The 70,655-nt window shown below is 45.4% G+C and overlaps 1 protein-coding gene across 2 annotated transcripts; it reads left to right on the top strand.

The window, feature by feature from the left end:
* The first annotated feature begins 11,627 nt into the window (after nucleotides 1–11,627).
* Nucleotides 11,628–57,595, top strand: ACVR1 (activin A receptor type 1). Of its 2 annotated transcripts, none has more exons than XM_035331846.1 (10): nucleotides 11,628–11,633; nucleotides 26,749–26,824; nucleotides 34,001–34,267; nucleotides 34,755–34,972; nucleotides 39,933–40,032; nucleotides 42,112–42,258; nucleotides 44,725–45,000; nucleotides 48,826–49,023; nucleotides 55,173–55,303; nucleotides 56,321–57,595. In XM_035331846.1, exons 1-10 carry the CDS (start codon nucleotides 11,628–11,630, stop codon nucleotides 56,453–56,455), a joined length of 1,554 nt encoding a protein of 517 aa, XP_035187737.1. In that variant the 3' UTR covers nucleotides 56,456–57,595. The 2 variants fall into 2 exon arrangements, with proteins under 2 accessions (XP_035187737.1, XP_035187738.1); XM_035331847.1 differs by lacking the exon at nucleotides 11,628–11,633 and adding an exon at nucleotides 15,688–15,693 and having other exon boundaries at nucleotides 26,751–26,824.
* Nucleotides 57,596–70,655: the final 13,060 nt, after the last annotated feature.

Raw genomic sequence — 70,655 nt, 5'->3', positions numbered from 1 at the left:
TGCCAGCGCGGTGGGGTGTATTTTCTGTTTGCCAGCTGGTGCTCTGAAGCAATGCTTAAATATATAGCGAAAGCCTGATGCTAAAATAGGATCTAGGGACAGCCGTCCTAAAATAACGAGGCCCCCTTTTAACCGCCTCACCCCTGCCAAAGGGGGGAAAAAGGTATTTGAATTTGTTCCCATTCTTAGGTATTTGAACTCTCAAAAGAGGATCCCAGCATCTGCTGCTGTATCTTTTATCTCTTCTGTGCATAAGCGGGTTAAAAACTTAGCCCACTTGTCTGTGTGCGTACACAGCTATGGAAGGTGCCAGCGGTGGTGTTGACCGTAGTATCTCGGAGCGATAATTGCTCTCTTCCAGCCTCTGTGTGTGAGAATTCACGGAGATCACCTGGGATCTGTTGTAGCTTGGCTTGATGAAGGTATGCGAGTGTGTTCAGGGATGGCTTACTGGCTTCAAGACCTGGGGGTAGATGAGACTGAGACAGTTTAAGAGCATGTTAGTTACAGCACTAGCTGACACTGTCTAAACACACACCTTTTAAATCCTGCTCTAAACAGGTCCTTAATGTGCCTGAACTGAAAAGTCATTTGGATTTTTTACATAACTGTATGCATCTGTCAGGTGAGGAATGACAGTATTTCCTAGCAGTGTTGGAAGCCTGATTTCACAAAAGTTCAAGGTGTTTTTTTTGTTTGTTTGTTTTTTTGTGATCATCAATTTAGGAAGTGCCCCTGACTACAAAATGTGTGGAATGTAATGGAGATGCTTTCGAGGAACTCCTTTTTTCTTCTCTTTGGCTATGTTTGGAGCCAAAACACAGTTTTAGAGTAATGTGTTCAAAAGTAGGTAAGGACTGGAGGTAAATGGCAAAGCAGCTATAATGAAAGTGTTCCTTGCCAGGCTGGGGTACGAGTAAGCGTGTGACCCAGCTGGAGCTGGTGGGTGATCCCGTCCTCAAGATGTGGCCCCGTGCACTTGGGGGCATGCAGTTGGTGTCCGCAGGTTTCTGTCTCGCAGTGATTTGCATTTGTAAGTCTTGCTGATGTTCAGTAGGTGCTCTCAAAGCTTTTCTTGAATAACAAGATCTACGGTGAGCCGTGATTATAGGGGCCAGGTTCGTCAATGCTGCTTTTATGCTCATTCCGTGGGATGCTAACTGTTCTCTGGAAGGAACGCTGGCAGTGCGGTGATACTACCAGTAATGTGGGAGAAGTGGTAATGCGTTGCAGAAACCTGGTGGTGTTCTTCATTAGCAGTTCAGATGCTGACTTTCCCCTGGAAGGCCAGAACTGACCTTGTGATTCATCTGCTGGTAAATAGTCAACATCAGGTGCTGCATCATTGTCTCAGCCAGTTATTAGATGATCCCTCCTTTAAGCAGGGCTCCTTTGATCTGCTCTTTCATTTTGTGCTGAATTCATCCTGCTCGTCGGAGCTCCGCCTTGCTTGCTGGCCGTGAATATTGCTCTGAGGGCTGGTGGCTGTGCCGGCAGGGCAGGCAGCGGGCTCCTGAGCTGCCCGGTTCCAATGGGAACACCTCACGCATTCCTTGGGCCTGCAAACCAGCGTGCCGCCCCCTCTGAAACGCCCCTAAAGCCCCAGGACCAACGTCCCTCATCGAGTGATTGTGCTCCCTTCTTTTCAAGTGCAAAGGCGTAGCTCCCTAAGCTAGCAGGGCAACTCTGAGTTCTGCGTGGGGCTGCTCGGCTTTGCTCTGCAGACCTGTGAGATGAGTGGGTGCAGTGTGCCCAAGTAAACCGACGTCTGCTGAGGAGGGAAATGTCTGAAAGGAAATACTACAGAGGTCTTTCGCGACTGCAATGCGAGCAAACGGGAGGTGATGATTGTACGTTATTCCTGGTGATGCAGGAGCTGGGGAATATCGCGTGTAGGCAAGAGTCAGCGGTTCTGAAACGCAGCGTTTGTGTGGTGCCTGTGAGTGGGGAATGGTTGCTGTGGGACACTGGAGGGGGTTTTCTTGCTTCGAGAAAGGAATCGGATATCTTCGTGGGTCTGCGGGCGGACCACTAAACGCGGTGGTCCGGATGCAGTTTCAGGCTGGGGAATTTCTCTCTGAAGCGTGGGGGCAGAGGGAGGGAGGACAGATGACCTTTGCTTGGGTGTCCTCACGCTTCTTCCGAAGCATCAGCCACCAGCCTCTTCCAGAGCCGGCAGGCTGTTGTGTGGTCAGGTGTACTGTTTGTTGCTGTCCTGTTTTCTCACGTTGACCTGAAAAGTCAGCTGAACGGCTGCACTGGTAAAAGTGACTTCTGTGGGTGAGCATGACCCCTTTTTTGAGAGCGGCAGACCGTGGTTCTGTGCTGTTACCTGTGGTGCTGCTGAAAAAGATGCATGTGGGTGTGCGTGTTGTTCCTTGTAACTTAGCTCCCGTCTGTCCTAGAGAGTGCAGGACAGCAGCTGGTCGGGGAAGGCAGTGAACGTGCACCACCTCGGCTGGTGGACGAGGCAAGTGAAGAATCTGAGGTCTGCCTTGAGCAAAGCTGGAGGTAGGAGAGAGGGGAGAACACCAGCACTGTTACCTAGGCTCTCTACAGAGGCAGAGATGGTGCTGCAGCTCTGAACTTCACGCCCTACGTACCTGGAGTGCTCTTCTTCAGCGTGCTGAGGCCAGAGCTCCACCTCAGCTGAATGGGAGCGGGCAGGAGGGCCTGGTGCAGGGCGGCTGGAGCCAGCTGTGCTCAGCGGAGGTCCGGCAGTTCTTAGAACAAGAAGCTACAAACCTTGCCTCTCTGCTAATAAGCTGCAGAAGGGAGTCCAACAAACACCTCTTCTAATTGCAGGTCTGCTGTTTGTCTGGCGTGTATCCTGTAACAGTAGGAGCAGGTTGGCAGCCTTTCGACAGCAGCGTTTGGCTGGGTGGATAGCTTGCAGGCTAGAAGTGGCTTCCTTTTGAAGTCCTGCAAGCTGCTGATGGCTGCTTTCATGAATGTGTGTGCCTCAGCAGGCCCCTTGAACCCTCGGCTCCGAATGGCCCGGGGTTCCTGGCTGAGCGGTTGGGCGCAGTTGGCGCTGTGGTTGCACAAGCCTTTTTGCTGGGCAAGTAAGTTGTCTGGCTCGTCCCTCCCCGCGTGCTGTTCTTGCTCCTATTCCGGCACTTCTGTGCCATGTGATGAACTGGATAAGGGCGTTAATTTTGGTAAAACTCCATCTCTGCTGGATTAGTTCCAGCCGGGTTCAGTTCGTGGTTCGTGTGCTGGGGCTGAGGAGGGGTCGCTGATGGTGTGAGCGGTCGGGGCGAGGGGGAGGACCGCCTGCCACATCCGTGCGGAGAGCTGCTGTGCAGCCCCGCTGGTCGTCACCAGGGCTGCCTTCGGCTGGGCTCCGCTCGCTGCCGAGGGTCACCCCGCCGAGCTCAGCGACCTCCTGCGATGGCAGTCGGAGGGAGCAGAGGGGAGATCGCAGTCTCCCTACGAACAAACGTAGGGTTAAACAAAATGCGTGTTTGTATCAGTCTAAAATGGACCGTGCTATTTAGGGCTCCCCGCTGCAATAAAGCTGTCTCCTGTGTTTGTGTGGGTGGACTGGAACCATTAAGTCATTGTAAGGCGGAATCTTAAAAGAGAAAATAAAATGAAAAGATAATGGTTCGGTTTAAGGGAGTAAATTAATTGGATCGTGTTGCGTTGAAGGGAAGATAGATGGTATTTGCAGGTTGCTTATTATTGGTAAGAGTCGTGTCCAGGTTGCGTGTTGAGACTCTTGACTTCGCTAGGTGTGATGTTGTCGTTGCTGCTGCTTACCTGTTGGGAAGCTGCTCCGTACTGATGCTCGGGTGTTGAAGCTGGAGCTCAGTGCAGCAGCCTGCTGAAACACTGGCTTTTGATGGCAAGGACTGGACAAATCCTGGGCTGTGGAATGACTTGGCAGTGTGTGTTATGTGGCTGTCCCTCTCGGGGTGTTGTAATGCATGACTCCCTATTTTCTGCTGTCAGAGAGAAGATTTACAAATCGTAGTGCGCTAGTCTGAGTTTTAAATCGGCTAAATCATATCTACTTAAGAGTGGAGTTGAGATTACATTTACAGAAAGCTATTTTAAATTGAGTTTTTTAATGCTGGCTCAAGTTAAGTGATTAAAAAAATGTAGATGTGCTGGTAGCTCATGAAAACAGTGCCGACACTGTTGTAAAAAGGGAGGGACATGCTGTTCATAGACGTGGTTACAATAGTAAAATACAGTAAATGGTTGGAAAACAGTCTGAAATTGTGTTCCAGATGTTCATTCTTAATAATTGGACACTGATCTAAGTAATTATTCTGCTTGACTGGTGTTTTTGGACTGCATGGTAGAACCCGTGTGCAGCCCGAGCCTAGGTGAGAGGACATGAGAGGTGCTTTGTGCAACTTGAGTCCATCCTTTCCAGGAAGGGACACGCACGTTACTTCACATCCCCAGGGGAGCTGCAGCTCCTCTCACAGGCCTGCCGAGGAGCCAGGGTTACGCAGCCCGTCCCCGCGTCACGCACGCGCGGTGCTGGCGAAGCACAGCTCGCGGTGTGGCCGGCGGCTTCCTCTTCCAGATGTCGTGGCTGGTCTCCTCCGTGTCTGTTCTCATGGCTCCTGTTGTCAGGACGGTGTGCTCTTTAACGTTTCTTCCACACCTCCTTGGCTTTGCTTTGCTATCTCTTTTAACCTCAAATTAGTTGATTGTCAATTAAGCCTTTGCAAATGTGCCAGAAATGCCACGTAGACGCTTTTGCGTGTGTTTGTGGACCCGCGTGTTTGCATCAGCCTTTAGCAGAGAATAACCTAAATGAATAACTTGTTCCAGCTTGCCTACACAATAAGGTGTTTTTTCAGCCTTTGAGTAGACATCTCACACACATGTAAGACTCATGTCCTTACCTCTGGAGCAGACCTTGCATTAATTGTTCTGCGAAACCTGTTCTCAAATCTGAAGCTGTTTAGACCTTTCCCCCATATGCGTTCCTCATCCCTCTCAAACACACAGTATTTCGAAGAATGAGTGAATCAATATGACTAGTTTTAAATTATGGAGATGAACTTAAGCTCCATTAAAATACATTTGTTTGAAAGAAATACGGTATTCCCATGCCATGTGCAAAAGTGGCCTTTTTATGCGTGGGAAAAGTCGTCACCTTAGTTAAGGCTTTGATCCTGGAAGTTGTTTAGACACTGAAATATTTGTAGGACTCTCATGTAAACAATGTCCATGACTTTGAGGGAATTTTGCTTCCCAATTAGGATGGGCAAAGCGATGTGCCTTTATGAGCCACAAGTCCAAACCCATTTTTAGAAGCAGTCGGTTTTCTTACGTGGCTCCTGGAGTCTCTAGTGAGAAATTGGCATTTGAGCCTGCAGTGCAGTTTTATGCCTCCTTTAACAAAGGATCCGCTAGGAGTAAAGCTCACTTTATTTCTGGTCTGGGGATCTGTGAAACGCCGATGTGTAGACCCATTATGGTAATGTTGGTTTGGCTCCCCATGCAGATGCTCTTTATTCTAAAAAAGACCCTCTTGCATGTAAACAAGAGTACTGAAGGCCATGAAGTGCTAGCATTTGAATAGTTTTGGCTTAGCTTTAAAACAAGTACCTACCGGATATAGAGCTCTGGGAGTGGAGTAAAGCAAGTGGAAGCAGGGTAATAACGTGAGGCTGTTCTGCAGGGCTGGGTTAATAGAGCCACAGCCCATCAGCACCGCGGCAGGTCAAGACAAAAGGAAGGGATTTGAGGACTTGTTGACGTTTTGAGAAGCAGATGTAATTCAGAGGCTGCTGTTCCCCTGCGCCGAGCCCTTTCATAGCCCTTTCTCCTCTGCAGCAGGAGTAGATTTGGATGCCTTTGAGTAGGAATGCTGGAGTCGTGTAGTTCATGGTGGGTGCTGAAGGCTTTTTTTTTCCTTGATGGTGCCTAACTGAGGGTTCTTTCCCTTAGTGCTCTTTTTGCTCCTCTATGAAAGACTTAACAAGATGGACTTCTTTGTAGGAAGCCTCTTTCAGCAGGAACTGGGGAGACCTGCAAGAACATTGGGCAGAGGACAGGAGTCAGCCCGGCACTTGAAGCTTGCATTGGCTCTCCTTCCTGTTGGGTCTTCAGCCTGAAATTCGAAAGCCTGGGAACTGAAAGCAGCTCTAGCCCCGTGGCTGCAGGGTTTACAGGGTGAAGAACCCTTGTGCTAGGGGTGGAAGTCTCTCCTTGGCAGACCTTTAAAGGTGAGAGTTTAGGGGGAACTGAGCTGGAATTCCTGGCTGTCTTTTCACGGATGTAAATGCCTGGTGGAGTAGTGCTGAAAAGGATGTCAGAACAGGGTTGGTGGGACTGTGTGTAACCAGGAGAGGCGTGAACGGCAAAAGACCAGACGTGGCTGAGCATCCTTAACAAGATAAGGCGCTAGCTGTCAGCTGTGGCGTGGTGAGATTCAGCTCTGTGCACACACGTATGTTGCATTTTGTGGACATGGGTAAAACAGTAGCTGAAGGCATTTCCTAGAGGCTGCAGGTGGCGTTTCTCAGTTTGCATTTGCCTCGGTTCCTGTGTGTGAGTTGGTGCACACCGGTCGGTGAGCTGCAGTGCCACGGCACCGCGGTAGGTTTCACAGGGGGAAGACAGAACAAACGTGGTGGTGTGGCATTGTACGTTGGGTTCGGGGTCGTCTCGCCTGAGCAGTTCCTCTGACAGCACAGGTAACAGCTCAAGGGCTGTCCTGACCAGCTCTTTGTGAGTGGCAGGCGCAAGGGAATCCCTTGCTGTGCCTGTGAGGAGGCAGGAGGTCCTGCACCCACCTCCCCGGGGCTCAGCATCAGCAAGGGTCCCGTCATGGCCCCGAGGCTGCTCAGGGAAGGGTCTCTTCTGAAGTTGTTGCAGTGCAGATATGGAAGAAATAAAAGCAACACCAGACAGACATGAACACTTAGCTGCAAATGGAAACCCTCAAGGTTTTGGTGTGCCAAGAGTATAAAAGGGCATGACATTTTTGTTTTTCTCCCAAAAGTTCTGAAATGTTCTTTTTTTAAAAAAAAAAGTTAAGGCTTTCACCATGATTGATCCTGTTTCGGTTTCACAGGTGTCTGGTAGTATGTGATGGAAAGGATTCTCCTGAAAATTAGCGTGTTGTGTTTGTAAAAGCTGATGTGTAAACACCTTGCATACTGAAAAGGTGCCTCTTATCCTTAGCTCTCGAAGGTGCTTTGAGAGCAGTTTCCCTAAAACTCCCCTTCTGAAGGTGGTGCCTTCTTATAACAAGAGCCTAGATTCAGTTCATTTTTTAGTTTTGTGTTTGGGCTTAGTTTTACACTGGGAGTCTTTCTCATTCTTTGTATTGTGCTCCAGGCTCTGCAGGAAGATAGTGGCACCTTTGAATGGTTTGTGTGTGCTCTTCTGGTGCTGCTGAAACATCCACGGAAGGATGTACCAAGTTCAGTTCACAATGGCATGTTAATCCAAAAATGGATTTCAAGCAAGCCAGAAATGTCTGATTTAATGCTCTCAATTTACCAGCCACAATTGGGTAAACAAGATGTCTATTAAATGTATTAATTGACAAGTTGCTGCAGCTTGTAGTGTTTACCCAAACTGTTCCTAGGGTTACAGCAGATTATGCAATTATCTTTTGTTCAAAGAACTGAAGAAAAAAGTTAGTCCTCCTTTGGTTAATGATTGTTGTTCAGGAGGGCTACGGCAGCTGCTGTGTCAATAAGCAAGCCAACAGCAAGGGGAAGAGTTGAGGATTGTATAGCTAACCGGGATTTGTGGCTTTTCCTTCGTAATAAAGGTAAAATGGATTTTCTTACATAGTATTCGATCAATTTCCTGAGAGACCAAAGAAATAAGTTTCTAAATGTTCAAGGGAGACTCTGCTGATGCTCTGATCTTGAAAGGCCATCTTGTTACAAAGACAGGCCGTTCGGAGCCGGGAAGGCAGCAGGGCACCCCTGCGGTGTGCCCCCGTGCCCTGGGCAGTGCCAGCAGCATCGCGGGCTCGGTTCCTGCTGGCTGCAGCTGTGCTGCCCTGTGTCCACTGCACCAGCGGCAGCCTCGGTGATCTTTGGCTTGCACAACTCGTTTTCCAGTACAGATCAGATTTTTGAAGCATTTTCATGCATTTATTTGATAAGTTACTCTCCTGCATTGCCTCCTATTACAGTAAGATGTAAGCTGTAAAACCTAGAAACTGGAGTTCCTGGGCGTTACAGCGGAGGCATGGGGCTGTTCTGGGCTGTGCAGTGAGATGTACACGGGGCAGTACAAAGCAGACTTCCCTGAATAGCTGTGACTTGGGCTGCTCTTTCATGTGAGCTGCTGTTTAGGTCCTGCTCCCTCCCGTGCTGTGTACCTTCTTTGCAATGTGCTCGTGCTTTTTTGCTGCCTCTTGCCCCGTGTGCTTGTTGAGACCCTTTTGCTCGAACTGTTGGTTGGGGCAAGCACCTGTGGGCGCTGCCCATGCCCATTACTGCCCACCAGCACAGCATGCTCTCAGTAACAGTAAAAAGTTGTATTCTTACCTTCTATCCCCTCTTCTTAGTAACAGAATGTCTTTTTGCATGGGAAGTGGCCTTTAATGTCTGTATTTAGTTAGTATTATTGATATGTTCACTTATGTTGAACAGTAATTAAAGTTTTGGCAGAGAGGAACAAAATACAAGTGGAAAACCAGACGTAAAATCTTATCGGGAGTGCTGCATGGTCTGTGGATTTATCCAGTGTCAGCTGAGGAGGGAGGGCTGGGGTTTTGAAGTGCTGTGAAATAACGACTTACTGCTATTTATGCATTTCTAAGAATAAGATTGAGTTTGAGGGAGGAGGTAGGGATGAAATGGAATGAAGTCCTGAAGGAGTGTGGCAGTACCACAGGGAGCTTTACCAGCCTAGGAGGGAGCTTCTGTAAAGCCAGCGTGGAGTAACACCACCCTGGCATTGTGGTGTGGAGAGCTGGAACAGCCTAGGAAGGATGGAAATGCTCCGTACGGTGCTATAATAATTCTGGGCAGCGCTGCTTGCCTGAGGCAGCTCGTGCAGACTGGCTGGATTTTCGGGTGGCCAGGGATTGTTTTTACCTGTGGAGCAGTACAGACCTGCAAAGATCCCTTGCTTGTACAAATCGCCCCTCCCCAGCACTGCTAGTTTGGCAACTCTGCCGTAGGAAGGTTACCACAAAAGTACTTTGAAGCTGTGTGATTTTTTTGCAGCCCTGCTGGTGGGAGCCCCAGCGGTGCTGGTTTTGGTGCCGTGGCTCAGGGCTGGCGGTGCTGCTGGTGCCCCGTAGCACTGCGGTGGCAGCGCAGACTTCTGTGGGGGTAGAAGATGGATCTTTCGGGCAGCTTTTGCCCTTTTCTGTGCGGTTGGTGTTGGGGGAGCCAAGGCTGTGCTGATGTGACTGTGGAGCTCGTGTTCTCTGGGGTTTGTAGGCAAGAACTGCCTCATGCTCTCTGACTCACATGTGGGCCTAATGCGAGGTTATCTACCTCCAGTCGTTCAGGGATATGGCAGTTGCTGGACTTTAATGAGAGAAAACAAAGTGCAGAAATGAGATGTATGGTTTAATCACTGCTTGAGAAGGACAGCTGGAAGGTAATGCACAGTTTCAGGTCCCTCTAGACAGCTGCACGTAAGAAGTCATCCCTTATAAAGGGCTGTTATTTAAAGATCTGTTATTAAGAATTATGTTTCTTGCAGCATTGTTTTTTAAGTCTCCAAACCAGTGTTAACCTGTGTCCAGCAACACTTGCCTTCATCAAAACCCAGAACTGCATTGTTAAACACCTAGGGTCATAGCTGAAGATCACAACTGACTGGCACCTGGGCTGCGCTCTTCAGAAGGTGATAAGGAGAAAGAACAAAGGGTGTTGAACTCAGCTACAGAGGGTGGTTAGGTTGTGCCTTGCATTTGGTTATAAAAGCTATTCTAAAAAAGTGTGAGGGTGGAGGAGGAAGTCAGTTGTCTCTCCTTAGTCTTCTGCTGAAGTGCCCTGAATGAGATCCCACCCCAGCCCCCAAGCTGCTGTCTATTACACAGCTGGAGGAGTACATGTTTCAGGCACCGTTTGCTATTACCTCCCTTAACTTCTTCCTTGGATGTTAACACAAATTCAGTCTAAACCTTGTGTAAGCAAGCTGAAAATCATCTGCTATGTCGTATATGTGAGTTCAAGTAGTGTGGAAGGTAGCTGAAAGAGGTGACCAAAAGGAGCGTCTGTGCATTGGAAGGCAAATGAAAAGATAAAGATAGGGGAGTTTCCAGAAAACGGGGTGAAAATGATCTCTTTGAAAGTCTTGAAGTGAGTGAAAATGATCACAGTGACAAAGCATGGAATAAGAAGAGAAATCAAAGTGCTTTTTCTTAGTTAGATGATTCATGCCATGTCCTTTTTGTAGCCATCTGAATTTTGTTTTAATGTCCTGCTGTAAACTAGGTGTTAAGAAAATGCTGCAATGTTCTTTTTATTCAGGAAAATTCTAGGCAGAGTGGTTTCATTTGATTGTGTAAATGGTTATTCATGGAAAACAAATCGGACTGACAAATAACTTGATGCTGTAGTGGTTTGTGAGTTTCAAACTCAGCTAGCCATGGTCTTGATTATTTTTCTTTTGGGATTCCGAGAAATATTACTTGATCTTTTCTGAAAAATGCTGGCAGGACAAAAGTCCCTTCCATCAGCAAACAGTAAGATGTGCTAGAGCTTTGACCAAATGAGAGCAATCTTATCCACGTCCATGGCAAATGCTGCACAAACGCGAGGTAAATGACTGTCCCACAGATGGGCAGGGGTGACTGCTCTGACGAGCTCAAACTGTCAAATAAGTTCACGTTGTTCAGGAAATTCTGGGAGTTATGGAGATGTTTTCGTAACTTTTGTGTTTATTCATACAATGGATACAGATGGCTGATATGCTTAAGGCAGCGATGGGAAATGTGCACCCTTGGCTGTAGCTGGCCTGTTGTGCTGAGCGGCGTGTAGCTGTGCGCGGACGCGGGTGGTGCTGGGGCTCCCGAGTTACCCGTGTTACCCCGTCCTTCCTTCGAGGGGGAAAATGGATGTGGAAGTCAGTGGGTGCCCTGGGAACAGCCGACAGCTGCTGTAAAGCACAGGTCTGTTAAACCCATACTGATTTCTGAAGTGTTGCATAGAGTTTTTTTTTTTTTTTTGTGGGCGTTTGGTAGCAAATCAGCATTTGAGTGCATGCCGTTGCTGCTTCCCGAAGTTGACTGAAGTTGGCAGGAGATGTCTGTCTGAAGCTGATCTCGTTGCTGTGAGATTCTGCTGAAATGGCTGTACGGTGCAGCGGTCGGCGCTCCGTCCTTCCCCTTGCTGAACGGCATCCATCACGTCGCTGTCAGCTAGGAGCTATTTTAATTGGTTTCCACTCAGCATTAGGTTAAAACTCCGCTGGATGTAGAAATTCCCAGCATATATTTTGTTTGTTCCTGAAACCACATACTTTGGCCTGCCTTGGTGGTTCACATTCACTTAATGCGATTGTCAGCTGAAAAAAATACGGGATTTGGCAGCGCTTCAGCAGCACGGCAGCTTCCTGCAGCCCGCTCCTCGGGGAGGCCTGCCGCTTGGAGGTGAGCGGGCCTTCCCTGGTCACGGCTGCTGCTGAGCAGGAAGGGGAGAGAAGGAAGCGCAGCCCTGCACCCGCCGATGGGGCTGGGTGTTGGGGTCCCGCCGGGGTCCTGCCATCGGGACGGTGCCACTGGTGGCTGGAGGCAGCCGCCACGGCCCCTCCGGCTCAGGGCGAGCGCTGCGCCCCCGCGGCCTGCTGCGGGGAGCCCGGCCCGACCCGCCTCCCGTGGCGAGCCCTGAGTCCCCGGTCCTGGGCGCGCCGGCTGGTTAGAGAGTAACCAGCAGCCGTGGCTTGTTAATTAACTACTGAGAGTTAAATAAATGTTGTTGGAAAAACTAGTCTGTGTTTGTTTGGCATGTCTTCTTCCAGAAAAGGCTGGTGCTAGTTGGTACATGCTTAACTCCTGTGCGTGTCTGCAGCCTGGCTTTCTGTTTTTTCTCTATATTGATTTTCATGATCCGTTGAATGTGATCTAAGCAGAAAGCACACTTTACCAGGCAGCTGTCTCCAGTGTCACTTAAGTGGGACATACATGTATGCTGCAATGGCGCCAGTATTTTTTCCATTACTTTATCAAGTAACACACACCAGTAACATTTCTTTGTTTAATTTCCTTCTCTAGGTCACTGGTATGTCACCTTTCTTTTGTTTAAAGAGCTATGGTAAATTCTTACTCTAAACTTTCATATCAGTTTTGTTCCTGTTATTTTTCTGATAATCCTTTTTGAGGTTATTTTGAAGTGGAAAAGGTTTTACATTGTGCTGTCTGTGTGAGGGACGTTTTCTTTCCTCCCAGCAGGGCTGTTTTGGAAGGTACGTATGGGAAACTTGGATAAAAGCAGAAGCATGTAATGCTCTGGAAACTGATGTGTAGCTTTTTCCAGTTTTAATCTGTCTCCCTTCTTTGTACGGCAAGCTGAAGTTCCAGATGTTGTTTTGGCTTGGAGATAGTGAATGGAGGAGAAAAAAATAAGCATTCTTAATGTTAACAGAGTCAGACTGGCTGGTTCTGTACTGACAGGAAAATGGAGAGATAAAAACTCCATTAATGGTGCATGCACTGCCTAAGTAGCCAATAAAACAATGCTGTCTTCACTGGAAATAAGTCCCAGATTGGCAGTGATCAGTGCCAACTGTGAGAGGAGACAGCTGCAGAGACTGAAGTATTAAAGGAGAACTAAACATTAACTTGCTTGGATAGCGGCGGGGTTTGTTAGGGTGTGCAGCTCTTTTTATTTTTCCCCAGTTAAAAGTTAATTCTTAGTCCCCTTCCTTCTCTGCCAACGCGCCGTGGTCCTGCCTGCTCACCTCCTGCAGCGTGCGAGGTGGCGAGTGCCTGGGGGCGGCAGGCTGGGCTGAAGTGACCGCGGTAAATCCCGACTCCGCGTACGCTTCTGGGGGCGGGTGGTCTCATGGCCCCTGTGGCTCCCGTCCTGGGCACCCGTGTGGTTCGGGAAGCGCTCTGCTCGCTGTGGGGTGGTTTGGGCCTGCACGCGCTGTGCTCCAGCGGCACCAGCCTGGAGCTGTGCTGAGCAAAGCTGCTGAGGTGCTAACTGGGTACGGGCGGTGGCCAGGAGTGCAGCCTCCTGTGCTGGCCTGCACGCCTCGCGTGGTGCTCTGCTGGCCTTCCGTGGGGTCAGGGTAAGTGCATAAGTGTGTCCCTGTCTCCTCAACTCGCTCCTTCTGTCATGCTTATGTTGAAAATGTATGAGCAGTTTGTTTTTTAAATGACTGCTCCAGTTCTGCTAATTTCTTCCTTAAGAAAAAAAAAAATAATAATCCATTGCTGAAACTAGAAAACAGAAGTCTCTGGTCAGTGGGCAGCTTCCCCTGTTGTCTGCCCCTTCAAGTGTGGTTCAGATGTCCTTCAGTCTTTCATACCTCGGTGAGCAGCCACCATAAGAGTGCCGAGGTGACTTAAGCTGTTTAACACCATAAAGCTGAAGTTCCTCGTGCTTGTGCTGACTCACTGAAGTTACGGCGGTGTCTGAAGTCATGTCTGTGTGTGCTGCCTGGCATCGGGATGACTCGTCCACGCCACAATTTGTGTGCTTTGCTGAGACAAGGACTTGTTTTTGTGCAGTGGTGGGTGTGGAGGGAACTGGTGTGTGTCGGTGTAAGCCTTACAGACGGTTGGTGTGCGTGCAGTCGTAGCCAGCTGGATGCGTGCATTAACACAGGCTAGGATTGTCATGATTTGGCCCGTTTTGCCTTGGTTTTGCCCCAGCAGTAGGAGTCTGTGCCTGGAGCTGGTTAGCCGAGTGGCTGTGACTGTGCAAGTGCTGCCTGGTGCCACAGGAGCTCTGTCCTTGGAAACCCTGCAGGAGTGGGATGCAGGAATTGCTTCAGAATAAGCAGGCTGTGGCAAATGTTTGCAGGAGATGTGGAAGATGCAGAAAGACTGCCTGGGTCTAGGAGGCTCTGCCGTCTACCTTTGTGCGGCTCTGCATTCCTCCGCTCGGCTGCCCGGAGGCAGTGGTGGGGTGTCTCGCTCATGTGGTTCGTGATTCAAGCCAAGCCCAGATGTTTTCGTGCCCGGTCTGGCCTATTTTCTGAGAATAGCTTCAGATCCCTCAGTCCATTTTGTTGTGGTTTCCTTAGCGTCTAGTCCAGCTACGCTGGGATGGTTCCTGGCATAAATGAACGCTCATAGGCAGGCATTGCAGCGATGCTTCACCTCCACAGCCGTGTTCCTGCAGCCTGCAGAGCTCTCATAACTAGACCTGTGCTGCTGGGAACCTGAGACTTTTCTGTGGTTTTCTTTGAGTGGGAAGCTTTGCAGTGTGAAATTCAGTCTGTTTTATGGCCAGGAGATAGGTGAAAAGTGGATGGGTTCCCGTGGAGGTAGGTCTGGCCTTGCTGATGACTGACTTGACCCATCCTTTGCATTTCCACAGACCTAAGGAGATGGCAACCTTCTGATACCGATTGTTGGACCTCTTCATCGATATTACCAGCTGCACTGGGGTGTTGATAGAGTAACTATCCAGGGCATCCAGAATCTCGTTCATTGTAGCTTTGGAAATGCTGTTTATGGGAGCAGTTTGCTTGGAAGTTTTTCTGGGTGAAGTATATTCACCCCTATGACTCACGTACTGTCACCTCTGAGAAAAATGGATTTATATCTAATTCTTCTTGGCACTGGAAAAAAAAAAAGTTCTGTGGTCACCCTCTGTATGAAAGATGCTTCTCTCGTATTGGATTCAGAATGGTCTCTTAATCCATCGTGTCCCATTTCGTGAGGTGAGCTCTTGACTCAGAGCAGCCGTGGGCCCTTCCTCTCTGCAGAAGTGGGTGAAGGTTCTCCCTGACTTGCATTCAGTCTGTTACAATTCACAATGATCATGAACGGACCCTCTATGTTGAGATTTTGAGCCTTGGGAATTGCCAGTGGATGTATGTTACAAGCTCGCTTTGATCAAGAGAGTGCAGCTTAGTTTGTGTGATCACAGATGAGTGACTTCTTGATGGTCTTTCATTCAGAAATCCAAGGCTGCGCTTGCCTGTGAAGAGAAATTTAGCTTGCATTTTACTCCAGACTTAGAGTTTGCAGCTAGAAGTATGTGCAAGGTCAGTCCCAGTAATTTCGCTGTTGAATAGTAATTTGATTGATTACTTCTGGCATCTCTCAACAACAATTAAAATGAAAGTCTGAGTAAATGTATGGAACAGTTTTCTGAAAATACACAAGTACAGTCAGGTTTGACAAGGCCATGTGGGATTCATGAATTTGAAAGCTTATAGCTAAATAGCTGAAAAGGGAAGACACTGCACAGAGCTCCGGTAAGAAGAGTCAGAACTGTAGGTATTTAGAATAAACTTGTAGGGAGCAGTGACAAGATGCCTGATTATTAGACCGAGGGTTGTGTGCTATGGCAATGATGAATGTCTGTTGGGACTGTGAAAAGATAATTCCTTTTACCAGGAGGGACAGAGATGTTTGCCTGTAAGATCAAGAGGAGTGTGGCTACAATGGTAATTAAGGAATGTCAGGAGATAGTAATTTGGAAAGAAAAGAAGGTCTGGACTGGAGATCGACTCAGGCTCTTTTGGCATACAGGTCTGGATGGTAGCTGGATTAGTGTTTGTAGGCAAGGCCAGCACAGGTGAGACTTGAGGAGCAGAGGTGGAGACATGGTGGAGGTTGCAGAGCCTTACGGAACCTTGGGTGAGAAAGGAGGACAGCTTCCAGGATGCACGGAGGCAGCAGGAGCAGAGCAAGATGGAGTCGTGCTGAGCAAAGGGTAATGCTGTAGTATGAACATCACCAATAAAATCATTAGTAACCAGGTTAGTGTCACTGCTCGGGGATGGACAGGGATCTCGTTGGAGAGTTCTTAGATGGCGAGAAGAATAAAGCTGCTCGCTATGAGTTCCTTAAACTCATCTTTGGGTTGGTTCATTGTGAAGCAATGGGTGACACCCCCAGTCACGTTTCTAGATGTAATGAAGTTCTGTATGCCTCTGTGAGGTGTTGTCCTGCTTGTACGTCACTGGAAGCAGGAGAGTTGCTGGGGCAGAAGCTCAGGTGGTCTTTGGGCTGGTGCATGTCCCTGGTACGGCTCTGCTTTGAAGCAGGAAGATAGACCACTGTGCCTGTAGTGTAATCTGATCTTTGTACTTTGTGTTGAAGAACAGAAGAAAATGGCTCTGGCCTGTCCAAACAGGCAAGACCAAATTGTAGAACAATATTGCTAAAACTCCGTGGTGGTGTAATATAATCTCTGAAGAATTCTGCTTTCTCATGTAGCAGGGTGTTTCCTCCTTTCTGGACTGCTAATTACATTCAGCTTTTTGGACTCCAGAAGTAATAGTTAATGAAAGAATCTGATGAAACAAAAGGCTGCTCAGCAACACGTGCCTATGGAGTGTTAGGAACTTCTGTTCTCACTCTGACTGCTCTAAAAATATTTTCTTAATTTGTATCTGGCTTCCTTTGGCTCGCTGATATCTTGGCGTAGTTAAGCTTTAAAGTGTGTGCAAAACATCCACCTGACTTTTTCATGTTCCTTGGCCTTCCCTGCCTGTGGCAGCCCATTGCTCCTGAAGAACTGCTGTGTAGTCCATCAGGGCGAGCTGGAGGTGTGAAGATCCCTGCCCTGAGCCCTTCCCTGCTCCGTGCCTGGCCATCGAGCAGGGCTGTCCTGCTCGGCACCGGCTGTGGGGTGCCCTGCTGACCTGCTGGTTTTTATGGGTTTGGTGGCTTCATGCTAGTGAACAGCTCTATATTTGCTGGGTCTAGCTGCAGTTATTCTGCCACAGCAATTAAATGGATTAAAAATATATCTTTTTTTTCAGCTGAATTGTGTCAAAATACCATGAGTTTCATTCTGGTTAGGATGCTTGGGCTAAGGGTCATAAGTAGAGTTCTTGTGTTGACATTGCAGACAATGTGGAAGTAGTTGTGGAGGTTCAGATCTACCCAGGCAGGCAGTCCGGGCTGGGATCGTTGCTGTCGGATGAGGTTCCTTACTGGGGGCGAAACACCGAAATAGATAAGGGGTCACCGAGGGACCACAGTGCGAGAGCTCCGCTGCATTCCTTGAATTCCCTTACTTGGTGTTTGGCTCTTAAATGATCCAGCCTGATAACATCAGAGGCTGAAAATAAAAGGCATTTGCACCTTTTAAAGTCCCTGCGTATGTGAAGGCAGAACTAGCCCGCAGTGAGACACCGCTTAATACATCTGGAGGATTCAGACTGCATTTTCTTCTGGCTGGGCTTGCCAGAGTGAGAGGTGATCATTAAATGCTGCTCACGTTATATAATCAGGCCCTAGCTACTACACTAAAATAAACCAAAACATGGTAACAGCCCAAGACTAAGATGTGTATTTAAAACTTGGGGGTGGGAGGGAGGAAAACAAACCAAGCTGCTGTGACTTGGGGGGGGGAAGGACTTTCCTTGCTGAGTCCAGAGCTAAAGACTTGTTTTCAGAAATGTTTTATGTTGGTTGAAGTGTTCAGAAAGAAACTTCTGATAGGCAATATGATAATATTAAAAGTTAATAAAAAGATTTTTAAAGTCCTGCTCTTCCTTTAATAGTTGTTGATTTTTATCTATGCTTCAACTTCAACATTCTTTTTTTTTTTTTTGGTGAAATTATAACGTAATTCTGGAAGTTAAAAACAAAGTGCAGATCAGGGCTGTGTGGGAATATTTGGTGTCACAACAGTGTACACAAACCATGACACAGCCTTGGACTGCTCTAGGGCTAGGGACTTGACATAAGTGCGGTGGTTTTAATGCCTGGTTTCAGTCCAGCATGGTGATGAAGCATTTGACCGTATGGTAAAGCTGCAGTGTAGAGATACTTTTGCTATCATGCTGATGTTTTGAAACTTTCCCAGAGTTCATCAGAGTTGTTCAGGCTTTTGAGAGCAAAATGTCATTTAAAGGGAACCTATTTATCATAGAATTATAGAATGGCTCGGGTTGGAAGGGACCTCAGAGATCATGGAGTTCCAACCCCCTGGCATAGGCAGGGATGCCACCCACTAGATCAGGGCCCCATCTAACCTGGCCATGAACACCTCCAGGGATGGGGCATCCACAGCCTCTCTGGGCAACCCGTTCCAGTGCCTCACCACCCATACAGCAAAGAATTTCCTCCTAACCTCTAATCTAAATCTCACTTTTTTTTAGTTTAAAACCATTCTCCCTTCTCCTGTCATTATCTGAGCATAAAGCTGCTCTCCATCTTTTTTATAGGTCCCCTTTTGCAATTAAGTCACCTGGAGCCTTCTCTTCTGTAGGCTGAGCAGCCCCACCTCTCTCAGCCCTTCTTCACACAGAGGTGCTCCAGCCCTCTGAGCATCTTTGTGACCTCCTCTGGCCCTGCTCTAACAGCCCCACACCCTTCTAGTGCTGGGTCCCCAGACCTGGATGCAGGACTCCAAGTGGGGCCTCGCGAGGGCAGAGCAGAGGGGCACAATCCCCCCCCTCCCCTGCTGCCCACCTCTCTGGTGATGCAGCTCAGGACACAGTTGGTCTCTGGGCTGCTGGCACACACTGCTGGCTCATGTCAAGCTTTTTGTCCACCAGAACCCCCAGGGCTGCTCTCAGGGAGTTCTCCTAGGCTGTACTCACGTCTGGGATTGCCCTGGCCCATGTGCAGCACCCTGAAGTTGGCCTTGTTGAACCTCCTTGGGTTCACGTGGGCCCCCTCCTGCAGCCTGTTGCAGTCCCTCTGGGTGGCTGTTTGTACCTTCTGGAGTATTTGTACCTGCTCAGGCAGGAGAGCAGGCTGTCTGCAGGGCTTTGGATCCAGTCCGGAGGGAGCTGGCAGCTGGGTGGTGAAAGGAAAGTGAAAGTGAACAACAGGCACGGAACTTGGTTTCAGCCTAAAAGCAGCACAAAACAAACAAAGCCCTGGAGTGATGTTCTGAGTGCCTTTATTTGGCAGATTGTTATCTTTGCTCAAAGTCTGTTTTATTTGGAGAGCTGGGGAGTGATTGTGGAGAGCTCCCTTCGGTCTCCTTCTCTCGCAGGGACCCGAGGAGCGTTTTCATGGTGACCCCAAACCAGCCTGTGGCTCCACTGCCACGGGAGCTGCCTGCTCCCACCTCGTGCCGGTGTCTGGGCTGCCGGTCCTTGGCAGTGAGCTGCGCTGGGGGAGCACAGCTGGGGGGACCAGGGGTCCCAGGCAGCTCACCCCATGGCCTTGCAGTCAGGAGGGAAGGGCAGGAGCGTGGTCAGTGACGGCAGCGAGCCGAGGACAGGGCTGCAGGGCTGGTCTTGGCTCCCCTGCCTTACGCTGGTCCCAGCCGGTTGTGAAACCATACCCTGCTCAAACTTGACTTTGATCTTGTGTTGAAGCGCATGCCCCTTCTGTGCAGGTAAGAATTAAGCTTGGTGTTTCTGCCCATACCTCTAGTTTCTGTCATCTGTCAAGGCAAACACACCCCGAATGGGAGGTGTTTGGTAGTGCATCTGAAATGCCTGCAAGCTGTGAAAGTATGTTTCTCCTGAACTCTTTTGTCACATGCTGCATGGATAAAATCTTCATTACAAAGTGTTTTCTGCTGGGTGAAAGCAGGCCAAGTCTTAAAGAGGTCGACTTCGAATAATCTAAAAGCAAGTAGCTGTCAGTGTGCGTATTTTTAAGGATATGGAAACAGTTTTTACATACAACTTCTGATAACTCCCCAGCTGAAAATACTTGTTTGGATCTTGTGCACAGCTTTTGTGGATAAATCCTGGGTTTGTGTCCAGGATGGAGAAAGTTTTATAACTTAAAGTTCTGTGCTGAGATCCGACAGCAGATACTGGCTACTGAGAAAGAACGGTTCTGGTGGGAGAAGCACTGTTTGTAGCAAGATTTGAAAGGCCGGTATTTTTCTTGCCTCTTGTGCCCAAGGTCCTGGCACAAATTAAGCTGCCAGATGTTAATGGAAATGGTTCGATTTGTGTGGGCATTTGGAACGGCCTCACCACAGTGAGTGGTGCCCAAGGTGGTCTGTAATTCTCAATTGTTTTTAACAGTGCAAATGTCCGTGAAAATTTCCACTGCACACTACAAAACAGCCTTTTCCTTGGCACTTGCAGAGCGCAGATTGCAGAACGTAGTGCTCCCCTCTAGCAGCAGACGTGTTCCATGTAATACCTGTGCAGCAATAAAATGTGTGTAGTATAATCAAACATCTTTGTCTAATGCTCAGGGTGCTTAACGAGCTTTTGAAATACACGAGAAGCAACAATAGCAGGTGTATGTGACATGCATGTCTCAGATCAATACCTGCCTGATGTCTCAGACATGGAGATGAAGCTACGGCATGCTTGGCTGTCTCATGAAATTGCTCACAAATGCACGCTTGCTGTTTGCCGGCATAAACGAGCCCACGTGCAGTTGGCCCTTTGCACATATGGGACCGTACCGAACTTGCAGGGTGCTCCCAGCAATGCCGTGCCCGGTGAGCCAGGAGCAGTGCCTTCCTCAGGGAGGACTCCTGGGGATGCTCCTCCTGCAGGCCCTGCAGCGGGAGGCTTATCCGTGGAGCAGTGTTAATCCTGATAGCTGCCTGCTGGAGAACTTATTTACCTGCCAGGCAGCAAGTGATGGGGAAAGACACACGTGTGACTTCAGAGGCAGCAGTCAGCAGTGATACACGTTGGGACTTCCAGATCGATACAAAAACACCTGTGATTGTGATCGCAGAGTAAGCCCTTCCCTGTCGGCTGCCTCCGATACCCACGTGGGTGCAGTGTCTGCCCGCAGCCAGGGCCTTAATGACAGGCCTCTTTCCCTAATGGCTCCCTCACCCCCCCAGGAGTTTCACGGCCCACACGCAGGGGTGCGATCCCACCTACTCACCAGCTGACCTGTGTGGGGATCTGGGCTTGGGGCTTGGGCTCTTTGTGCCCCTTGTGCGCCCTGGGCCGCCCTGCTCGTTCCTGGGCTACCCCTGCTCTGGGCACGGCGAGCTCTGCCTTCCCCTCGCGCTGGAGCAGTGGGTATTGGTGTGACCTGGGCCTTTGTCAGCCGCTCACCCAGCCGCTGGACAAAGCTGCAGCAGCAGCACCTCTTCCTGTCCTCCTTTCACATGGCAGCGAAGGCTTCCGTGCTTCTGGCCTGCTTTTGCCTAGGTAAGATATTTTCTACTCTTAGATCCCCCCCCCCCCCCGACATTGTGCATGTACAGCATGGGACAACAAGTTAGAAACAATTTCTGCAATGGGAACGTCAGCTGAAGGCAGTGGGTGACAGCACAGGCAGCAAATGTATTCTTAGTGCATATGCCAGGAGGGAGACTAGCAGGATTTTATTTCTGTAAGTTACTCTCATGCTTGGTTACGTCCTCCTTTTAAAAAGCTAGGGAGTGGTTGTGCATGGGGATGTTCAGAGCTGTGCCTTCCTAAGAAGGAGCTTGTAACTTTCACTGATGCTTTACACCGTACGGTTCGCCTCCTGTCGATTTTACTTGTATTCAGCAGTGCCAGGGCTTTGTGCTGCATACGATGGGGGTAGGGGGATCAGCACCTTGCGTGCTTCGCGGCCTGCAGTTTGTGGCCGTTTGAAGCACTTAGCCTCTCGAGGCGGCAGTCCTTTGTGAAGTTCCTTGAGCTGTGGCGTACCGATGTGTGCCCCGTGTACTTGCAGGGGGGTGCCAGGCGGAGTTCGTGGCTGAATTTTCATCTTGCTGCATTTTGGCAAGGAAGGAGCGCCCACGTCCGCCAGCCTCTGACGCTAGGAGGGCCTTTATGTGCTGCTCTGAGGCAGCTTGTTCGTTCGTGTGAGCTTCAATTCAAACAACCAAACGTGAATTATCACTTTTCAACGCACATCTTTCCTTTTAAAGATGTGGCTGTTGATGAGCTTAGCTTGTGTGTGGCTACTGTGGATGGTAGAATTACAACCCAGCTTTGTGGATGTTTTCTTTTGATAATAATCTGGCGAGGTACATGCAAAATATGTACAGCCCTTGGGCTCTTGGCCAGGTGCCACCAGGACTGTCAGTGATAGTGTGGGTGCTTCTGATCTCATCAGAGAAGTCTGAACTCCTCTAATCGTTTGTGTTCCCATGTCTGTGTCATATTAAGATGAAATGCAATCTGAAATTTCTTCTCTAATTGGACTTGCTCTCTCGTCTGGCGCGTTCTTTGCTCTGTCAGGGAGGTGGTGTCAGCGACCAAACGCAGTCTCCAGCAGCCCATGTCAGTGTTTTCTGCCCCAGCTCCGTGTCCTGGGGCTGCCTCCTCTGCCATGCTGGGCCATGGAGCAGTGTCTGGGGAGGAGACAAGTGGTCGTCTTAGGAAGGAAAGAGGAAGGGATACGTGTTCGCTGTGGAACTGGAAAAGGCGTGGGGAACAGAGTTTTCAGAGCAGATTCTCTAAAGTTTAGGGACTTGATGAATAGAAACCAAGAATTCTGTCAGTTCTTGAACCTACAAGAATTAGTTGTGCATCTGTATGTAAACTGGGTAGTCTTAACTGCATGTTTTCTGACATATTCCTGAAAAGTTTACTTCATCTTTTCTTAGGAATTCAGAGCTGGCTTCAGAGTTCAGCAGGTGTTTGGGCATCTGTTAGCTGCCGCTTTAAAAGTGGCTCTCTATTGTGACCTGTAGCAAGATTCAGACTTTTTAATCTTTCTAATTACACGCTTTTCTAGGGGAAAATGTGAATTTATTTTTTTTTTCACTGTACGTAGATAGGAATTTCCAGAATCCTGTGCCCAGCTCTGCCATGCAGCTTCTGGGGGTGGTAGGAGGCATGGCACGGAGTGCAGGACTCACAGGTACCCGTGTTTGGAATGCCATCTAGTGGTTATTGCAGCTGTGATAACCCACCGTAGGGCATGCCGAAGAGTTGCAGACAATAATAGTGAAGATTGATGTCTAGGAAGGAAAATAAACGTTATGCATTATTTGCTGGTTGCTTTCTAGTTCCTCGGTCTTTGTCTGGATCAAATCCCACTCCCTCCCTTGAGGAGAAGTTCCCGTGGACTAGTCACCACCTGGTGTTTGAATCTGCTTACGTTGCTATGGAGATTGATTGAAGAATGTGTTGTTCTTTATGTTTAAATTTATTTTCGTTCTCTAAACAAATAGTAAGTGGAAGAGACATGCTTGCTGGTGTTACTTGAGACGGATTTTTGTTCTTATGTTCATTAAGTGCTTTAAAAATCAGTCTTTGTTAAGGCACTGGAGGCAGACCTGTAAACTCCCTGCTGTGTTTGCAGTTTGTGACTGGGATAACCTGGCAGCGCAGCGGAGCAGAGGCCTGGCCGTGGCGCTGCGTGTGGCCGCTGGGGCTCCTTGGAAGGAGCAGCGGGCGGGAGCCACAGGTCCCCGTCCCTGTGCCCCCAGGCTGCCGCGTGCAGCCAGCTCCCCGGGCTTATTTTTAACTGCTGATGGAACAGGCGCAGAATGGCAGCCAGCGAGGGGCCGCCGCAGCTCCGAGGTGCCTGGCAGGGCTTCAGCTGTGCGGTCAGCGCAGGCCAGGGCTGGTGCTGGCAGGGGCTGGCGGCAGGCCCCTGTTCCCCCTGCTAATCCCACCCGAAACGTCCTGCTCTCCTGCAGCAGGGGTCAAGGAGTGGCCAAGGTTTTAACATAGGTAAGGGCTGCTCTTTATTTTTTAGTGGTTATGCTCGCTCTCAAATCACTCCTGAAGGAAAATGCGAGTTGCATGGAGGCCAGCGGCTCGCTCGCGGCTCCTTGCTTCCCCGAGGCCGTGCAGGCGGTGCGGGCTGGCCGTGTGCGCTGGTGGGGTGCGCTGGCACAGCTCCGCGCGGGGTGCTCTGAGACGCTTGGGAAGGCGCAGGGTTGGGCCGAGCCTCTGCCAGCTGAGTCACAGGCGCTTGTGCTGGCCGCACGCGGGTCCCGGTGCCAGCCTTGGCGGCGCGTTCTTGTTTAGCAGAAGTCCGGGTGTCCTTCTGGGTGTGCTCTTCTGTGAAGCCATCCCCGGGCTCTGCTGCACAGGAACCTCTCGCAGTGCTCTGGACAAGGGATCAGGAACGACTGCTGTCATCGTGGTTTTGTGGCCTTTTTCCTTACTTAATCTATTTGCCAAGGACTGCTTAAAAATTGTCACGCTTGGTGGTGAACTGCTGGCTGTTACGGCCCACGCTGGCTTTGTCCTGGTGCACAAGTGTGGGCAGGGGGACACGGGGAGCTGGGGGTGCGGGGCTGGCTGTAGGTAGTGCTGTGCCAGTGTTGCTGCTCACCTGCGGAGATGCAGAGCAGTCGCTGCGGGTGGTGGGCGGCCGCCTCGCGGGGGTGCGGCATGGGTTTCCCTCCTCCTCCCTCTGGGAAATAAAGGGCCAGGGCTTGCATATGATATTTTGTCTTTTTTTTTTTTTTATCAATCATTTTCAATATAAATTGTTTGAAAAGAAAACAAATACTTGTGATTTTTTCCTGGTTTCAGTATGCAGGCTGCTTCCTGTGCTTTCAGTCCCTTCTCTCCAGTTCTCCTTCAGTTCAGTTCCGTGTGTTTCATCCCATTTCCTAGCAGAGCTCCGCCGAGTCCCTCGCTGTCTCCTTTGCTGAGCCCTGTTCCTGGCAGGCGCTGGGCTGACGGGCTGGGTGCTGAAGGGCTCGTGGGCAGCCGATGGCTGCGGGAGAGGGGCAGTGGGCGAAGCTGTGGTGTGTGGGTCTCAGCGGACGCAGCATTGGGGGTGGTGTGATGGTGTGCCACCGTGAGGGCACAAGTGCTGCTTTTCCTTAACCAGGCCCTGGAGGATGCAGCCACAAGCTGCAGTCCTGTAGAACAGCAGGGAACTGCTTGGCGCTTCTGGCAGAGCAGCATGCTGCTGTTGGTGTCGCCCTGCTCGCTCGGCTCCTTTGTCTCTGGCTCTGCCTCGCGTTCAGCATCCCGGGCTCCCTCCTGCACCACTCCTCCTGCTCGAGGGGCCCCGTGGGATGGCATCCTTGGGATCAAAGTTTCCTGCCTCTGCTCTCTGAGCCATCGACGTGTTGAAAGAAAGAGGGCACATCTCCTGAGTCACCTCTGTCTGGACTTGCAGGAAGTTCTCTGGGTGCGATGCTGAAGAAGCCGCTTAGGCGAGGTGTGCGGGGGGGGCACGACGTCGCTGCTGCTCCACGCCGGGGTGGCGGGGCCCCGCTGAGCTGACCCAGGGCGCTGAGCACCCAGCTGCTCTCTGGGACAGCTTCTGTCCAGTTTCACCCCCTGCTGCTTGGTTGCTCAGTGATCACGGCGTATAGGACTTCATTTTGCTCTGTTTCCAGAGTGACTGTTGCAGGCCAGTAACATGCAGTGATGCACACTAAGGGCGCGTTGGGCACGCATCAGGAACAGGGAAGGTGCTGTTACCTAGGGAGGGGGTGCTAAAAGTGGGAGTTTAATTTTGCTAGAGGTGAAGTGGTGAGCGTTGCTTGATCCTTCCTTTGGACAAAGAACCTCCATAACAACTAAAGCTCCATGCGCTAGGGTTCATAAATTCTTGACAGTCTTAACAGATGATGAAGCAATTACCGAAATCTTTCCCTTATTCTACAAAACAAATCCATGTCAGGAAATAAATACAGAAGTAAATGGCTTGGCTTTAGTCACCAAGCACTTAGGCAGCCTGCTAATGATTTGAAAAGGCAACAACAGAAGATATCTGAGAGAAAAAATGGCAAATCAATTTTTTTCTTCAATTTTCATCTGCTTAATTAGAATTAATCTGAATAACTGAACGTAAATGCTGTTTGTAAGGGGGGCAGTAATGACTCGGTGCCTTGGTCAAGAGCAGTGACTGTTGTGAGCGCAGTGCTTCCCGCTGTTTTGGTGGCAGTCGTATGGCACGTGGCTAGGCCCGAGTGTCTGTAGGAGCAAAGCAGCTCGGGACTGGGGGACTTTGAGTTGTCTGGCTCTGCTTGCTGGATTCAGTCCCAACAAAGGCTGATTGTAGTTAATCTCTGTTCCTTTGCAATGGTGATTGTTTCAGTGGAGAACTTAAGAGAGAAGAGTTTCTTTTCAGTAGCCTGTTAAGTAATTCTTGCTTCAAAGCGAAAAGAGGAGCTTTCATTTTCTTGTAAAGACCAAGTTTCCTGGAAAAGATTTGAAGTATGCAAGAGAATTCACTCCTTTATTTGCTTTTTTTAGATGGAGCATGTGCCTTTGCTGGTATGCTGGAAACACTCTGAGTTTTCAGAAAAGAGGTAGTTACCGATCTTCAATAGCAGAGAAATGAAGTTGGGTCATTGAGAGGAAAGCCCTTGGAAAAGAGGCATAAAACTGGAGACTTCCCAGAGTGGTCTCCCCCTTAAAGACAGCTTGCTTTTTCTTGCCATCTAGCACTGGTTTCTGCTGGTTAAAGTTATTCAGAGTCTTCTGGCTCAGATCTTTTCTGTTTTCTCTCAAAGCCCAAACAATACACAGTTTTACACGAGCTTATGTTAAGTTCACAGTAATTTAACTCTTCTTTAACCTGGTTGAAAGAGCCTATCTTCTACTTTATGTGCATGCTTGGCTCTGAAAGGGTTCTCGTCTTTGTTAGCACACCTCTAAATATGCACTGCAGTTGCAAATGATATTTGACTCTTAAAAAAAATAACATTTAAGAAACTGCAGTAAATTACAAGGTTTGTAGATGAAGGAAATAACTCGTTTAGCAAACAAAACCAAGCTTGGTTGTTCTGAGTCTTGTATAAGGAATTGATGAGAGACATTGAGAAACACTGACTTTGGGGTGGCTACATTTTAAGGTGACAGTGAAAGCGTGCGCAGCTCTCAAGTCTCTTCTCTTTCCACAGGCCTACGATGATAGATGGAGTTATGATTCTTCCCGTGCTGCTGCTGCTGGCATTTCCCTCCCGCAGTGTGCAAGGTGAGTGCTGTGGTGGCGGTGCAGTAGCTGCTGCTGCCGGAGCTATGTTTGCTTCTCCATTTTGAGTTGCTTCAGAGGATACTTGTTGCCTGTTTATGTATAAAGTCTGTAGTATGTATGATTGGCATAGGTCTTAGCAGGGCCTGGGGAGTGGAATGGGAAACTTGACTTGAATGGCCAACTTTTGCTGTGTGTAAGGAGCAGCTCTTTGCAGCACGTGGGCCCAGGTGCAGTTGCATTCTTAAAGCTAGGCTGTTGAAGCTCAAGGAAGATTCTTGTGTTTGGAGCATTCAGTATGGGGTTTGATAACTTTTCCATGACAGCTTTTGTGAAGTCTTTGGAAATGCAGAGGGGCTGGTTATCCATTGGTATTCAGCTGTGTGCTTGTAAAGGTTTCAAGGCATGCAGTGCATTTAAGATTTCCTTCAGCAATGTGGGAGAAGGGTATTTCCACTGCCATGGAGAGGTGGTGACAGTTCATCTGAATGTCCTCTGGAAGTTGTGTGAGATGGCTGCTTCCAGACAGCCTTTTTTCAATATTGAGCAAATGTTTTCTGCAGATCTTTCTCAGTTGTAAATGCATTTCAAGTGGCTTGTGACATGAGTCTAGTGTTTGTGGCGTATTGATCACAGCAGTGCAGAATGCTTTGGGTTGGAAAGTGCGTGAGAGTCCATCTGATTCCACCCCCTGCCTTGGGCAGGGATACCTTTACACTGGACTGGGTTGCTCAAAGCCCCAGCCTGGCCTGGAGGTGTTTATTTACAGGGATGGGGCAAATGATGTTCTTTTTTATTTACCTTGTCAAACCTCTTTCTGAAATACTCTGCTGAAATATGTTTGCTTTCAAACGCTGATGCAAAGAATAAAAGGCAGAGCATATTAAATGGAACTGTTAGAAGGGGTGGTTAAAAGTGAAAACAGATATGCAGAGGTTTAGTGTTTGATTTCAGTCATGCCTATGAGTAGACAATTATGACAAAATTTAAACAGGGAGGAACATTGGACAGGTGTTAGTGGAAAACAAGTCAAACTGCTAATTTTGTTGGAATTCCTGGTTAACTTCACTTGTATAGCGTGCGTAATCACACGCCTGCACTGCCTGTGTAGTGCAACCTATAGGACAAAATAAGCAAACCCCTCTACCTTCCAAAGCTACCCTACAGGTGTTAAAATCTTAGTTGTTTGATCTGACTTCTCTTTTTTTTTTTTTTTAAAAAAAAAAAGGTTCTAGAGCTGAGAACTTTATTGTCGTGTTGAAAAGAGGCAGGTAGGTGATCAGCAAGAGAAGAGTTACTAAATCCAAGCCGAGACATTTCTCTGCTCCTTTCCTGGCACCGTCTGTGATCCTAAAACCGGAGGTGTAGGATTGTGCCTACGCTGGGAGCGAAGGCAAAGCTGGACCAGATGTGCTGCTGGAAGGGGCTGTGGAAAGCGTAGTGCGGGGGCAGGAGCGTGTGCAGAGAGGTGTGCGGGTGCTGTCGTACCGTGGCCGTCCGCCTGTGCCAGCTGGACGGACATCTGCAGAGGGCAGCCTCCCGCGCGTGGTGTGAGGCTGCGGTGCAGACGGACGCTGGTCCAGTAGCTGTGTGCTTGGGCCTGCGCTTCTCTCTGTGGCGAGAGCTCTTGGGAAAGTCTGTTGTGGAAGAGGCGTGGCAGCCTTGCTTTCCTGTTCCTTGCTTTATTCCTTCCCTTCTCCCCCCGTACTTGCTGTGGTGAATTTTCTATGAGCAATTACTTGTCTAGTGCATTTCATTCATACTGCTGCTCCCCCTCTTCACGTGTGCTAGTAGTAGTGCTGTTTTATTTTCTATGGAAACTGTCTCCTGCTTCCAAGCTGGTTGTACAGAAGCATTTGGGGAGGCAGAAATACCTAGCGAGCCCCTCAGCAAACTTTCATTAATGCTTTTTCATCTGCATTTTGCCTGGCTGGTGAGGAAGCCTGGTCACAGCAATGCAGGAGCTTGCTGCTTTGTTTGTCAATTGCCTTTCAGTGCTGCTTGGCGTTTGAGCCCCAGTGGTGGGGCTGAGCCCAGGAGCACAGCCCTGTTTGTGGTGTTCTGCAGCGGGAGGGGGAATGGATGGATGTCGATCCTCTGCCGCCTGCTCCCAGGCGTGGCTTTGTGTACCAGGCACTGTGTGCTTTCCTACAGGCTTTCCTGAAATTGTTTACAGAGGGTTGTTTTGGTGGAGAACAGTTACCTTGTCTTTCCTTTGATATATGCACAAAATAACAAAGTTGCAAAGCCTCCTCATTGTTTTTCTTAATCTATTCTTTCATGGTTTAGTTCTTTTCCTTTCACTAGGAGTTGGGCTTGACTGTTATTTTACCCTTTTTCCATGAGCAAAAATGTCTGGGCATATCTTCAGGCATCATTTGGGTGCCAATGCTCACCCTGTTCCTGCATTGCTAGCAGGCTTCAGAAGGTGGAAATAAATATGATTTTTTTTTTAAAAGGCAAAACTGTATAGAATTCTAAGTGCAGAAATGTCTTTTCCCTACTTGATTGTCCAGAAAATACTTTTAAAATAGAAGTTTATTATGGCTCTAACTTCTGTGTTACTTTCTTAGCCCTGTAAAGTAGGGAAATACGCTTATTTTCATTTCCCAGCAAACTAAGCCCCTATTAATGCATAGTACTTTCTATGTAATGTAACACCTATACTTAATATCATACGCAGGGAATCATAAAGGCAAGTTAACCGTCAAAAAAAAAAAGCTGTCTAATGTACAGCTGAATGGACTCAAGTGATTTTATTTTTTCCACGTCTGCTTTCCTTCTTCTGCAATTAATTAAGGGATGAAGTTCTGGCAGATCCCACCTCTACCCCTAATCCTAGTCATTTAAAAAGAAAAATAATACAGCTGCTTTTGAATATTCTGACCTTAGAGTATGAAGCCTCTTTCACCCTAGTAGAGCTTTCAGCAGCTCTGCGACTTGGACTTGGCGTAGGATTTGTAACCTTTGTACTTTGATTGGAAGCCTTCCCCTTTGGAAGGAGTGATCCCCAGTGCCTGCGATGCATGATGCAAATGGCCAGAGTCATTCTCTTAAACGTTCGTGGCCATTCCAGTCAGGTCTCAGCCGCGGCCTGGTTGGTTCGAGGCTCGCGTACCTCCCTCAGTTCTTGGCCACCTGGCTTTATTTTCCAGCCATGTATGAGGAGGTCTTGTGGGTGCGTGCAGGTTATCCCTCCAAACGCTTGCCTGACTGCATTCTCTCTAAATATTACTGTATGTACTGCTGTTGTACTAGGTCAGTCTGCAAGTTGAAATTTTGAAAGGATACGCAATGGTGCTGCATTGCTGGAAGGAAATGATTTGCTACTGTTAAAGCCCTTCTTTAATATGTAATTTAATTAGAGACCGTCTTCAGAAAGAAAACTGTCTCTTACCATGGTGCATGTTTTGACTCTTTGTATGGCTTTAATTAGCTCGTTATTTGCTGACCGTATCACATAGCTAACGTAGCGTTTATTTCAAATTACAGTTAACTGAAATAAATCAATAAATAAAAACTTTAAGAAACTCTTGCTTCAGTAAGAGTAAGAAAAGGTGGCCTAGTGCCTATTTCACTAGCTATGTGGTTAGAACACAAAACATTCTTCTGCATGTGAAGAGATCAGCTCAAAATCAGCGTGCGTTACCAGAAACATTTTATACTGTATTTCTCCTTAGAGAGTAGAACTTGATGTTCGAACAGTTAACAAAATGGTTGCAATCCGAGAGTTGGATACAACATATGAAATAAAACTGCCTAGATTAGTAACTTTTCTTGTGAAACAAAATTCACATAGAAGTAAACACCACTCATCTTTGTTTCCTTGCATATATACATTTCCATAGTTAACCCAGTTCTCAAAATCTCGAGTTTTGGTGTCCTGTGGATTCAGACTGGAAAGGCTGGGCTGCGTCTGCACACAAGAGCACTGTGCAGCACAGCATATTCTGTGCAGCCACAAAAAGGACCTCTTCAAAGGGGGCTAAACAATGGTAATCAGTAAAATGGAATTTCCAATGTGGAGTACCTTGTGGAGTATAAATACCTAGGTGATTAGAGTCAGCACTCTAACTGTTGACTTTTGCAAAGTGAATAAGCAAACAAAATAGAGGGACTTCAACTGCAGCACTTCCATAGTGATGAGCTGTGTGTGAAATTTACTGGAGTACAAAGCTCCATGTGAAGTTCCTGTGAATCTGTGTGGCAAGTCAGATTTAGGTGTGTTCATGGACTGAAAGTGCAGCAGTGCGACTGCATTCCGAAACAAACGTATGCGCAGCGCGTGTGTTCAGGGAATGGGAGCAGTTCTGAGCTTGGCTTCCTGCCCGCATGCACTGCCTGACAGCCGTCCCTGCCTGGAGCTGTTGTGGAGCAGGTATGCTCCTCTGACGGGTGCGTGGGGGAGCTGGTTGTTTCAGCCATCATCTCTGGATTGCAGCTGGCCTGTGGCATTTGCTGGTCGCACCTGTCCCACGGACTTGCTAGCACAGCTAGGAGAGCTGTGGAGAGGCGGCATCCAGCACAACTGCCTCTTTGTGGATTTGCTGCGTGCCCGCAAAGCTGTGCTTTGCAAGCACGGCTGGATTCAATTTTACGGAAATACTGCTAGAATAAGCAACGCTTCGGAGTTGGCTTTGCACACACTGAGGGTGTCTTGGTGCAGCACGGTGTTTAGCTTGTAAGCATGCACTGAAGCAGTGCCTGTCTGTGTCTCGGGCTCCTAACAGCAGGCCTGTCGCAGCTGGCGGCCCGCTGAGACAGCGGTGGGGGGCACGGTGCTAGAGCTGTGTCTGCAGCCTGAGTCAGCCCTCGTCGGAGTCAAACTCAGCCTGCTAGGGGAAAGGGGCACTGCAGGAGCATTAACGACGGAAGGACCAGCTGGTAGGCGGTAATACACTGTGCAGCTGGAACACCACCTGAGTAAAGAAAGGAGCAGTTTGGGCACAAGGAGTAACAACTGTCACGAAGGAGCATCTGTACGTGTGGGCTTTCTGCAGCAGGTAACTGTATGGGTCCGTTGCCGTGCCGGGATCTGTAGCAGTGTGTCTGTACGTGCACAGGCAGCGTTAGTGCGCCGTCACGCTGCGCTGCATGGCTCTGCCTACCACCTTCGTGTGTCTTTTGGACCACTGCCTTCAGCCTGGAGCAGTCTGGTTGCAGGATGGGTTGTGTGTCCAGAGCTGCAGTGCGTTAGTTCCCCGCTTGTAAGGGATGCGGGTTGCTCTATGTGGGCAGATGAACCGGCTGGTGTGGTTGCTTCCTGACCCATTTTGGGGTTCCAGAGCTGCTCCAAAGAGCAGCGTGTGAGGGGAGGCAGCTTCCTCTGGCTTGTGCGAGTTTCCCTCAGTCTTGAAGTGTCCTGGGGTCGCGAGGCGAGGGGAGCGCTGGGCTGGAGCAGGCCGCAAGCCGGGTGAGGTTTCCTTGCGGATGGAGGATGTCCCGCATGAAGGCGGTAGGTGTGCGCCGCGGGGCGGCCGTTTCTGCTGTTCCTGAGCAGCAGGGCCGGCTGGCCGCGGCCCGCACGCCTGCTTGCTGGTCAGCATGAAACGTCTCGCTCACGGGGAGGCGCTGAAACCCTCGCTACGAGGGGGCTGGACAGAGATCTTCACCGAAGGCAGATCGTGGCCGTGCCTCTGGAGAAAATCCCTCAGGCCTCTGGCTGTGAATGCCGTCAGTGATTCCAGCCAGATGAACTGCGATTAAGGGCTTGGGTTTTACACCACCAGTTGTTTTGCTGCTGCTGCGGGCAGAGAAGGAACAGAACATTGATTATAGGAATCTGTCTGACGTCTTTTTTCTAAAGTTCCACAAAATTAGCAAGTTATTAGTCAGGACGTTTAAGTCTGGGTTTTTGCGTACCAGTACTTGAAGTCAATGTTGACTTCAGTGCTGCCTGATTTCAGAACACTTTCCCTAATTCTTTCCTAGCTTTTGTTAGTGATTCCAAAATAGCAAGTTGTATTTGTGTACTTGTTCGTTGTGGGAGGAGAGGAGGACAATTAACTGAGTTATATTCCCAGTGGGCAGGCTCTAATGATAGGTTTGAAAAAGTCAAACACGTGGTGGTACGCTGCTGCTATTTTAGGAGCACCCACCGTGTTTGTGGTTGGAAACTTTGTTAGAACTGGAAAAGGACGTGAGAGAGGCTGCTGTACGTGTGTGTCCAGGTGGGGTGTGCGTGGCGCTGCCCTGCAGCTAGGCCTCTCCTCAGCCACCCGTGGGCGCGCAGCAGCCCTGTGCCTACACCGTGATGCGCATCTGCATTTTGCAGGGTGCTGAAGAGCTGCCGGTGTTCTCATTCACTAGCTGAGAGCTGTGCTCTCCTTCAGTCAAAGAGCAAAGTGACCAGGTGTTTGGGGCGGTGTGTTAAAGGCACGTGCCATTCCTGAGAACAGTTGTGTGTGCAGCTCTGCGTGGGGGCACTGCTTTTTTTTTCTTTTACAGCTGGGGGTCTCTGGACGTTTTGCTGATGATACTTGGAAGAAAAGTCTCCAACTTGATGCTATTTTTTTTTTCTTGAAAGTTCTTCCACTTTCTCAGCATTTAGAGTTGGAAGGGATGCAGTGTCCTTGCTGACAGCATGTACTGCTTTTGTGTGCTTTTTATGTTCATGGTTACTCAGGTTGGCAAGCTACTTCTCAAAGGCTTGTCTTCTTGTTCCAGGTTTACTGTTCAGGCAAGCTAATTAAACCCACCAAGCCCTGTGTTGCTGTGTCTACTGGGAATTTAAATGACCTTAATTTGGTTTAGTTAGTCATTTCCAGAATACTTGAGAAAAAACATTTCCATATAGAAATACAATGTGGTTTAGCAAATCTGCTTTAGATTTACACTGTTAGTTTTTCTCTGCTGAACGTTCCTGTGTAGATGACCCTCCTGTACTGGATACCCGAAGTCATGCGCACATGAGTGAGGCAATGTTAAATGTCGCTGAACTCTGGAAATTTGAATGCTTGGAGTGGGACAGATAAGATTGGTATTTCTTTGATGGTGCAAGCTCATACTTGCTGAAACAGATAAATCAGTATCATTAGCTCCTACTTGGCAGTTCCTCAGCGCTAATTGCAAGTGATATTTCTTCCATTAAACAGAAAATTTTATTGTGACTGTTATCACTAAATATGTGAAACTAAAAGAGTATGATGGCGTTTCTTTCTCAACTCTCCATTTTTACAGATGATGAGCTGAAGCTGAATATGGTCCACTACGAATGTGTGTGTGAGGGCATGTCCTGTGGGAATGGAGATCGTTGCCAAGGCCAGCAATGTTTTGCTTCTCTAAGCATAAATGACGGTGCTAAGGTTTACCAGAAAGGCTGCTTCCAAGTCTACGAACAAGGGAAAATGACGTGCAAAACACCACCATCTCCTGACCAAGCAGTAGAGTGCTGCCAAGGATACCTGTGCAATATGAATATCACTGCACAGTTGCCCTCTTCTAAAGGTGAGAGGTTGATTTATATAACGGCTTTTGAGAAAGAAAAATGGTTCTGCTTTGATCTGATGTAATGGGAGTGAGATGGCTTCTGTGCTAGTGAAAATCAGCCTTTAAACAGCACAGTGAGTCTCTTCCTACTTTTGTTCTCCATCTTGGAGCCTGCTGGCATACATCTAACGTCCATAGGTTGAGTGATCTGTATTGCTGAGTGAATGGTGGGGGTTGAAGAGCAGAGCTGAGCTGCAGCCTGTGTGAGCAGGCTGTAGTCGCTTATTCCCCTTTCATACGTGGGATTTAATCTGGAGGGGCTGGGGTAGTTCTGGCAGTTCTGCAAGGAGTCACTGTAGAAGAACTACAGAACAGAACTTTGGCTGTGTTAGGACCAACCTCTCTTCCAGTCTGGGTGGCTACCAAGTTAAATGCTCTCAGCACTCCTGGTTGTAAAAAGACATTCTCTGGGAATTCTCAAACTTTTTTTTTTGTTCTTTCCAAGGGCAAACCCTCCAAGGAGAAGCTGCTGGTTACAGCATGGAAACACTAATTATTGTTATACTGGCTCCTGTGATAGTGTTGATATTTTTTTCTGCGGTAGCTGTGCTGATCATCCGGAGAATACAGAAAAGCCATATGGAGAGGCTAAATTCTAGAGATGCAGAGTATGGCACTATTGAGGGACTCATTGCATCAAATGTTGGGGACAGTACATTGGCAGTAAGTAATCTTTATGCATGGTAAAAAGACAACCTTTCTTTGATTTCTTTGCTTCCAAACCCCCTCATCTATCCCCTCATGGATAGATGAGAAATTCTCTCTTTATATTTCTCAGATAAAGTCTTCAGATCCTCTTCAAACACTAAGAGTTTCGTGAGTATTTCCCATGTTGGTGCTTCTACTCCATAACATACCTTCACTGAAGAGAGGAAAAGTGGCTAAAGGAGAAAAAGGTCCAAAACAAATGCTTTTAACGATATGCTGCTATATACATTGGATGGCTATTTTCTTTGTGTTTTGGACTGTAATTCTCTTAGTGGGAGAAAGGTTATTCCTTACTTAAGTAAACTCCATGTTCAATTTCTGTGTCTTTGCTAGGAAGTGTTGGTTACCACCAGGTAGGGGAGCAGTTCTGACTATGTCCGGAAGCATACCACAGAAAACTGCTGCACCTACTCGCATTGAAGTTGACAACTGCTTTGCAGACCCAGCTGTGGGCATTTCTAAAAAGGAAGATCTATAAGACCACTAAAAAATCTGTTCTGGGGAGCTGGAAACTTCCTTACATTTCTGTTTTTGGGGCAGAGATGTTTCTAGAAAATGCTGCTGTGAGTAAGAGGTAGAAGAATTGCTTTCATCCCAGGATAGTACATCCTGACAAATACACTTGAGATGGTCAGTAAGGGATACCACTGGAGTAGGTAAAATTATTTTTTGAGGAAGAGTAAGTTAAAACTGATAGCAGTCAGACTCCCAGTCACCTGGGTTACCCCAGTATGCATTTCTCAAATAGTTTGTGTACGGAGCAAGTAAACCAGCGTTTCATCCAGAAAGGACCTGAAAGGGTGTAATATGGAGAGATGCATTGCAGAAGATGGATAGGAATTAGGTTTGTACCTTCTGCAGTATAAGGATGGGGGGAGACATCAAAATAAGCAAGGATAAAAATGTAGAGGGTAGTGTGACAAAGTGGTATTTGGCAAGGAGTTTCATTGGACGAAAGACGTTTCTAGAATGCTGCAGGTCGGTATACATTCAAAGAAGTAGGATGAGAAGACTGTATATTGCTGATCACATAGAACAGAAAACTAACCACCAAAAGAAGCCCCCAAAAATGCAGCAGAGGGAGTCCCTTAAATTAATATGTTTGGAAGCTGGAAGGGCATTAGAGGAAAGTATCTCATGTATGTTATAGCACTCCCACTCTTGCTTCTAATTCACTCTGCTTACAGCAGCCTAACACTCTAATACCCCAAAGTCCCTGTATGCTTCCCCATATGGAGAGGGACTCTATCAGGGAGTGTGGTGATAGGGCAAGGGGTAACGACTTTAAACTACAAGAGGGTAGGTTTAGATTAGATGTTAGGAAGAAATTCTTTACTCAGAGGGTACTGTACAGGCTGCCCAGAGGAGCTGAGGCTGTCCCGTCCCTGATGGTGCCCATGGCCAGGCTGGATGGGATTTGGGCAGCGTGGGCTGTTGGGAGGTCCCTGCCCATGGCAGGGGACGGCTTTGACGTCCCTCCCAACCCTAACCATTCTGTGATTTTATGATACATCTAATAACCCAGTTCACTCCATGACTAGTACTGTAATAAAGGACATTGCTTTGGGGTATGATCAGAGATCAGATACTGATCTGTAGGGACCTTACAGTGGCCACCCTGATAACAGCAGGATCGAGTACGCTGTAAACTGCAGCAGCTTCATGCTACTGCCCTGCTGTCCTGCTTCAGGTTGGCCATATATCAGCTATATTTGGCAATTTTTAAAATGTCTTTGGCTCTCTTTATTTAGCCCAAAAGGCTTGATTCTCTGTTTTTAAAAGTCAGTTTTGATGAGTTCATCACAAACCAGGCATGTGTACAAGTCTTTAAGCACTGACTTCCAGCTTTTACTGCCTCTCTTATCAGTGCAAGCCCATTTCCATTCCATTTGCAGACCTTTCGCACTTTGTCATTTAGTGTTCCTCGAAAACAGTGATTAAAGGCTGGGAAGAATAAATCAAATTCCTTTCAAAAGAAATAGGAAAAGTTGCTAACTGTAAGTTGTTTTGTTTAATGGAACAGTTTTGTTCACAGCTATCAAACCCTTGTAGCTTTATGATTATAGTGTCGCTGCTGTGCCTCTTGGGTGTTGATGTGTTTAAAAAAATAAAAAATTGATAGTTCCTTGTCTGTAAATGTTCATCTAAACATCATCTAAGACTTTGGTCAAGATTTTTCTTCTCCATTGTGTGCTTTAAATCTCTAGTTTTGTTACACATCAGGTTCGTTTACATCTAGGATTAGTCTCCATAGTGTAATGAATACAGCCCTAAGCTTCCTAATGGAGAATGTAAAGAGTGGGGGCCTCCTGAAATCTTGCTTTTACAGTCATTGTTGTAGATAAGCTTTTGCCTCTTTCTTATACAAGCAGGAAGGAAAATGAGCTCTCAATTCATATTGGAAAGCAAAATAATGTTCTCCAGTCACTCTTAAAAGCTCTTTTTCTTGAGCACTCATTAAAAACTGTTAGGAGAAATGGAATTTCATTGGATCTAGCTGAAGCCTGGTAGTGCAGTTTGCTGGGAATATTACGGTTGATTATGCTTACGCTGTTCTATCCTATTTTGTTTTTAAAGAAAAAGTCCAGTAATACAGGGCACCCAGTTACTGATGTTTTGAACTAGTACATAAGTCCAGCTATAAAAGTAGCTGGGTATTAGCATTTAAAAGGTTAATAAGATTTTAACATTCAGTCAGAATCTTATTCATGTTTTTTGAGATTACAGCTTAAAGTCTGGTTTCCATGCACTAAAAGTACCAGAAAGTGATAAAACTCGTAAGAAGGCGGCATGAAAGATTTTCTGGAGTATCAATTGCATGCCTCTTGTAGGTGATCCAAGTAATAGTCCCATCACCTTGTTGATTTCAAAACTGTTTTCAGTTGTTCATAACTATGCCAAATTTAAATAATGTGGGCCAAAACATTCCATAGAATCATAGAATGGCCTGGGTTGGAAGGGACCTTAAAGATCAGCCAGTTCCAACCCCCTGCCATGGGCAGGGACGCCACCCACTAGATCAGGTTTGCCAGGGCCTTATCTAGCCTGGTCTTGAACCCTCCAGAGATGGGGCATCCACAGCTTCTCTGGGCAACCTGCTCTAGGGCCTTGCTACCCTCTGAGTGAATAATTTCTTCCTAATGATTTAGTGATAAACGATAATTTAATTGATAAATTAATGATAGATTTTCCATGATTTATCTACTAAAGGATGAGGTTTTTTGAGTGTGTGTTCATTTGCTGTGGCTCAGCTGTTTTAATGAAGGAGAATTACAATAAACTATTTAAATTATATTTTTTAAAATAAGTTTTAATTTGCAGGGGACTTGAAATTTATCATAGGAACCGCTGTAGTGCCACAGGCATGCTTGGAGTTCTCCTTAGGGCCATTTCAGAAACGTTCACGTTTGAGGAGGGAGGGGTGTACGCCTGGCAGCTGAGCCGAGGAGGCCATTAGGAAAGCGTAAGGGTACCAGGAAGGGGGCAGAAGGGACTGCAGAGTGCTGACCAGCAGCTAGCCAGTCGTTCCTGCTGCCCAAGAAGCCAAGTGGGGCATTCAGGAGTGAGGAAATTGTGGTTGCTGCCGTGGCCTGCTGCTGTTAGAGCTTCCTTCTGTCTGCTCTGGTCTGGCTGAAACTCAGCTGTGCACCAATGTGTATTTTTTGTAAATCCACACTCCGAGACTGGGGAGGATTGCATGTGCACGAGGCTCGGGCTGCTGTGCAAGCTCACCTGGCTCGTTCAGGTCTTTCTCTTTTGTCTCTTGGTCAGCCCTCCTCCAGGAGGGTTTCAGTTTTGGGTGCTGGGTGCCGCCACTTGGCGGAGCAGCTTCAGCGTGGAAGCCTTTTGCTGCTCTCTGAGGGTGAGCAAAATGGTTACGCAAACCTTCAGCCTCTTAGAGGCAGTGGCCGTAAATGTGTGCTTACAAACTGAAGCTTGCCCTCCCTGCCCAAGTGCTTCAACCAAACGGTCAGCTGAGCTCCAGTGTATGTTTGCAGGCCAGATATTAAAAAGGCATTGAAAAAGCAAGTCATATTGCATGTTGTGATTCCGACCTTCTAGCTGTGGCAGGGGTTTTTGTTTGGTTGTTTTTTTTTTAGTAAAAAAAGTTAAAAGTTCTCAGTGTCTCTCCAATGCATGTCTGTTCACAGGGATGCATAAAGCAGACTTTGAGAATCCCGATACCCCGGATCAGTATCAATAGGGCTGGGACATGACCTGAACTCTGATTAGTAAAAGCACGTTTGTGGTGCTGTGCCTTTCTAGTCCTCTTTAATAGGGAGAAACCACAGGAAACTGGAAGAATGGGAGAAGTCTGCGTGAATGTTCAAAAGCAAACACTGTTTTTCTGTGACAGATAAGTGACATGCAGAGGCAAGAGGTCATCATAAGCTAAGTAAAAGGACAAAGTGCTGAAAAAAAGTGTGAGCAGAATCTCCGAATAGAGGATAGCTTGTACGCTGCAAGTGAGCTTCCAGGTTCACAGGCAGTAAATGTTATTTAATTCTTCTTAAAACAAAGTTGTTTGCAAAGAAATTATGCTATAATGCAAAATAAGAGAGACATGAGAAATCTGAGAATGAGACAAGGCTTAATTTGTTTGCTGTTCCTTGTTGTGTTGTCCATCAGATTTCCAAGAGAAATTGGTTATGCGTAAGTTGTAGGTCCCCTTCTCTTCTTTTTTGTGCACAGTATGGTCTCTCTGATGGTAAAACCTTGCAGAGTGTTCTCTGCCTATCGGTACAGTGGTGGCAACAGTATATCTTGGTCCTGAGTGGCCAAATAGTATCACCAGAGACACTGAGATACCAATAAGCTTTAACTTAACCTGTCCTGTGAAGAGGTTTACCTTTGTATATTTAAGTTACAACATGAACTACCCTGTTTTCCATCTTCTGGTTTTCCTTTTGAACAGGATTTATTGGACCATTCCTGCACATCTGGAAGTGGTTCTGGACTTCCTTTCTTGGTGCAAAGAACGGTGGCTCGCCAGATCACACTTGTGGAGTGTGTAGGTTAGTAGAAGTCTTGTTCATGTCTAGTGCTGAGTCTTGGTGACACATGCAAGTAGAAAACTGTATCTTGCATCCTAATTACTGTTTTCTCAGTTGTGTGTATAACGTGAAACTTTTGATGCTTCAGCTTACAGAATGTATTTCTTTTTGTTAAGTGGGGTGAAAAAATCCTTTCAGATCTATGCAGAAGAGTGGCAAATATAATCTGTGCTTTATATGGAAAAAATTGAAGTTTGTTCAGTAAGCCTTACACTCTGCACAGTTACACTCTGAACAGTGGTTTCAAAAGGTCTTTGAGACTATTAAATATTAGTCTCAAAATATCTGTCTTTCTGATATGTTTTGTAGCTTACTTGCCCTGCAATGTTGCTTTGGGAGTGTGCAATGATGTATTGTTGCTGTTCTATTCCTCCCAAAAGAGAGCAGCTCTTTTTTCTTATTTTTTTTAAATTAAGAATAAATAATTCCTAGTAATTCTTCCCTAAAACTCTTTTGAGTCCATTTTTTTTTTTTTTTTTGCAGAACTTGTGTTAACTTTAAGGGTCTATTACATTTTTCTTCAGCATGTATATATTAATTGAATAGTGTTGAAATTGAACTTAGTAATTTTAGGAAGCACCTGGGTCGAAGGTGTCCTGAGGCAGCGATATTGAGCCTTGATGCTGCCCTGGTGCAAGAGAGGTGGAGGAGGTGTGATAATTGATTCTACTGGGGGGGGGGGGGGAACACAACACATTTTAAATGCTTTATGCTGCTTTTTCAGTGACTTGAGCTTGGAAGCATTTAAGACATACTTTTAAGTCACTAGAAGTTTAAATTTGTCAGGGTCTTAAATTAAGCCTGAGACTACAGCGACTGGCTTGTGGTCAGTCTGTAGAGACTTGGTCTGCATTTTGCCAGTGTCTCTTTGTTTCTGGCTCCTGGTGTGTAGTGAGTAGGCACACATGTTCCCACTTGCATTAAATCCTAGCGTACATCCTGGGTTGTTGTGTAACTTCTCATCAGAAACTGTAGAGTATGAGATGCATGATTATCTTAAGAGGTATCTAGCCTGCCGTATGGAGGTGTGTGTGTCTGTCTCTCCTTGGAATTATGCCTGATCCTGAGGTAACTCAGGCTGGCGATATTTTCAGAGACCATGTGCTTCAGCCTATGTAGCAGGAGATAAAAGTGCCCGTGCAGGAATTCTCTTCTGGGTTGACAGCATTGAGCCATCAAGTGATGGGTATCTCGGTTCATTTGGTTTTATCTGCTGCTTATTGATGTGTGCCTTTAAGGAGCTCTGAATGGCACAGCGATGATGGGCAGAACTTGGATGTTAGGAGTTGTCAAATCCGACAGAATGCATTGCATGTGAACCCTGAGGCTATTGTATTCCAGCTGCCATGAAGATGATGATGACCACAAACTTTTCCATTGTGCCTGCTCTGGGATGTTGCTTTGCTGAAGGGCATTTCATACTTTCATATATGATTTTAAACCATTTGCTTGGCGTGCAGACAATGTGTACTGATCCCCACCTGACTGATGTTTTGGTCATGGTCTGTGGTATGTGTGTGTGTGCGTTTCTTCTGTCCTCCTAATTTCAGAATTCATTGGTGTCTTTGTATAAATTCATTGACTGTTCTCAGCATCATAAGGCTGAGGTAACCTTGCTTCAGGGAATTGTATGTGAAGTGCTATTTTCTTGCTAGACAAAGTGGAAAAGGAATTATTGCACAGAATGCATTGCAGAAAATTTTAGAGGCAAATAGGCAATTATGTTGGGTTGTAAATAAAATTTTAGCTGTGTGTCCTGTAGCCTTGTTCAGCTGTGCTACAAATAACACACGATATTTCGCGTGTGTACGTGTGCCTAAGTATTTACGCATAGTGGCAGCAAGCTCATGCTTGTTAGAAACTTGTTTGGGTTTAATGGCATGTGTCTTTACGTACTGTCCTGTTAATATTATAGAAGACAAAGGACGGTAATGAATACTAAGGTTTGTGGTGCTGTCATTGAGACTAAATTCACCCAGTCTGTCCTGCGAGGATTTATAGTTCACAGCTGTTAATTACTGTGTTTTTTCTGCTGACCAGGAAAGGGACGTTACGGAGAAGTCTGGAGGGGTCAGTGGCAAGGAGAAAATGTTGCTGTGAAGATCTTCTCTTCTAGGGATGAAAAATCCTGGTTCAGGGAAACTGAGTTGTACAACACTGTATTGCTGCGGCATGAAAACATTTTAGGTGAGTAAACAACCATAGTTATGTTGCTCATAAAGGTGATATAGCTGAACAGTTAACTTGTAAAGTACTGCAGACTTGTCACATATCTCGCAGTCTTCAGGAGTTGACTCCTGTATTTGCACTAAATGGTTGAAGGAAAATTTTTAAGAGGGGAGGCTTTCGAGAAGGTGCTAGTATCTGAGTCCCATAACGAGGAAGTGTCTCAGCAGCCATGATTCATTGTTCTTCTGCAGAAATATTCTTGCAAGAGATGATTGAGATAGTTCACTGTTGGCAGCATAGTGTATAGAGATGAAGGGAGGTGCCACAGACCCTCATGCTAATAATTCGGCCTTGCAGCTCTTGTTGTGGGGTAGCAAAATGGCAAAGCAGGGTGCTGTACAGTATGTAGGTGCAAAACTTCTAGTGGATCTGATTTTGTATTGACGTTAGTTTAACTGGGAGAAAGAGTGGGCAGGAATTTACAAGGAGACTTAAATATTTGAATCTTTTTTTCTTGTGCCTGAATAAACTGGTATGAATTCATTATTTTCTGTTTAATGTAACTGTTCTGCTCCGAGATTGGGTCAAACTGGTAAGTTGTCTTCGGTGTTTAATTTAAACTATAATTGAAGTTTAAACTTCAATATATATTTGCAAGGAAACAAGATAACGTGTGATGATTTTTAATCTTCATCCTTTGTACCTTGTGTGCTCAGTTCCAAGAGCTTAGAAAAGGGCTTCTTTGTTGTGTTAACTGTGGCTGAAGCTTAAGTATCCGTTTTGGTTCCCGGTAGAGAAGACCTTCTTTGGTGTGCCACCCTTACAAATAAAAGTAACACCTTGTCTTCTGTTTACTGGCTTTACCTCACTCACAATTTGTCTTAGTTCAGTCAGCTTTACTTGGGCTCCTTCTTCTTGTTTCCTGACTGAGAGTATTCCTTGGCTCTATAGCTTACCCTGCTAGATGTTTGTCCGCTTCCTGAAGCAATTCCTTTGTTACTACAAAAATAATTTAGTGGCCTCCTGAAATGTGAGTTATTGAACTTTCCTTCCCCAGAGAGCAACTAACTTGGCTGAAATTACGTTACACACTTCCCATGTTCCTCTGTTTGTGTTCAGTCTTTCTTGATAACTGTCAAATTTGTTGGCTATTTTATAGAATTTTTTTAGATGCAATATTAAACAATATCACAGATTACAAAAGTGTCCCATTGTGGAGAAATCTGACTTCTAGGAGAGAAAGTAGTGGGTGTTCTTTCTGACAAATGTCATATGTGGGCTTTTAATAAACATGATTTGTTTCTCTGTCTTGAGAGTAAAACTTTGGCTGCTTCCCAGCTAAAGCTGTTGAGACCAGCAGTGTGCCTACACAAATCCAGAGGTAACAGGAAGGGAGCTATGCCTGAATATTAGGTTCAGTTTTAAGGCAGTGCTGAGGTTCGTGGGCTTAGAAAAGAAATTCCTTTCTTCCTTCCTAGAAAATCACTGAGATGCAGCTGTGATGTGTAAAGGTGCTCTGCCGTACTTCACTGTGGAAGTACTGTGTGCACCGGTTTGAAGTAGAGCTGCTCCTACTGCTATTTTTGGTGCGCTAATCTCCTGGTGCTGCCAAGCTCCCCTTAGCCATCTGCCGCTCTGTATTCTGCGGCTCCGTTGTGAGCCGGTGTGCAGTTAAGGAGATCCGGCATTTGGAGGCTGGAGCAGTCTCAGAGGTCAGGCTGCAGCCATCCCTGTGTGGCCTTTTAAACAATCAGATCATTGGAGTGGAAGTTGTTGCTGTGGTGAGATGTGCTTTTCTCAATCCCTTTGATTTGAAGGGTGTGACATTTCCTGTAGGGACAGTAAGCTTCTGACATGTGAAGGCTGATTGTTGAAGTGCTCCAGAGACTCACCTTGAATGTAAATGTGAAGCTGGTACAACATATATTCTCTTGAGATTTTTTTGAGATTTGAAGCTTGTATGAAACACTTCTAAACCTTTTCTCAGAAGCTTACACTGGCTACTTCTTGTCCTTGAATAAGAAATTAAATTTTATTGCTGCTTTGCAGTGTAATCCTGTTGAGTGGACAACAGCAGATGTGCTACTACGTGGTGGTTTCTTTGTTTAACTGGAGGCTAAACCTGCCAAGTCCTTTGGAAGGGAAGAGAAGGGGGGAAGTGGAAACAAACAAATACATATATTTTAAAAACTTTTTTTCAAATATGTGGTCCTGGCAAGTAATTGTTTGGTGTGACTGTCTGAAAAAAATAGGATATGGATATTCATGTGCGTAGGCTTGAGTTAGAGATCCAGAATAAATCATCTCTTTTTTTTTTCCATCATGGTAATAACCTGCAGTCTGTTTTCAGTGCAGTATGATGGAGGACAAGTTTTTAATTAAGTTTTAATTTACAGGAGAACCCTAGTAGTATTGATCCTTTTCTTAGGAGAGTCTTGAAGGAGCTCTGCCATCTTTTTTTTTCTTCTTTTTTTTTTTTTTTAGGTTTTATTGCATCTGATATGACTTCCAGAAACTCTAGTACCCAGCTGTGGTTAATTACCCACTACCATGAAATGGGGTCTCTGTATGACTATCTGCAGCTCACTACCCTGGACACTGTCAGCTGCCTGCGGATAGTACTGTCCATAGCTAGTGGTCTTGCACATTTGCACATTGAGATATTTGGAACCCAGGGGAAGCCTGCCATTTCTCATCGGGACTTGAAGAGCAAAAATATCCTTGTCAAGAAAAATGGACAGTGCTGCATAGCAGACTTAGGTGAGTTCATTTCACTGCTAACATACTCTGTGTTCCTGCAGTAATGTAATTGTAAATATATTAGATAACTCCAACCTGAAAAGCCTTGAAGTAACCTTAAAATAACCTTAAGATTTTCTGGTGTTACCCTGCAGGATTGTAATAGCCGCTAGATGGCACTTACAACTTAGAGATGCTGCTCTGCTACCGCCACTACTGAAGAGGCTCAGTACAGTGTCTGAGTTCAGAAATAATTCTGTTGTTTTTGACTTGTTCTTAGGGTTTTTGTTGCTGAATGCCATTCATAGATTTCTGCAGGTAGCAGCTGTTAGGGTTCACTTTGCTTTTGAAGTAAGTGTCCTCCTGTTTGATGTCTAAGGATCATGCACTCCCTGTTCCAAGCTCTGTATGTCTGAATGACATCCATCTAGCTAGAGCCTTTTCCCAGGTAATTCAGTGAGTCCAGAACTGAATTCCCCTTGACCATCTGGTTTTAGGCTTTTAGCGGGTAGGATGCTGAGAGAGATGCAAGAGTGTTCATACCAAGGGGGGGGGGGGGAGTTGTCTGCCAAAACTTATTTTGTAAATGCAGGGGAGAAGATAGTGGTAGAATACAGGTAGATACGGGGAAGTCACTGGCTAGATAGGAAGTGTATTAGTAAGTGGGATTTTTGATAATCCCAGTGCATAATTCCTGTGGGACATGAGGTACACCCAGGAAATACATAAAAGTCACACACTTGGGCCACAGAGGGCTGGCCTATCTGAATTGTAGAGGGAATAGTAAGTTAAAATAATTAAAATGGAGCTATATGTTGAAAAATATAAAACTTCACAGGCTGGCTTTTAATTCATAACTCACACTGAGAAGAGGCTAGAACATACTGGCATTGATTATCACCACCCTAATCATGTGAAACCACAGAATAGCTCGGGTTGGAAGGGACCTTAAAGATCATCTACCTCCAACTCCCCTGCCATAGGCAGGGATGCCTCCCATTAGGTCGGCTTGGCCAAGGCCCCATCCAGCCTGGCCTTGAACACCTCCAGGGATGGGGCATCCACAGCTTCTCTGGGCAGTGTCTTGCTACCCGTACAGTGAAGAATTTCCTCCTAATGTCTACTCTAAATCTGTCCTCTCTTAGTTTAAGACCATTCCCCCTTGTCCTACCGTTATCTACCCAAGCAAAGAGTCCATCTCTTTTATAAGATCCAGTTAAGTACTGAAAGGTGGCAATGAGGTGTGCCCACAGCCTTCTCCAGGCGGAACAGCCCCAGCTCTCTCAGCCTTTTTTTCATAGGAGAGGTGCTCCAGCCCTCTGATCATCTTTGTAGCCCTCCTACTATATTTATCTAGAAGCCTCAGAAATACGAGATGTTCTGAGATAGCACAGCCATAAATGTTTCCTGGTTTAGTTTTTATGATTAAATATTTTTTTTAAACTTGAAAACTTCATGTATGCGCTTGTGATGCGTTCTTGTTACTTATGTGTAAGGAGAAGATTTATCAAAGGTTTTTCTTGCTTCTGGGATATATTCATGCCCTTTTTTCCTCTATAACTTTGGTTTTTTTCTCCTTCTCTGGTGGTCTTCTCTTCTGTTTCAACAAGTGGGCTATTTAAGAAAAATCATGCCTAAAGACTGATTAGAGCAGATAAAGACTCACTACAGCTGCCCAGAGCTAAGCTGGACTTGGTTCTGTCAGTCACCCCAGGTTCTGGATTTGCAGTGCACCCACTAAGAATGTGTTGATTTGGAAAACTGAGGAATAAAATTGCTTTGACATTGTTTGTAGTATGAGTTTTGTCTGCAGTTCAGATGTTCCCCTTCTGGAGCTTGGTGTTTGCTGCCATTCAGTCTTAGTCCTTCAGGCTGGCAGTAAATGCAAGAGCTTTGTGAATCGGCTGCCTTGCTCGTCCTTCAGCAAGTGTGCTGGATGCAGTATCTCGAACAGCACCCCAAGTATCCAGAGCTGCAGTTACAAAATTGTCTGTTTCAGACATGTCCTAGCTAAACAGAAACTGGGATAAAGTCCAAGGATAGATGTCAACCTCACTTCAATCTGTGACCACTGATAGACCTGGAAAAGTTCTGCCCTGTAGTTAGTTAATTCTGCTTGTAAAGCAATTCATGTGTATGGTAACAGGTCTTAGTTGAGAAATGGCAGAATAAAGCTTGTATAAAACGGAAAATAAGTTCAACCCTCTTGTAACTCCCTCCTTCCACTCCACCCTTGCTTTCTCCCCTAGAGTCATGAACACCAGGTTGAAGCAAGCACTAGTATTGTACTGTATAGTATTTGTAAGGGGAGCGCAAAGAATGCTAACAAACTACATTTGCTCAATTTCTGTTTCTGGAAGATATTTCATTATGCTAAAAGTGATTCTACTGGCATCCTGAAAACAATGTGTTTTAAGACATATCCCTGACAATGTTTTCCCCCTAGAGATTTATTATCTTACAACAAGTGCTCCTTTGATTTAAATGTGCGTTGACATCTCCTGAGGTGAAAGGAAAATGAAGCAGTGCAATATCTGCTTCCTAACTCTTGTAGGCAGCATGGATGCCACCGTGATGAGAACCTGATTACAACATGGTTGTCCCCTGACCTTATTGCAACACTTTCTTAGTTTGTAGCATACAGGATGCTGACTTGCATCCCTCAGCCCTAAACCTTTGACCTGTCAGCCTATTGGATCTGTTTTGCCCAATTTGGATGGAGCATTATGATTTTTAACAAATAAGTTCTCCAGAGTCTTGACATATTCAGAGTTTGCCAGGAACACTTTTTCTAACCTCTGTTTCCAGTGTGGAAGATGAAATATACATATGTATGTATAATAATAATAAGTACATATTGAGGATAAAATATATACATATACACACACATATATGGTATCTTTCTAGAAGTGCTATGAGCATTTTCTTAGCAACCTGAAGTTACCTGAAGGGCATTTAAATTGCAGGAGAGAGTTTTCCAGATTGTGTTACTGTGAAATACAATCTGTATTGCAGATAGGTTAGTGCTTTGTGGGACTGAAGTAAAAGCTTCTTAAGTTTCATCTAAAATAAAGTCATGTTAAATGTAAATAGTATATTTCCTTCTTATAAGAGTTGTTGAGGAAATCAGAGTCTGTTTCTTTCCTATTGCTTAGTTATGTCATGCACCTGTTGCTGTTCAATTTGCAGTGCTCTCTGTTTACCATGGCAAGATGAGTACTTTGTGTGTTTCCAAATTTACAGTAATTTAGTCCCTCACATAATGTTCTTTGCTTAAATGTTTGGTAATTAGTAGAAACCAGGTAGAGTGGTTTTGACTGACTCATTTTAGATCACTTTGAGGATGTTTATTTTTCAAGCTACTACAAATACGGTGGGTTTTATTTTTCAGCTTTATTTTTCTAACTTGCGTATATCCATCATGCAGTGTTTTTCTTCTTTTCCCCACAGTTTGGTTATAACCGCCTACCCAAAAGTTCTATAAATAAATTTGAATGCTGGGTAAAATTGTTTTCTTCTAAGTAACAGATGCCTGGCCTTCTGCATGTATGTGCCTAGAGCGCCGGTGACATCCAGTGGCTGCAAAACACTCAGTTCCTATAATAACATTTTACAACGGTGCAATAACATGCTTAATGGTAATCCCTTAGGAGATAATTGGTCTAAGTCTATGGACACAGTGGCTGTTTTTGACAGCAGGTTTGGAGCTGACCCACTTGATCTTTGGACGGTTGGACTCTCAGTTCCTTCCTTTTAAAAAACTGTCTGATGGGTGTCACTGCTCGCATTTGATTTTAAATGTGTAGTTTTGAAGGGGATTTAAGTGTGTTTCTTTCTGTTGCTCAGGCCTTGCGGTTATGCACTCCCAAAGCACGAATCAGTTGGATGTGGGGAACAATCCCCGTGTGGGTACCAAACGCTATATGGCTCCAGAAGTCTTGGACGAAACCATCCAGGCAGACTGCTTTGACTCTTACAAAAGGGTCGACATCTGGGCTTTTGGGCTGGTCCTCTGGGAAGTAGCTAGGCGCATGGTTAGCAATGGTAAGTATTAGGACTCCTGTCTTTGTTTTTTAAAATGTATTAAGCAAATAATTCACTGCAAAACATCTGCCACTGAAATGCGTAGAACGTACAGCAAAATACTGGACCTCCAAAATATTTATATTCCTGACATTTTGCTGCCTCTCTAGAATGTAAGTTGGGTACCACAATTAAGTATTGTCGCCTCACTTCTTTTAAGGAAGAGAAGGAGGGTCCCTTGCTAAATCTGTAATAATGACGAGAAACAATTTGTCAAATAGTTGAGCTAAAATTTTAGACCCATGAAATCTCTGAACTTTTCCGTGTGCCATTTAAACCATAGTGAATACTTGTAGGTGTCTATTTCCCGTGACAATACCTATGGAACAGAGAAGGAAAGCATGTAGAAAGTTAAGAAGTAAAGTGATCAGAATTTAGGGATGCTCCTGATTCACCAAGTTAAACAGACTCACAAAGCAGGATTTAGTTGAAGTACAATTCTGATTGAAAAAGTGGTCATGAAATTTGTTTTGTAATGCGCGGTGTTGCATTATTTCATTGGCAAGGGAATCTGAATTGAAGAACCTTGAAGCTGGGTATCTGCTGGTGTGGTTTTTCTTGTCCTTGCCAGTGTAGCAGTCCTTTCTGATTTTTGTTCCTTTGGTTTTGATCTCTGGGGACTCTGAAAATGTCCCTCAGGCACATGTGCAGATGCTGGCAGTGACAAGTTGTTAACTGTAACATATTTAAATCTGAGGAAATTCTGAATCTTCATATTTGTTTATTACTTCTATTACTCCCATGTAAGCCAAAACTGGGAGTCCATAGCTGGCATCAGACAAAAAAAAATGTGCTTCAGGAAAGATGGCCGGTTGGTTGTGTTACTGTGGTATGTCTGAAACCATACTGGTGGCTGGGACCCCACCGTGCAGATGTCCTGTGCCAGCTGGTCCAAGCAAGAACCCCAACGAAGGAAGCATGGTCAGAATGGCAGGCAGTAGTTTGTGGCTTCTTTTTGAGGGAACTATTGCAAGTAGGAATTTGAGGGAAGACTGTAGAGGAGAGGATTAAGGTTTCTTTGCAGATGTTCTCAGAAGGCACCTGCCAAGAGTCAAAGGGGACAGAGTAAGCATTTTTGCTGCAGAGATGGGTATGAATGAGCACTGAGTGGATAGGGGTAGGCTGCCATAAGCCAGGACAGTGAAGACTCGTGGTAGCTGAGGCAGAGTAACAAAGCCTGGCTCCAGTGCCAGAGGGAGTTAAGTTACTCTCTTCGTGTTGTTTTTTTGTGCATCGTCTCCCCTCTGCTTGCTGAAGCCAGTGGAAATCCTGTCCAGTTGGTGTTTCGTTGGACTCCAGGGAGCGTGTAGGTTCTCTAGTAGCAAACACATACTGTTATCCTGATATAATACAGGACTTCTTCTAAATATGAACCTTTTATTTCATACATTATTTGTTGGTGGCTAAAATAATTTACCCATGAGTTTAAAAAAAATAATAAAGCATTGTTCCCTTGCCAAAGGTAGTTCTTAGTACAGCAGCCGCCAAGCAGCTAGTTGTCTCCACCGTCACTGCAGTGAGACTTGTTTTGAGAAGGCAGGCCCTTGCACGGAGGCACTTCTGAGAAGATCTGTGGACCTTCCAAGTTTGCCAGGAAATTCCCTGGGGACTCGAGCTCTGTCCCAAGCACCTGTCTTCTCTAGGGTATTTAAAAGGTGCTTAAACAAAGCTGACTTAGAGGTAGTAAAATGCAGCAGGTAGGCTCAGCAGGCTAATTGAAGTGTCCTTATAAGCTTTCAATAATTCTAAAGAGATCTAAAATGGATTCTCCTCTGAGATCAAAAGACCAGGTTAATCTGTGTGGCTGGACAGCTGTTTAGGGATTTAACTTGCAGGCTCCATAGTGTGCAGCTCCTGGGTGTAACCTTGGTTGTGACACTAGGAGCAGAAGGGGACATCCACAGGCTTTCTGTCTGTGGCCAGAGCATAGTTTGTGATCCTGCCACCTTTCTTACTGCCCCATCAGAGGAGTTCCTTGAAGAGGGATGCAGCATGAGGAGGTACAAGAACATGTCAGCTGGATCACAAAGAGGGATGATGACCTCATGTTAAGGTGTATGTGTTTAATTGGAGAAAGGAGGAAAGTTCTGTGAATTCATGGTGTTAATTTTTCTGTACTCTGTTCATTGGAAAATGTATATCGTAGGCAGTTCTAAAGTGTTGCTGATTGCATTTCCCAATATCTGGAAACCTCTGGGTTGCAGTTCATGTCAGTTGGAGTGCGATGAGGATTTGAGCCATAACTTTATTGTTCTCAGTGCAGCTTTGCATTCTGTGCTTTGCCTGTTTCAGCAGTCTGTGGTCCCAGCTGCCATGGTAGGACAGGGGCTGATTAATTCACTGTAATAGGTAGCGCTCCCTGCTACAAGGATGGAAACCAGCGCATGAGATGAGCGCGTGCACTGTGCTCCTCTGCTGTCTTCTGAGGGATGGTGTTCATCAGCGTGAGCGGTGGGACCAGCAGTACTTAAGGGGTGCGTGCTCCTAGGTGGGCACCGTGTAGCATATCTTCTGTTTGAACCTAGAAGTCTAATCATGACCAAACTTCATATGTAAGTTTTTGGTAGGTTTGTTTTTATTGCTAGCCTTAAATTTTGAGGAGCTCATCTGAAATCTGTTTTGCTACAGTGCTGTTTTGGAGGCTGATGAACCTGTTTGGAATATTAGATGTCTTACTCTTTATCTGTTATTTTTTTTGTATAGTGTGTGTATGTGGTAGATAACATACAGGCTTACCTAGTTACCTCTCAAATGAAAATTTCACAGAAGGGCACATATTTAAATATTCCCTATTTATATGGATACATATAGTGCTATTGAGTGAGGTTTAGATGGTGTTTACAGCTTAACAAAGATAGTATGAAACTCAGCATGGACTGCAGACCTACCAAAGAAGATAAATAAAGGCTTCAGTAATTTAATTCAGACTGAGCTCGGTGCTACCATGGAAGCACTTTTAACAGTAATATGGATACTTCATGACATTAGTCAGGTCAATAAAGTCTTAAGTTTAAGGCGACTGTGATACTAATTTAACCGTACTTGTTTCCAGTTGTTTTGTATTTCTAGCTGTTGCCAGAAGTAATTTCATTTCCTTGCACTGGTTTGAGATGAAGTAAACATTTTTCTATCAAAAATTCGAATGGCTGGCTGTGTGGAAATCGATACTTCATCAGGTGGTCATTCAGATAACCCTGTTTGATCTGTAATAAGACTTTGGCACTTGGAGTGAGCATGCTGAGGTCAAGGTAGCGTGCTCGTGTGAACCAGGTGATAGCATGTGTTAGATAGGCAAGAGAGTTGTAATTTGAGTACACAATACGTTTTTGCTGTTTATCCTATGGTGATGGATCCTGGCTGTCTATCATGCACTGAGTGGAAAGACGAAGTCTGTTCCTGTGAGTTACCCTGGTTTTGCATATCCATTCTTGGAGATTCTTAAATTGCTGTAATCTGACTAGTGAATCTGGTTTGTTTTTTTCCTCTGATGATCTGCAAGGTGGCAGTGATTCTTAATACTTTTCTGTTGTGACTTGGTATAAGGAGGAAGAAAACGTGTTATTAAACTCCTCGACAACCAAGAGCACTTGTATGTGTGTTGTCTTTGTGCTTGAGTAGGGGCCCCTCAGCATTTCTCCCTGTACTCACAAGCGTGATTGAAGCCCCACACATCTTACTCTGTGAGCAGTGCTTGTTCTCTGCAGAGCGGTTGTCCACTGCTGCTGAATGTGTTCCTTCCCTAGAGTACAGTGCTGTGGCATCTTTGTTGACATGGCTTCTGACACTCGCACTTGAGTTCCTTGTGGGCCTTCAGTGTCATTTCCAGTACTGTGGCCTTGCTGTTAATACCACAAGCTGAAAGGTGGTTGCTGCTCAACGCCACCACTGGTATGTTATCAGGGTTGTGTCTGCGAGGCGGCATCTGTTACTTAGGTATTGTGTAGATCTTACATTGCCCCAGCAGTACATTCAAAAGTGCATAGGATAAGCTTTCATTAAAGCCACAAAGAATAAAGGTGGAAAAAATGCTGTTCTGAGTTCCAGTTGATTTGAATAGCAAAAAGACAGCTGCCCCAGGGAAAAAAAAAGACACAACACCCTATTGTCAATGACAAAAGTCATCTTGAAACTGTCCAGAAAATAGCAAGCTATAGGTCATGCTGAACAACTTTAAGGGTCTCTCTTGTAGTAAGAGGCTTGTTTTCTTTCCTCTGGAAGTGGGAAAGGGAAGCGTGTCACAGTTCAGAACGACAATTCTGTTAGGAGTAGTAGTGTGGGCTAGAGGTTATAGTGGCTTGCTGGCATAGCAGACAAACTGTTGCAGAGCCAGCGGTGATCCCACAGGGTCTGTGACGTTTGGCTGTGGTAGATCAGAGTACTTCAGCATTACTCTATTAGAGTAAAGGCTAGACCAAATTCAGTTTGTATGGGATATGTCTTATCTGAAGTAGCCATCTATATACTCTGTTGGAAAGACCACATGAGCATTGTTAATTAAAACAGAGCCGGACTCTCTCCTAGTGATAAAGGTAATCCATTAATGTCTTAATGACCCTGGTATCACTTTCAGAGTTGTATGATATAGCTCTGAGGCTTTGCATTTGAATTGTGTTTAGAAAAAAAACACTACTTTTTCTACCATTTCAGATGATACAGATACACAAGAGCTTTTTTGTAGTTTCAAGTTCTTGTAATAAATTTTATCTTGTGTTCTGGGAGGAAGCAGGAGGAGTGTAAAAATAAGATTTCAGCCTTCTAGATGATGTTCAGTATATGCAATTAAGAGTTGCTTGAAAATGTAGGTGATGCTGCTTTATGCAGCATGTAGCATATGCAGTCTGTCATGTATCCGTATCAGAACACCATAAGGCAATCCCTGCAGGCTGTTAGTTGTTTGTTCTGTAGCTTGCTTGGGTAGCCAGATCCTTGAACTGACCTACAGTTCTCTACGTGAGTTGCAATTCGTTGAAGACCGGTTCTCTTTTGACTAGTCTTCACAGATAGGGATTGACTGATTTTTACAGACCATCTGTGGGATTTTCATCTTCATCTTCAGCAGAACAAGAAAGCTAAATCCCAACCACTGTAGCAAAGTTTCTATTGCTTTGAATATACTGAAGTAGAAAAAAGGTTCTCAGATAATGTCCTGAGTGTCTTGTGCATCTGATGATAGGACAGCTGCCATCTGCTAAAAAGCAGCTCTAGCATTGTTCTGCCCATGTTCCTGCTGTACACAGAGAGCCTCATTCACTCAGTAGTTCTCCGAGCTGCTGGCCCAAATGTCTGTCTTTGAACACTAGTTTTTAAATTGGCTTCCTAAGAAAGTTGAGTTCCCTGGATCATTTGTGAGTTTAATCCACTGATGAAGCAGCAGTGCTGCACACGTGCCTCAGGGAGTAGGAAAAGGGCTTCCTAGCCTGCCAGTTTTGTGTAACCTGGGTGATAAGCTGGGAGCACACACATCGGCTCTTTGTTTCCTCACTTTTCAAAGCAGAATCTGTGAAAATGCATTCAGATACCTGGTTGCCACAGACTTCCAGGTGTTTGGTTTTGTGATGGTATGTTGTACCAATTACCCTAGGTGTTTTACTATATAGTAACAAGAAATTGTACATGAATTGCCAGCGTTTAGTGTCTGTAGATACTGGTGTCCTTTTTGGACTTTGTCACGAATGATAAAATAAGGCAAAGTGTATGATAAGCCTTTTAAAAACAAACAAGCAATGCAGGCCTGGAAACTTTTATACTTTGCTAGTAGAAATCACAGTTATCTAGTAGTTGCTAAACTTCTGTGCATTATAAAAGGTGTCCTTCTGGCAAGTGAACTTATTTCTCATCACTTCAGCTCAAGCATCTGCAAAATGGATATGGTTTCTAATCTTCAGTATTATAGTACGTGCCAATTAACGTTTTGGGTAGGAAGAACTCTTCCTGTGGTAGTAAGTGCTATTCTTTTTTTTTTTTTTTTTTTGGTGACAGTTTGACATGGGGGTGTTGATTTATTTTAAAAATATTTTTATGCTTCTTGGGTGGTTAGGTCATGAGTGTGCTCTTTTCAGAAATGCTGTTTCATTGACAGTAAATAATGCCTCTCGTTTGTATCTCACTAGGTATTGTAGAAGACTATAAACCACCATTTTATGACCTGGTCCCAAACGATCCCAGTTTTGAAGACATGAGAAAAGTGGTCTGTGTAGATCAGCAAAGGCCGAACATTCCCAACAGGTGGTTCTCAGACCCTGTAAGTGGATATGCTTGTGTATGGTTTGCAGAAGATAGGAGCTGATCTTTCTTCTTCTGTAGTCATGCGAGCTATTTTTGGTTATACTTGAAATTGAAATGACCTCAATGCTGTTTGCCAGGAGCGTTAGCTGTACAGATTTCAGAAGCATACATGTGTGGACCTTAGTGTTGGAAAAGGAAGAAAATTTTTTGATTGTTAAATCTAAGCTATTCACAGACTGGCCCTTCAGTAACATGAATTAATTGTTTTAAAGTTGCTCTGTTTTCTTATTCACTCTCCAAGGAGAAAATTTCTGTAGGAAAGATAGCCTGTGTAGGCCTTCCTGTGACTCATAAGCTTGCAGATTTACAACAGAATTTTGATCCCTCTCCTGCCTACAGGATAGGGGACTGTTCTAGGGGACTGTTCCTGAAAGGCTTCTGCTGAAACATTCTGTTGAAGAAAAATATTGGTCTGGGCTCCTCAGGTTGACCAGCTGTTGTGTTCTTTATTACTGAAGCTGTGGAGCTTGGTTTGAATCTGGCTAGGGCCTGCACTGCTGCTAAGTCTCATGTTAGAAGGTTTTGGCTGTAGAGCCATGACCTGTGCTGCCACACCAGCCAGCTCTGAATCACGGCCATTTGAAGCTGCTATGGATATGATGAAATCAGACAAAAACCTTTACTTTCACTGGCTTTTTGTCATTAATCTTGTAGGAATCAGCTTCATTGAAGAGAGATTCTATAGTGTTTTTTCAAACAATTTTTTGACTTCTTAAAGATGATGCTAGTTTGACACTGTAATCAACCCATTGTCTAGTTACTTTTTCTTTTGTTATTGAACTAGTTTTCAACACTTGAAACTCGTGTATTTCAAATACCCAAATAGCAGTAAGTTATCTGTAGACTATGAAAATTGACTAATAATGAGGCAATAAAACCATATTGTGTTGGTGCTTAACAACCCAATCTATTGCTTTTCTGACTCGTGATTTATATACTTACACGTGTCTTGTGTTTCTTATTCTTTTCCCAGACATTAACATCTCTTGCCAAGTTGATGAAAGAATGCTGGTATCAAAATCCATCAGCAAGACTAACAGCCCTGCGAATCAAAAAGACTTTGACCAAAATTGATAATTCCTTAGATAAACTGAAAGCTGACTGTTGACCACCTTCTCGTGGTGCTCTCCCTGACAGGAAGGCACTTGTCTGGTTCAGAAGTAGTCTGGCTAGACAGTTTATATAATTGGTCCCCATGTGGCTTCTTATAGAGGCAGAAGTTTCTACCAAGCCATCTGTTTGGGAGACATCAGAAGCATATGGACTTTGCTCAGTGACTACAATGGGCATTTCACAAATGGTCAAGCTATAAAGACTCATGCTGGATGTACTGTTGCAAAGGTAGTGGCCTGAAGGAAGACAGAGAAATCCTAAGACAAGATCAGGGCATTAAATAATGGCTTTGAACAGCTACTTCCCCCTTATACCCCCCCCCCCTTTTTTTTTTTTAAATTCTCCAAATCACTCCCAGGGTGAACACATGGAAGTGGTAAATTTTAATCAGCAATATTGCCTGTGCTTCTCTTCTTTATTGCACTAGGAATTCTTTGCATTCCTTACTTGCACTGTCACTGTTAATTTTAATGACATGACTTGCCAAAAATATGATTGGCTGTATACTACATTGATCTATGCCTGAATAATAGGAAATGAATTTGGTAAACTGAAAATGTAACTGTCAGATTTTAGCTGCATTTTACATGTGTACTGATGTTTACAATAATGCTGAACATTAGGAATTTCTCGTTTATACAAAACTTGCAAATTATTTATTACTAGTGCACTTGCCAGTTTTTTAAACTGTAAAATAAGTGCATAAAGTTAAAGCTTATTTTTATGTGGCCTCTTTCATGATTTCTTACACAAATGTTTTTGTAACACTATAACCTGAAACATAATTGTTTTCTGTATTATCATATTACAATTCAATAGTCACATTTTAAGTGCTTCACATTTGTAGGTGTGTGGTCTGTAACAATTTTCAGTTCAAATATGGAACATATATATAGCGGTTACCCACATGACAATGTGTCTAGTATCTTACTGATCTAGAAGAGGAAAGCAGTGGAGGAATTAACTAGAATTTTAGGTCATGAATGCTGTGGGGAGAATGCATTTTATTTCTTCTAAGCTATATAATATGCATTTAAACTCTGCCAGAAAAAAATAACTATTTTGTTTTAATCTACTTTTTCTATTTAGTAGTTATTTGTATAAATTAAATAGAATGTTTTCAAGTCAAACAAAAGAGTGTTTTTAGTTCTGTTAGTAACAAATGTATACTAATGCAGCAATGGGTATTTCCAGTCACATGCTCCCAGGTAAATAGAGTTGGTTCAGGTCAACACCAGATTTAAAACCAAGGTACTGAGGCTTGTTAACTGTTGTTTGTCTGGGTGTGTTTTTTCCTGTGCTGAACTGGATCCCAGAATAGTACAGCACAGAAATGGTGTACTTTTTGGATATGACATCAACTGTGTCCATGCAACCCTCCTAAAGCATGTCTTGCAGAAGGGGGTGTGTTGGCCCTTAATCTTATTGGGAAGAATTCAGCTTTGTACCTGGAAAACTGTGTTCTCTACCTGTACCTCTTGATATTTTCATATCATTTGTTACTCCAAATGGAAGGGTAACTGTGGAGTGACAGTGTCTTTTTATCTTTTTGAAAAATACTCCTTTACTTGTTGGCTTGAAATCCTCCAGGTAATCCAAGAAACTAAAAAGTAACGAGCCATTTAGCCATGTTTCATCTCTGCATTCAAAATTTTCTTTAAGGTTCCCTTCTTGGCTTTATGCCTGCCAGATTCCTCTCCTGTTTCCTCTAATTTCTCCTTCTCAGTCCCAGTCTTCCTTGTCTTTCTGTGACCGAGTGGCATGCCTTTTTCTACGTTTCTATTAGGGTAGAAATAGCAGCCTAGCTTGCAGATAGGCACTTCATGGGCTTAAGGGGCTGCATAGTACAGCTCTGCAAAACAAACAGAATTTATACCAGTGGCTAGGTCTCTTCATTATACTTCATGAGAATCTGACAGATCTAGTGCTGCTGAAAAAAATTATATATAAATATATTGTTTTTCAATGGGAAGTCAAAGGCTCTGTTGCCTGAATGCATTCTGGTTTGCTTTGAACTGCTTTGGCCGTGCACCGTGGGCTGGCTGTTAAACAGCTGCAGCCTGGGAAGGAGAGTATTTCAGAAATTAGTCAAATGAATCAGTCCCTTGGATTGAAGGTGTTACAGGAGTGGGAGTACTAGTGAATGTTGCAACTACGAAATCAGTAGCTACGTTAGCGATAATCTTCTGATACAGATTATTGCCTGAGGTTCCTTGCTTCTGGCTGCCTGGTGCGCGCGTGTATGTGCTCCTTCCATATACATGTATGACAGAACAGGCGCTGGTACATCAACCAGACGGGATGTGAGGCAGCCTGTTTGCAGAGGCCCCCGGCTGCCGCAGTGCGCAGATGAGGACAGCCAGGGACCTCTGGAAGTGGAGGTGAGAGGGAGGTAGCTGTATGGACAGACAGGGGCGAAGCCTGAGGCAAAGTTCAGTGCACAACGTGAGTTTAAAACGGGTTTGCTAGGCTTCTTGCTTTGAGTTTTCACCTCTCGCCGCGTTTACTACTAGCAATATTGGAGCAGAGAGACAATCTGTCACATTGATGATTGAGCAGTACTGACAGTGTCGGCTGAATTTGTTGTGCCTTTCTCAAACAGTAAAATATCAAGTCGCAGCAGCTTACAGATAATAGGAAAGATTGTTACGTCAAATACTCGATCTCATTGTGCTGCAGCATTTTCTGAAAAGTACTGTGTATGTAGAAGAACGACTTGAGTTAGTCTGGCACAGCTCCAGGTCCTCTGCAGCATCTTATTCCGCTGTTTCTGGCGGTGCGGATGTTCTGACTGCGGCGCTGGGCGCCAGTCCTGTCATTGGTGTTGGATCCAGCTGGAATCCTGCGGGGTGCCAGGCCAGCTGGAAGGAGCACACAGCTTTCCAAGGGGCTCTTCCAGGACAGGGCTCTGGAAACCACCGTCTTCTGCTGAGTTTGGGTACAGCCTTGATTGAGGAACTTCAGCATAAGTTAGAACTCCAGTCTCATCACTCGCTGTCCATAAAGCAGAGATACCACCTAAAGGAAGAACACAAACCTCGGCAGAACCTCAGTGGTTCAGTGCTGGATGTTCAGTATCCTAGAGCAGATCACTTTAATCGGTGGTGCTGCTGGTAGCTTCCTTTAGCAGGTCAGGATGTCCAGGGGGTCTTTTAAACAAAATCCATGTTCGTGCCCTGCAAGTGAACTACTTTTGGTCTAGGCTTTGACTGAACAATTGGCAATGTTAACTGTTTTTTTTAATTACGTGAACATTCAAATTTACAACAACAACAACAACAGAACACCTCTGAGTGGGGAAAAAATAGCATAGGAATTAATTTGTTAGTGCTAGCAACAAGTCATTCAGTGTTGTGCTTCTCTAACGTCCAGCTGCTGGCTGTGGCACAGTCTATGCTTTCAAAACAGCAGAAATTGCGAAGTGTTCTGAATATTCATCTTGGGAACTGGAGGGTGGTGCGCCCAGGATCAGAGAAGGAGAAACTTGGTGGTAGTGAGGGATTATCTTTGGTCTCACTTTCAAGGGTCTGTTTGAATAGTAACAGGAGAAAACTTGCTGCTTTCCCCTGAAGGTGTCACGGCTTGGGCAAGGGGGAAAGACAGCTACTTCAGAGCTTCCAGGTGAGGCAGAGGAAGACAGCCGCCTTCCACCCCCCATGGTATTTTTCCTGTATGTTTATTAATGGCTGTTCCTCTAGTCCTCCCATAAAATCTAATCTTCTAAAGAGATTTGGAATGCTTATATATAATCTGCTGCTCTCAGGGCGTTGCAGTATTTATTGCTATGGAGATGGCACAAGCCGTTCCGTAGTAGATGTTGAATTATTCATGTGGCTGGCAAATTTGCATTGAACGCTGCCAGCGCGGACCTGGGGTTGTCATTCAAACGGGGCCAGGCTGAATGTCAGAGCTCCAGTAAGAGAAGTAAATGGATGTAAAAATAAAAAGCATCGAGGCATCAGCAGATGGGTAGCACTGATGGTTATATGGGAGAAGCTAGGCAAAAAAGAGGTACTCTAAGAAAAAAGCAACTTCCCAAAACCTACTTTTCCTTTTTGATATGCAGTAGATTTGTTTATTACTAGTTAGGGTTATGTTGCACTTTGACAAATGCCTATCAGGACAGCTGCCTAAAAAAGCCTGTGGTCAGAGGCTTGTGTGCTGGGAATATGTCACTGAAGTCTTCCTCTCAGTTGTTTGTAACTTTTCGTATGGGCCTTCTGTGCTGAAAGCTTCTATGAAAATCCCTCTCAAGCCTTCCAGACTTCTTATTTACCTGGGTTAAACTGTTCTGTTGGAGAAAAGGAGGAATTCTCTTCCCTGTGGGGAGAAATGTTTGCTGAGCAAAAAGATCAGCCTTGGCACAGTTGTTGGCATTGGAGAAGGGAAACAAAGATGTTACAGGTGCTGTTTATTTGTATAGAGAAAATTTAAATCTTTCTCAAACACAGAATACTTCCATATTTTAAAGCCAAGATTTGTGTGGAAAAAGTAAGCATTTTATCAAATGTAGAGTTAATTATGTACCGTGACAGATGCTCTCACCTGGGAATAACGCATTCACTTTATTCCCAGTTGGAAGAAAAAAAAACATTTTTAGTGTCTGAACCGAGAAACCATGCCAGGACACGCCAAAGAATGCCAGGGAATGCTAACAGCAGCCGTACACAGCTCGTGTCCATCTGGGCCCATCGTGATGGAAGAGAAGGCTGCACGAGGCACCGCTAGCGCCGGAGCTGGGACCTCGTCTGCAGAGTGCAGTTCCTCGCTGGTTATGGACTTGTCACTACCTCCAGAGCCTGTGTGGTGGAAAGTGAAGCCATGTGAAACTTCCTTCACAGAAGGAGACTGCAAAAGGGATCTTCCAAGAGGCTTGGGACATCTGCTCGCTGGGTCAAACCAGTTCTGTACAAGTCAGACGCCTTAGTGGTCCAGGAACATGATCCGCTTGGGGATGGTGTCTGCCGCGATACACCAAAGTGCCTGCCAGCTATCTGACTTGAGAGACTTGTATAAATAAATACGTTTGTACGCCTTCTCACCGCAGTCTCTGCTGTGTGCGCTGCTCCACGCTGGTGGTGTTTGTCCAAGCACGCTGGAACCAAGGAGCGGAGCCTTGCAGAGCAGCGCTGGGATGCGAACCCCCAGCCTGGGGCAGCGTAGCTCCTCGGGACGCTATTTATACCTACAGCTCTAATAAATACCTTTGCTTGTTCTCGACTAAATAGTTACCATCTTCTTATGCTCAGGGCTTGGTAGACAATGCTGTGCAGCCGTTGTGTGTTCTCCGTGCCCTGGGGCGAGGCAGGGTGAGCACGGAGGCCACTGGCAGAGAAAGTCTCTCCCTTGAAGCCTCTGCCTCGTCTTCCTGCAGGGAGGGCGGTCGTCTGGCGGTGTGGTTTCAACACGTGTGTCGAAGCAAGATGAGGGTTTTATAGCAGGGTTTATAATGTGAAGTGTGTGAGTGATGAAGCATCTGCTTTCTATGTCTAAATGGTGCTAAAATGTCCCAAGAGGCTCCCTCATCCTCATCAAAAAGACACCAGCTTGGGTTAATACAAACTGATAGATTCAAAGGCTATTTTTTAACAGGATTTCAAAGCCCCAAAAACCAGCATTGGGGGTGGATACAGAGAGAGGGAGGGGTGTAGAAGGGTGTAGCAGCAACCAGCTGCTGCCTGCTGGTTTGGGATCACTGCTGTTCCAGCCAGCGCTGACGTGCGCTCGTCTGCACGCGTTTACTGACGGCCGGGCACCCGGCAATACCTTTATGTTACGGGCTTGTTGGTTGTACACATCCTCACCTAGAGGAATGCACAAGCTCAGTGAGTCATTTACAGGTAAGAATACGCCTTACTGGTCAGAGCAATGGTCTGTCCAAACCAGTAGCCCAAGCAGAGAAGGAGGCGCGATGGAGTGCCCACCTGTGCCTGGTGCCTGCACTCTATGCCCTTGTTCGTTTCCAGCTTCCCTAACTATTGTGCTAGGGATAGGTAATCTAAGTCACACTCCTGCCTTGCCTTCTAAATACCCATTTAATATCTGTTCATGGACCTGCTGCCCATGCATTTCTCTAGCTCCTTTGTGAAGTGGCTGATCCCATCTGCTTCCACAGCCTCCTGAGGTCTCACGGCTGCTGTGTGGCACAGTGCTACTGCGACCAGCAAGGGGCTTGAAAACAGTACATTCTGACTGTAATTGTGCCAGGTACTTAGTCTTTTTGCATGAGGTAGATACGCTCTCTTCTGGATATTTTGGATGCTTTGTCTCAGGTGTATGGTTTGGATTTGGATTTTTGGGTGCTCTTCTGTGGAGCCAGGAGCTGGGCTCGATGGTGGTTGCGGGTCCCTTCCAACTCGGGATGTCTGTGCTCTTCTCTAGCACCAAGTTCTTGCAGACAGAGACCAGAACTGCAGACGTGTGCATCATGTGAAGTCACCAAGGCTATACCCTGGTAAAACAACACAGTTTTGCCAGCAGTGCCATTTGAGGTGTTGACCAATGTTTTGCTGGCATTTTTGGCTGCTGCAGCACACTGAGCAAAGGATTTTGGAGAAAAGACAATGATGGCACGGGGATCTCGCTTCCTGAGCTGTGACTGCCAGCTGTGCCCAGCATCACGTAAGCATGGTTCATGTTTTCATCAAAGATGCATTTGACACTCGTCTCCTGGTCACTGGCGAAGCTGAACAAGCCAGCCCCAGCCATGACCACAGGGACCCTGCTGCAGCTTCTCCCCCACTCTTTTAAGAACATGGGAGTGCTGTGTCTGCTGGCTGCCCGTCGTTCCCTTGCTTTCCCCTTTGCAGGAGCTGCAGCTGGGCAGCAAGGCTGGGTTTCCCTTCATGGAGCTGTGCTGTTTTACTGCCTCACGGAGGCTTGGCAGGCCCGGAGGTAAAACTGGTGCTTCTGGTGTCCTGCGGGTTTGGGGGGTCTGGTGGCGAAGACAGAGTTTCCCATTGCTATTCTTGTAAAACTTCTTTCCTAGAAATAATATTTTAGTGTGTTTTCCTGAGCCACTGCTGCCTCTGTCAGAGGAGTTTGCGTTATCCCATGCTAACTGTAACTCACTTGAGCTGGTGTCACGCTGGCTGCTTTGTCAGCTTAACAGCTGTTTGGTGTGCTGGTGATTTTACCTAGCTCAGTTCAGTGCACGCCATACACATACCAGGCACCAGGAAAATGTTAAAATGGTCTTGGGACAGTTTGGGAATTCTTTGGCTTTTTTTTCCAGTTGCCATGATGAACTGTGTAATATTTTTGCAAAAATATATCATTCTTACGGCAATTTTGGAAGGTTTCATCAGATTACTGGATGAACGGAGTGGGAGACAAATACACTACAAGACTGCTCTGTAGTTAGGATGTGGACCTGGGATGTAGAGGGCTAAGGTAAGTGGTACTACTGACCTGCTGGCTCTTGTCTATGCATTTTATTCTGTTTTGCTTGCACAAAATTTCAATAGGTCTTAGTTTGCTCCTGATGTGGAACAAAACAAATTACAAAACAAAATTCTTGTTTTCCAGCCAACCCTAGAAGTACTTCCAGTTGGCAGATGTTTTTATGGTGTTACCATTTCCAAAGACTCTTAAATCCCTAGGATATGCTATTTCTGTCCCACTATGAACCATGCCATGCAAACATCTAACTGGGGAGCACACTTGCCTCAAAGTGGTTTTTTGTTGTTTTTATTCTCCATGCCTTGTTTTTGTTCCCCAACCCCCCCCTTTTTTTTTCTCTCTACTGGCATTTGGTGTGTCAAAGGCCTGACGAAGACTGGAGACAAAGGGTGAAAGATCAGCAGTCCCGGACCCAAACCTGCAAACCACCGAAAGCTCTGGAAACATCACGAGATGTGGGTCACTGGCTCTCCTCCCGCCCCGGCCCTCAGGCGAGCTCGTTGGTAGGCCCCGAAGTGCTGGGCAGCTTCAGCCAGCGGCCCGCACGTGCAGGTCTCTGCCTCCGCTCCGCCGTCGCGGAGGAGCCGCCGCCTGTGTCGGCGCTGGCGGTGGCAGGGACGGAGGGCGCTTGCTGCTTCTCATTTCCACTTCGGTGCGCATAGATACAAGCAGAGAGCTCCAGTTTTAAACTGCACGATTTAACAATTTAACTTCAAGTTACTGTATTTTCTGTGTTTATATCTCAGACAAGTTACCGAATTTATGGCTGTGGAGTAAAGCAGTTCTGGTAATCTTTGGAAAACAAAAAAAGGCCAATGTTCAGAGCATGAACTTTGTAAAAAGGCGTTTATGTGTACTGCTGCTGTTTCAGCAATGGACTTTATTGTGTATGGTGCTAACCCTAGGTGCTTCCTAAGCTGTGGGTGAGGTTAAGTGCTGGAGGCAAATGAAAATGGAGGACTGAGCGGAGAGAAGGTTGAAAGAATTCCAATGAGTTTGGGGTTGGCTCTTCTTAAAATCCAGTTTCAAAACAGTTCTGCAATGTAAGCAGCTTGTGATTTTGTACCAGTAATGGTTACAGTGATTCTAATACATTTATTTCCATGAAGCCAATTGAAATAAATGTTCAAAACCCGATGGACAATTTGAAACACATTGTTCCAAATCATTTAGGCATCCTATACTACAAAATATAATAGTGTATTAAGTACCCAGACAATTAATTTTAATAGCCTACAGAGAAACAAAAGGTCTGAAATTTGTTTTGAAGACACACAGCATTATCAGGATCAGATCTTCTGAAGGGGGCCTTATTTAAAATAGATAACATCAACAGCATTGCCATGTGAGGTATGAAAAATACGGGTAGAGCACTTTGCCTAATTAGTACTATAGAACAATATTATTACGAATTTGATATATTATTTCTGTTTCGTAAATACAAATATAAACTAGGCAAAAAGTGAAAAACTTGTCAGATAATTAATACACTGCCAATATCCATGTTCTAAATGATACGGACTGTTTTTTTGTTTGTTTTTGTCAGCAAGCCTTAGAATTTCTGTTTTCTAATAGATAGGTGTTCAGTCCCAAATAAAATACTCCAGCCTTCTCGCACAAGTATCTACGACACTGCTTTTCATATACAAGTCTTCAATTGTTTGAATTATTCAGTCTATCAGTCCATCACCCTGCTAGTATTCTCTAGAGCTTATTTATATAGTGTCACTATGTTTAGAGAGGACTCTTCCATCCCAATGTTCTCTTAAATGCCATGTCTATCAGATGACTAGGGCTTCTGTCTCAGAAAACATACCTTACTTGTTGCCAAAAGTATGTTTTCTGATTAATAAATGTCTGGCATCTTCTCCTGAGCTCACCAAACCTCTTTTAGAAGGAAGCTGTCTGTGCTCAAGTCCCTAAACACTGACCCGAATGTATCCAGCCTCTGACAGTGGGGTCAGTGCTGAAGGCTTTGAAATCCCTTGGGACAAGTTCTGCTAATAAACAGGTACATCATAAACAGGTACATCAGTTAGTTCATGGCACTCCTCCACTCTCAATACACGTGTACTGAACAAAGCCACTCTTTTTAAAACTGTATGTACAACTTGTGTAAAATACCACGTAGTGTAGGTGGGGCTTGGATAGATGCAATATATTCTCCTACTTGTTCCAACGGCGGGGTGCTACATTCAGATGATGAAATTCTCTTCAATATGGCTGGAAATTTTGCTATACATTTTAATGGAACTAGGTTTTAAGTGTGTATTTCACTGAAACTTTCTTGCCTTCATCCATCATTGATCATCTATCATAACTTCAACCAAAAAAAAAACAAACACATAAACACCAAAAACTGGTTTGCACCTATAAACGTATCTACTTTTTTTTCCCCATGTAATTTCTCTCAGCAGTATATTAAAAATAACTTACTGCCTCTTGTGCAGGGTTCTGTGCCATTGATTTTATAGATGTTGTCTTGGAAAAAGTTGGTATCACGGCACAAAATACAATTTCAAGTGAACAATTCTCTCTAGCAAAAATTTATTCTCCTTGCATCCTTGATTGTAGTTAGAAATAACACCCATGGTATGCACACTGGAGCATTTTGAAGGGAAATGCAGCATTCCTTTAACTCCCAGCAAGTTCTGAGCAAGGAGAATTTATTTTTTTCAGGGTGAATGGTGGTGGTGGGGAGCCCAGGGAAGGAGCTTCTCTTTAAACAGGTCCACCCCCACCCTGCTCTCCCAAAAAACCTGCTGCACGGCAGTGCGTGGGAACGCTGTCACTTGATGTATTTCAGACCTTCAAGGTGCATGTGTGGCATGTCTGGGTTAGTAATGTATCTTTAAAAACAAAACCAAAAAAATCCAACAAAACCCAATCTCCTTGTATGCCAGAAAGTTCTAATTTTACTGCAAGTGGGATTTCTCATGTAAGTGCTCCCTTTTCAAAATTAATTTGATTCTGCTTGTATGCTGCTGCTCCTGATGCAAATCTGCACAACCAGTTCTCATCAAGTCATGGAAGTAAAAATGTTCTGACATGGAGTATATTCAGGTGAGAGAGAATTTCCTGGGAATCTCCTCACCCCCAAAAAGTAATATTGAACCCGTGTTGGGAAATTAACTGATTGCTGGAGGAGGCGGGGGGAAAAGAGAGAGCTGTCTTAGGTGGTGCTGGGTATGTGGTCCATATTAGGGTGATTTTTCTCATTTTTTTTTCTTTCTGTTGCTAGGTGCAAATAATCCCATGTGATTTCCATGTAGGTTACTGTCTTTGAATGGAAGGAGTACAAGGATACAAATTTGGAAGTTCTTTGCGAACAAAGAAAAGAGACAACTGGATTTCAAGCTGGAGCTAGAAAATGACAGCATCACTTGTGTCCTGTCCCCTGACTCCCTTCTTGACCAAACCTGAGAGATCCATCTTCTGCGCTCGAAGAAGGTACTCTATCAGAATGCAGAAAGCTAGTATCATTCCTGGTGAGCATTAATTTTAAATCTGCCTATCAGGCCCTCGGTCCTTTCCTTGCCTCAGTTTGTCATATATTCAATCTTGGTGAAGAATAAGGAAAGCACCAAGAACATTCTGGCTTTGAAGCTGAATTCTTAGTTTTATAATAGATGGTCACGTGTGATATAGAGTTAGTCACGCAGTGTCTCAACAGTAATAAGCTATGCAACCACACTTTTCGTTGGTACTCAGAAAACAACCTTTGTAGTCTGTGCATCATCTCAGTCTGATGCTCTTGGTTAGATCTGATCCAAGCAAGTAGTAGTTACCGATAGACAGCATTATCGGATTTATAGAGGAGAAGTCATGTAGAATCTGGCGATTGAATAACGTACCAAACCCTGAAACTTTCATCATACTCTTATCTCAGTGACTGAGTGCAATAACCGCAGGTATTGACTGGCTGCACATAACTTATTTATGTAAATGTGTTCTGTATGTGTTTCTAGGGTGCTTATTTTTTTCCTTGAAAAGCTTCTAGAGCACTCCTCAATTTTTGGAAGGAGTAGGGATTTGATTAGACACCTCTAGAAATGTATTAATTGTAGGTGTCAATTCTTGGACTAGGTCTCCTTAACTACAAGAGGCCTCTTGGTGTCAACGGGTAAAGATAAACTCCTGGTCCTAGGTGATTAGGGGTGGCGGGGAAAGGAGGAATCACAAGGAAGGAATTAAGGTTGCTACAATACATAATTAAAATAGTCTTACTGTGTGATACTTTAAATATTTTAATGTTTATATATTTTGGATTCTCAAAAAAATGTAGTTACGATAGCAGGTGTGAGAGGGAAAGCAGATATTTAAAAAACAAAGAACAAAAAACCCAAAGCCAGGATGTGGGCCAAAATAATACTAGAAAAACTCAGTATCTGTGCTGTTGAAGGAATAATGTAGACAATGCTAAAAAAAAAAAGTGTTTTTTTGTGCTTGGGGGGAGGCAGGAACAGAAAATGGGATATTTTCATAAACCTTAAAGTTAAAGCTATGGTTCTGCATTGTTCTATTTAAGTTACTTTAGATTTGATAGCTGCTTCATATTTGAAAATGCAAGGGTTAACAAAACAAACTCTCTGACAGAAGTATACCCAATTCAGATTTCTGTAATTTGTTGTTCACGGTACATACAAGACAAGTGTTTTCAGCTATTTATAACCTCTGCTCCCATTGACTTCAATGCAAGGTCAGGCACTTTGCCTTTCTGAAAATCAAGCTGAAAAATATTAACATTCACAAATTTCATGTAATAAAAAACATGGTGCACTAAGGACAAACTAATTAAGACAAATGGAGTCTGATTTCAGCATGGCTGATTAGAACATGAAGCATGGTTCTTCCATTGTGTGCTGCAATTAAGAGAAATTAAAGCAAGCAAACCAGACTTAAACGCAGAAGAACAACAAGAACAACAGTAACAAAAGAGGGGAGAGCAGCGCTAATTGGGAGCTGAAATGTGTTGGCGGCCCCCACGGATGGAGGGATGGAGCACGTGCCTCCATGAGGGGCAGCAGGCGGCCCCGGGCGAGGGGTCCCGGGGGGCACCGCGCGTCCCTGGGCTCCATGCGCGGATGTCACTCAACACATCCACGCCGGAGTCAGCGAGTGCTCGCCAGCTCCCTGCTTCCAGGGGACAACCGCAATAAGTATTTTATTGCTTTGACATCCACGTCTGTGTTCTGGTTTTAATTAGACCTTGGCATATGTTTTCTAATTGCTTCCTATGTATAAGGCAGTGCGGCATGTAGTATGGTGCTGTGTGGCATTTCAGTCTGATATTACACACCTGTAATTTTTCAGTCAAGATGCTGGACTTGGTTTTACCAAGTTGTTGTAATTGCCATTGCATTTAACTGATGATGGGGTCCATGGAAGTCCCAAATACCTTACCTGGATATAACTGGATGACAATTACAAAAATAATAATAATAAAAAGAACAGCAGCTACTTTTTGTCTTATCCAATGTCTCTGTAATTCAGCTATGTAATTCTAGGTTATTTGGCTTTCACTTTTTCTGTATCTTAAGTTCTCTGTTGGTAGAGGCTAATTCATTTTCTTTATAAAAGTATTTAGTCAAGTGATATTTGCTTGTGCTAGTAATCACAAAGAAGCACTGCAATCAAATAACATTAATTTAGGCACATTAGTTCAGATAAGAACATGATAAAATAAAGGGAACAAACCCACAGCACTGAAACAAACAAATGCATTGAGTTTGCTTCACTGGATCCGAAGTCAGGCTGTCTGACCTGACAGCCCCTGTCCTTCAGGGCAAGGCGTTTGGCAAGGGGCAGTGTTCACAGGGGAGGGGAAGGGAAGGGCAGGGCAGGGCAGACACCCCTGCAGCTGAAGGCATGGGTGGACAAAGGGATGCTCCGTTGCAGCATTACCTCTGATAACCCAGGTCATTTCCCTGTGGTCTGTCTCAAGACAAGCGTAGCCGGTGCGGAAGGCAGTCATGCTCCTCTTGCTGTGCGTGTTGCACTGTTCTCTTCCTGTTCCTCTCTCCAGAAAGCACCAGGGCCTTGCTGAAACGCCTGTAACTGCCTCCAGAAGCTGCTCAGTGGCGCTGGATGGAAGTGGCCGAGCTGGCAGGTCGGAGGGAGGCACAGGGGGGAAGTGGGAGCTGGGAGGAGGAATGCAGGGAGTTAGGAGCCAGGAAGGGCCTTTCTGCATATGGCTGGTGTTGTTGCCCTGAACAAGTACTTAAGGAAAGAACAGGAATAAAATCAATGCATGGAGGCTTCGTTTTCCCTCTGGGGATTTAATATAATCGTGGAACTTCTTCCAGCTCAGCTGAAAAAATCAGGTAGGACGAGGTAGGCTGCAACAGGCCAACGTGGCAATGCCACTAACTTCAGTGTTCAAAAACTGGGAAAGGAAAGAAGTTGTAAGCATCTTAACAGCATGACTAATTCACTGATTGGTTAAGGAAGTAAAATACCACTGTATTTGTTTTACGTGATGAACTTCTGAAACTGATTGAGAGAGGGAACTGAGGTTGAGGGAAAGTTAAACAAAGTAAGTGGCTGCAGATGCTGTTTGGGTGCTCGAGTTCACTTCAGTTTCGTTTTTTTAAATGAATTGTAAGCAGTTTGAGTTTTGTGCTGTTGATACCACACTAATTTATGTTGTGTTCAAAAGGCTTAATAGAGATGTCATTATTATAACATCTATAATAATAGTAGTAAAAATGTACTACAGGGAAAGTGGTGCTTAACTGGCAACGCTCGCAGTCTGGAGCTGCGTGTAGCAGTGCATGGGCAAGGGGGCTCCTGCT

This window comes from Oxyura jamaicensis, chromosome 7, assembly GCF_011077185.1.
Source record: "Oxyura jamaicensis isolate SHBP4307 breed ruddy duck chromosome 7, BPBGC_Ojam_1.0, whole genome shotgun sequence".
Classification (NCBI taxonomy): domain Eukaryota; kingdom Metazoa; phylum Chordata; class Aves; order Anseriformes; family Anatidae; genus Oxyura; species Oxyura jamaicensis.
This window is presented reverse-complemented; position numbering and strand designations above follow the sequence as displayed.

Excerpts from the sequence above, each read along its gene's own strand:
- ACVR1 (XM_035331846.1), top strand. Across the intron at positions 34,268-34,754 it reads ACAGTTGCCCTCTTCTAAAG|GGCAAACCCTCCAAGGAGAA; the intron begins GTGAGAGGTTGA and ends GTTCTTTCCAAG. Across the intron at positions 40,033-42,111 it reads CACACTTGTGGAGTGTGTAG|GAAAGGGACGTTACGGAGAA; the intron begins GTTAGTAGAAGT and ends TCTGCTGACCAG.